Here is a 72089-nt window from a genome sequence, read left to right as displayed (position 1 = left end):
GTATTAGCGGCTGGCTACAGCAACACAACCAGGAGGACTTTGAGTTGGATAGCAGACGCGCTACCGTGAGTACAGCTTTGGCTTCCAAACATTTGATCGCTTGCCCGTACGTGCGTGGCGCTATGTGCATGTCACGTACGTAACTTTGGGGAAATATATGTTTCTTGCCGACTCTGATGGCGGCCGGGGTGTCGTCGAAAGTTACAACGCCCGCCGCCGCACCGCTGTCCTCACCTTGACTTCCTCCGTCTCCGCGCCGCCGACCGCATCGATGATCGGGTGAAGCCGTCGATCGCTGGAACGCAGGTGAGCACGGGTCGTGATGAGCAGATGAGAGCTGGCGTAGGTGGAGAGCTAATGTTCTTAGCATAGCTCTGTCGAGGTCCCGTAACTAAGTTAGCTTCAATGGCGTCGTTAGCAACAGCATTGCTAGGCTTCGCCAGGCGGTACAGCATTAACCGTGTGGTTACAGGTCCAGGGTTTAATAGTAATAGTAGTATTGTTGATCTTCTGTCTATCCTTCCAGTCAGGGGCTTATTTCGTCTGTTTTTATATGCAGTTAAGCACGATGCTATCACGTTATCTCCGTAGCTAAAGTGTATTGTCGTGGAGATAAAAGTCACTGTGAATGTCCATTTCGCGTTCTCGACTCTCATTTTCAAGAGGATATAGTATCCGAGGTGGTTTAAAATACAAATCCGGGATCCACAATAGAAAAAGGAGAAAGTGTGGAATCCAATGAGCCCTTGTACCTAAGTTACGGTCAGAGGGAAAAAAGATACGTCCTGCACTGCACTCTAGTCCTTCACTCTCATGATCCTCATCCACAAAATCTTTAGCGCCTTGCATGGCAGTGTGTGAATGTGTGTGTGAATGGATGAATGTGGAAATACTTTCAAAGCACTTTGAGTACCTTGAAGGTAGAAAAGCGCTATACAAGTATAACCCATTTATCATTATATTATCTTTCATCCTCGCTCAAATTAATGGGGTAATCGTCGCTTTCTCGGTCCGAATCACTCTCGCTGCTGGTGTAAACAATGGGGAAATGTGAGGAGCCCTTCAACCTGCGACGTCGCGCTACTTCCGGTACAGGCAAGGCTTTTTTTATCAGCGACCAAAAGTTGCCAACTTTACCGTCGATGTTCTCTACTAAATCCTTTCAGCAAAAATATGGCAATATCGCGAAATGATCAAGTATGACAAATAGAATGGATCTGCTATCCCCGTTTAAATAAGAAAATTTCATTTCAGTAGGCCTTTAAGTCTTTGTTACTTAGAATATGTTCCCCTAGTGTCCAAAAAACTCTAAATTAAGTCTTTGTTACTTAGAATATGTTCCCCATACTAAAGTGTTACCGTTCTTTTTTAATCCATAGTCACGTTTAAAGCAGCTAGCATTTTCCTATGGAGTGTGTCTTCTCGTGAACTCCTTGCTTTTATCTTACGTTGGGTTTTTTTTGTTTGTTTTTTTATTTATTCGCACAATATAAACAGTACAAGAGGTAACATTGTAAAAAAAAGAAAAAACATGGAGAAAAGAAATTAGTAATGAGAAATACGTAATAAGAAATAAGTGCAGGTGAGAAAAGAAACCCAAAAAGGCTTATGCAAAGTTGTCACCTAAAGCAGTAAATGAACAAACACAATTAAACATAGTATATAGAGAAAATAAGATAACAAGTAGTCTACCTCGTGTGGATTGAGTCTAGGTGAGTGTGAGGGTGTGTGTACGTGTGCTACTTTATAATGTAGGAACAAATAGAGAATGTTGATTCATCAGGCTGGCCCTTAATCTATGTTTAAAGTTAGTGAGTGAAGATGAGGAGTTTGCAATACATAGGTGACTATACCAGAGTTAAGGGCCTCTGTGTTTGATGGAAAACTGGCTAAAAGTGATACGGCCAAAGATAGAACGGAGATTATCAGTTTGTCTAGAATTATGATAATGAACTTGCGAATTGGTCTTAAAATCATCTTCGAAAGGTGTAGGAAGTGTATTAGGTCGATAAAAGAAGAGGACTGAACTGTGTTGATATCATAAATAGATAGTACATTTAGTTTCCTAAAAAGGGGAGCAGATGGAGCCAAATAGTTAGAGGAAGTAGCTATTCTTACAAATTGTTCTTGCATAATGAATAATTTGTGTCGATTTGATGGATATGTACTACCCCAGACAATATTGCATTAGATAAGATATGGATAAATTAAACTGTAATAAAGAGATGATGAACCAAACCCCTGATTCTTCTGATGATACCAAGAGATCTTGACACTTTGTTCGTTCCCTATGTGTTCTGTCCATGACAATTTTTCATCCACTAGGATACCTAGAAATTTGGTAGATGAACCTTGACCAATTTCCTCCAATAGAAGTCTTAGCACTCTGTTTACAGTATGTTTTGTTTTCGCTTGCAAACACAATAAAGTTCAATCAATCAATCAATCAAAGTTTACTTATATAGCCCTAAATCGCGAGTGTCTCAAAGGGCTGCGCAAGCCACAACGGCATCCTCGGCTCAGATCCCACACCAGGGCAAGGAAAAACTCAACCCAATGGGATGACAATGAGAAACCTTGGAGGGGACCGCAGATGTGGGGACCCCCAGCCCCTGGGCGACCGGTGCAATGAACGTCGAGTGGATCTAGCATAATATAGTAGTAAATATTATGCCTTTATATTATAGTAATAATATAAAGTTGGATTTTTTTTTTTTACATTTAGTGATAGCCTACTAACAAAACCATTCAAATAGCATTGCTATACCAGAATTAGCTTCCCTAATGAAGTTTTCAAATTTCTTGTGAGTTAGGATCAAATTTGTATCATCAGCAAACAGAATCGGTGTAAAGGATGAACATACATCAGCTACGTCATTGATGTAAATGAGAAATAGTAGGGGTCCAAGTATAGACCCCTGAGGAACTCCACATGGCATCATAAGTTTGGATGAAAAACAACCATTGACATACACAAATTGCTCACAGTTAGAAACATAACTAGACAGCCATTTAAAAGCAATATGAATGAAAACCATAGATATGTAATTTATCAAGTAAAATGGTATAATCAACAGTATAAAAAGCTTTAGAAAGATCAATCAGAATCAGAATCAGAATAGTTTTTATTGCCATTGTTTGAGAACGGGTTCACGAACTAGGAATTTTTCTTGGTGCAATCGTGCAACATAAAACACATATAACACAGAATAGGTAACAAAAAGAGCTGTAACTGAGCTATCAGATCTTGTTATTGTTCATGTGCCTGATGGCCGAGGGGAAAAAACTGTTCAGGTGGCGGGAGGTGTGGGTCTGGATGGACCATAGTCTCCTGCCTGTGAGGAGAGGGGAGAATAGTTTGTGTCCAGGGTGAGAAGAGTCAGATGTGATCTGACCCACACGCCTCCTGGTCCTGGAAGAGAACAGGTCCTGGAGAATGGGAGATTGAAGCCAGTCACCTTCTCAGCAGCACGTACGATGCGCTGCAGTCTATTCTTATCCTGGACTGTGGCGCCGGGGAACCACACGGTGATGGAGGAGGTGAGGATGGACTCGATGATGGCTGAGTAAAACTGCACCAGCATCTCGGTCGGCACCTTAAAGGCCTACTGAAATGAAATTTTCTTATTTAAACGGGGATAGCAGGTCCATTCTATGTGTCATACTTGATCATTTCGTGATATTGCCATATTTTTGCTGACAGGATTTAGTAGAGAACATCGACGATAAAGTTCGCAACTTTTGGTCGCTGATAAAAAAGCCTTGCCTGTACCGGAAGTAGCGTGACGTCACAGGTTGTGAAGCTCCTCACATCTGCACATTGTTTACAATCATGGCCACCAGCAGCGAGAGCGATTCGGACCGAGAAAGCGACGATTACCCCATTAAGATTTGTGGATGAGGAAAGTGAGAGTGAAGGATTAGAGGGCAGTGGAAGCGATTCAGATAGGGAAGATGCTGTGAGAGGCGGGTGGGACCTGATATTCAGCTGGGAATGACTAAAACAATAAATAAACTATATATACTCTATTAGCCACAACACAACCAGGCTTATATTTAATATGCCACAAATTAATCCGCATAACAAACACCTCCCCCCTCCCCCCTCCCGTCCATGTAACCCGCCAATACAAATCAAACACCCGCACAACACACTCAATCCCACAGCCCAAAGTACCGTTCACTTCCGTAAAGTTCATACAGCACATATATTTCCCCAAAGTTACGTACGTGACATGCACATAGCGGCACGCACGTACGGGCAAGCGATCAAATGGTTGGAAGCCAAAGCTGCGTACTCACGATAGCGCGTCTGCTATCCAACTCAAAGTCCTCCTGGTTGTGTTGCTGCAGCCAGCCGCTAATACACCGATCCCACCTACAGCTTTCTTCTTTGCAGTCTCCATTGTTCATTGAACAAATTGCAAAAGATTCTCCAACACAGATGTCCAGAATACTGTGGAATTTTGCGATGAAAACAGACGACTTAATAGCTGGCCACAATGGTGTCCCAATATGTCCGCACAATCCGTGACGTCACGCGCAAACGTCATCATACCGAGACGTTTTCAGCAGAATATTTCGCGGGAAATTTAAAATTGCACTTTACTAATCTAACCCGGCCGTATTGGCATGTGTTGCAATGTTAAGATTTCATCATTGATATATAAACTATCAGACTGCGTGGTCGGTAGTAGTGGGTTTCAGTAGGCCTTTAAGTTTCCTCCACCTTGCACCACCAGTAGCAGCAGCAGCAGCCAACACCACCACCAGGCCCAGGATACCAGCAGCTTCGAGGCCCCCAGCAGCACCAGCTTGTTCGACCAGGTCAGTGTCGGTGAAATGGCCAAGATAAGAAGTGATGATGCAATTATCAATCAATCAATCAATGTTTATTTATACAGCCCTAAATCACGAGTGTCTCAAAGGGCTGCACAAGCCACAACGACATCCTCGGTTCAGATCCCACATCAGGGCAAGGAAAAACTCAACCCAATCGGACAATGAGAAACCTTGGAGAGGGCGACCAGTGCAATGGACGTTGAGTGGATCTAGCATAATATTGTGAGAGTCCAGTCCATAGTGGATCTAACATAATAGTAAGAGTCCAGTCCATAGTGGGGCCAGCAGGAGACCATCCCGAGCGGAGACAGGTCAGCAGCGCAGAGATGTCCCCAACTGATGCACAGGCGAGCGGTCCACCCCGGGTCCCAACTTTGGACAGCCAGCACTTCATCCGTGGCCACGAAATTCAATTACCAAATCAATGGAGCAGGAATTACTTGATCTACAGAAGAACTATTTTAAAGATCTACTCGAGCAGCAAGAAAAGAGCTTCAAAGCATGTCTACAAGTGTCTATCGTGTTGATAACCTGGCGACGGATGTGGCCAACATGTCTAGGAATATTGAGGAATTAAAAAACAGCCGACAGTTTTGGTGGTTTGAAAAACAGTAATGCCAAATGTATGGAGGTTGGTAAACTATTGGCTGACAAGCAGGCAGCCACCCTAACTTCCACAAAGGAATTATTTTCAAAGCTAGACTACCTGGCAAACCAATGGAGGAGAAGCAATATAATCATTGATGGCATTCCTGATTCCTTGATACACTGGTCGAGAGTTGGTGGGCGGCCGAGGGTGGAGTCGAATTGCAAGGTTGCTTTGTTGGGTCTGCTCCTGTCTCTGGCCATGCTCCCCCCACCCCAGCAGACGATGGTGTGTTTTTTTTGTTTTTATAGTTATTCATTTATTTTTTTGTAGCTGTATGTAGAAATGGCTGGTTGCATCAGCTATGCTCTTCTAATGTCTTTAATGTCCTTTGTGTTCTTTTATGTTTGATGTTTCCCTCTTACACACATGTTTATGTGTGCGATGGCTATGAGGGTTTTTTCCTTGGCCTCAGTCTGGACCCCCTCTCCAGGGGCCCACGCTTAGACTGAATTATTTGTTTTCTTCCCCCCCAGCGTTTACCTCTTTCTCACCTTTTTTGTAAGGGGCACCGGAAGTTGGCAGACCCGTCAGTGATCCTGTTCTGTCTCTGTAATATTTGTCTGCTTTTGAATGGGGTTGTGCTGAAAATCTTAATTTCCCCTCTGGAATTATTAAAGTACTTCTGATTCTGATTCTGATTCTGAAGTAGTATTTAATAACTTCCAATAATTAAGTAGTAGTCTTTAATAACTTCCAAAGATGAAGTAGTATTTAATAACTTCCAATAATGAAGTAGTAGTATTTAATAACTTCCAAAGATGAAGTAGTATTTAATAACTTCCAAAGATGAAGTATTAGTATTCAACAACTTCAAAGGATGAACTTCCAAAGATGAAGTAGTAATATTTAATAACTTCCAAAGAGGAAGTAATAGTATTTAATAACTTTCAAAGATGTAGTATTTAATAACTTCCAAAGATTAAGTAATAATATTTAATAATTTCCAAGGAGGAAGTAGTAGTATTTAATAACTTCCAAAGATGAAGTAGTTATATTTAATAACTTCCAAAGATGAAGTAGTAGTATTTAAAAGGTAAAGTTAATGTTGTATTTCCATCAACGTACCGTGGTATTTTAGGGTGTTGTGCTGCCCCCCAGCGGCCAGTGATGGAGTTGCAGCGAGTGCATTTGTGAATGAACGATCTGTTTCATTTTCATTTCCCAAAACAAAACAAGAAATCCTACGAGCCTCGTCTTTCTGCCCTAAATCAGTGCAGTGACGCACCGTGGCCAGCAGGTGGCACACTTGTCATTCACAGGCGGGAGAAAGAAACAAGACATCCTCCATTATCGTTTCAGAGGGTGCATTTCCACAAAGTATTTCATGTTTTTGTACATATTTGATACATTTCAAGTACTTTAGCACACACTTGTTAAGCTCTTAAAACACTTCTTGTGCGCTAAAGCAGGGGTGTCCAAAGTACGGCTGGGGGGCCATTTTCAGCCCACAGGACTTTTCTAAATATACTATTAAAAAAACTTTGAAAAAACATTAAAACGTTGAATAAAAGAGCAAACAGGTGAAATGGAACAAGAACATGTTGACTCTAATAACGCAAAACTGCCATTGCTTGGAAAAAGTAATTAATCAAAATCAATGTTATGAATTATTGACATATTTAAGGCTCCAATTATTTCACTTTAAATATCCCACTTTGAAATATTTTTTGGGGGAAATATTGCATTGTGACAGACTCTCACTGTCATGCAGGTTCCATGGACCACCAAATAGGGACATTACTGCGAGCAGGTTTTGACTTTTCTTTATTCTTTCAATAAAGCTGCATCTTCTTGCTTTGGGTCGCTTTTCAGCTCCACCTCGCTCTGCTCGCTTCGCCGTCTGCTTTTCAGCACCACATCGTTGTCTCCGTCTGGTTCTCGGTCTCTTGCGCGCTGCGTCTGCTTCGGACTCTCCAACTCTCGCTTCCCCATCGTTTACTGCTGCCGCCCTTTTACACAGCGTGAGGAGATTATCTGATTGTGCCCAGGTGGGCGATCCACGCACTTGATACGCCCCGCCTCGCCGCTGGCCCGCCGGCCACGCCTCCTCACCGCCATCTTGTAGTGGGCCCCGGCGTGCCCTGCCTCGCTGTCGGTCTGCCGGCCACGCCTCCCCACATGCATATTTTGTGTTTTTCATATAATAAAAAAGGGCATAAAACAAACAAGAAAAAACTAGAAAAATATTTTAAAAATTATAATCGATAGATTGATTTACAGATTTAAGGGTTGGATTTTTTTTTTTTTAAATAATTAATGACTTACTTTTTAACACTTTTATGAGTGAGACCTTTTTGGATCCCCAATAGTTCTTTTTGGGAACTGGAACGATGCATGACGTCTTCCAGAGGGTGGGCACTCTCCCCAGGGGTGCCGCTAGGGATTTTGGGCCCCATGAAAAGAATCTTTACAGGGCCCCCTGTATTATAATTTCATCATCATTAGGGGCCTCTCTGGGCCCCTCTCCATCATGGGCCCCTAGAATCCGTCTCCTTTACCCCCCCCTTTTCGGCGCCCCTGACTCTCCCCAGCTGCAGGATGAGGTTGAAGATCCGCTGGAGTGGTTCACCCAGTTCTGCAGCACAGGTCTTCAGGAGTCGGGGGCACACCTTGTCTGGGCCTGCTGCTTTCCGAGGGTCTAGCTTCCTCAGTTGACCTCTGACCTGGTCCACAGAGGTGACTAATGTCTGCGTAGAGGTGGTGGAGCAGTAGGAGGGTGGTGCTGCCATGGCTGGGGGGGGAGAAGAAGAGTGGGTGGCTGCGATGAGGAGTGGGGGTTGGGGGGGACACGGGCTGGTTGAACCGGTTGAAGAAGTTATTCAACTCATTGGCCCTCTCTATTGTCCCCCTTACTGCTCTGGTCTTTGTCTTGTGGCCAATATTATATTAGGTAAAGAAACAATTAAATCTGTGTTTGTTAAAGTGGAAATGTTTTAGTTTTTACGTGAATGCGAGTAAAACATTCTCCTGATCCCCAAACCTTTAACCTAAAATGTTCAATGATTTTGTGATTTTGCCTTTTATTTGTTGATCATTGTTGTGATCTGAAGAAGTGTCAAAAGATGGAGCTAACTGTTTTAATGACATTCAGACTTTACTTCACTAATGCAACAACGGCGGAAATGTGTCCCCGTGAAAAACCGTTCCACCGGAACTCTCTAATAACTAAAGTTCCGTGGGTGAATTATGTAAACCCACTACACTGGTAGTTTTTAGCGGTTCCATAGCGAGATATAAGTTAGGACTTTACGCTACTTTATATTAGAAATGGCAACAGCAGAGGGTGAATGTCACATAAAAAGAAGATAGAGAAAAAGAAGAAGCTTATCAAGTACGACATTGGCACAGACTACAGTGGCGGACGAGCGCAAATTATCAGGACTTATGCAGATCCCAAATACAAATCAGCAGGTACCAGAAGGTAAGACTTTTTTTTTTTTGCATAATATTGTGAAACAAAACAACAGGGGCGGGGTCCCCACGTCTGCGGTCCCCTCCAAGGTTTCTCATTGTTATCCCATTGGGTTCAATCAATCAATCAATCAATCAATGTTTATTTATATAGCCCTAAATCACAAGTGTCTCAAAGGGCTGCACAAGCCACAACGACATCCTCGGTACAGAGCCCACATACGGGCAAGGAAAAACTCACCCCAGTGGGACGTCGATGTGAATGACTATGAGAAACCTTGGAGAGGACCGCATATGTGGGTAACCCCCCACCCCTCTAAGGGAGAACAAAATCAATGGATGCCGAGTGGGTCTGACATAATATTGTGAAAGTCCAGTCCACAGTGGATCCAATACATCAGCGAGAGTCCAGTCCATAGTGGGGCCAGCAGGAGAACCGTCCCGAGCGGAGACGGGTCAGCAGCGCAGAGATGTCCCCAACCGATGGGTTGAGTTTTTTCTTGCCCTGATGTGGGATCTGAGCCAAGGATGGCGTTGTGGCTTGTGCAGCCCTTTGAGACACTCGTGATTCAGGGCTATATAAGTAAACATTTATTGATTAATTGATTGGAAACGCCAAATAATATGTCTGCCCATGGGTGCCATTTTGCAGTCCTTATTCACACACCATAGTATTGTACTGTCTCATGTGTGACTGCCATCTACTGGTCACACTTATACCAAATACCAAATAATCGTACGAAATAAAATGGCTTCGAGGTCGGTAAGCATAACCAGAATTATAAATTTGAGCAAATGAAAGGATTTTAAGTGCGCCTTATAGGCCGAAAAATATGGTGTATAAGACAATGTAACAATAGCATCAAAATGATACAATTATTCTCTCTTATCGCATTCAATTATTTGAGCCAACAGTAAAGTCAAAATAACGAAACAAAAAAGCAAAAACTATCATTTGCTCTCATTGTAATCCTTTAGCTTATGACCCCAATCACCTTTTGTCTCATGAATTTGTAAGCAGTAACTAATATATATATATATATATATATATATATATATATATATATATATATATATATATATATATATATATATATATATATATATATATATATATATGTATGTATTAGTGTTGTCCCGATACCAATATTTTACCAACATGTATTTCAATACTTTTGGGTACTTTGATACTTTTCTAAATAAAGGGGCCCACAAAAAATTGCATTATTTGCTTTATTTGAACAAAAAATCTTACAGTACATTAAACATATGTTTCTTATTGCAAGTTTGTCCTTAAATAAAATAGTAAACATACAAGACAACTTGTCTTTTATTAGTAAGTAAACAAACAAAGGCTCCTAATTTAGTCTGCTGACATATGCAGTAACATATTGTGTCATTTTCCATTCTATTATTTTGTCAACATTGTTAAGGACAAGTGGTAGAAAATGAATTATTAATCTACTTGTTCATTTACTGTTAATATCTGGTTATTTTCTCTTTTAACACGTTCTATCTACACTTCTGTTAAAATTTAATAATCACTTATTTTTCTGTTGTTAGGATGCTTTACATTAGGTCCATTCTCCCTTTTCTGTCTACACACTGTCTCTGCTTGTAAGTACTCCGTGATTGTGCGCTGCCGAACATGCTCCTCTGCTCGTGAAACCAGCAATGACACGATGTGACGACGACGGAGGTTTGGGGGACCGGTACTTTTTAGAGGCGGTATACAGTAGTACAGAACATTATCCATTAGTATCGCGGTCATATACTAATACCGGTATACCGTACAACCTTAGTATATATATATATGTATGTATGTATAAATAAATAAAGTTACACAAATGTGTCATAACAAAGAAAAATAATCAAAGAAATTCAGTTAATCCACTTTGATTTGTTTGGATTTGATCAGATTAATATTAGTTTTATGTACATTGATGTTTTATTGAATTATAGGGCTATTGATATACCAATTTCCTCTTCCTCTCTGTTGCCTTCTCGTGTCCTTGACTTCAAGGCACTCACACACACCCAAATACAGACACATACGCACACACACTCACACACGCACACACACACACACACACGCACACACACACACACACATACAGGCACACATGGAAGTCAGAGCAACCTTCAAGTCAGCATGGTGGTGTTTGTAAAAAATGTACAATAATAATAATAATAATGTAACAACTGATAAAAACTGGTGTTATCTGATGAATACGATTTATTTTAAAGTGTGATTATAAACACCTAAAATTGTTATTCAACTTGTTTAACTAGAGTCATTGTGTGGCTTTCTAAATATTAGGAATTGAAGCTGAAGGGTGTCTTATGGTGTTTATAACGTTGTACTTAGATCGGAACACAGCTGTAAACAAAGACTGTAAATAAACTGTCACGCTGGCAAATCCTGTTAAACAAGTTCACTTTGTGCTGTACCAGGAAATAAAATATGACAGAAGCACACTGGCAACATAGAAAAAACATGAATGAAAAAAATATGTGTGGGGATGAAAAAAAAGGTGAGAATGTAAACATAGATCAGGTTTCACATTTATTTCTGTTTTTTTTTTTGTCTTTGGTAGTAACTTTTGACGTTGTTAAAGTGACAAATGCTGTGTGTTAAATAATCTTGAAGGACTCTATTGAGGCCATCTGGACTACATCATTTGCAAATGAGCCAACTTTCAAAGTGTTAGCTTCGGCAAGAAATTTAGTCTATAAAAACAATGATCTGATTCAGTGACAAAAGGCATCCTTGGCAAGGGCCAATGTTTACCATGAATTGATTAACGTGGACCCCGACTTAAACAAGTTGAAAAACTTATTCGGGTGTTACCATTTAGTGGTCAATTGTACGGAATATGTACTGTACTGTGCAATCTACTAATAAAAGTCTCAATCAATCAATCAATGCCTTTGCGTGCCGGCCCAATCACATAATACCTACGGCTTTTCAGACACACAAGTGAATGCAAGCATACTTGGTCAACAGCCATACAGGTGACACTGAGGGAGGCCGTATAAACAACTTTAACACTGTTACAAATATGTGCCACACTGTGAACCCACACCAAACAAGAATGACGACCACATTTCGGGAGAACATCCGCACCGTAACACAACATAAACACAACAGAACAAATACCCAGAACCCCTTGCAGCACTAACTCTTCCGGGACGCTACAATATACACCCCCCGCTACCCCCTACCCCCCGCCCCCCTCAACCTCCACATGCTCTCTCAGGGAGAGCATGTCCCAAATTCCAAGCTGCTGTTTTGAGGCATGTTAAAAAAAATAATGCACTTTGTGACTTCAATAATAAATATGGCAGTGCCATGTTGGCATTTTTTTCCATAACTTGAGTTGATTTATTTTTGGAAAACCTTGTTACATTGTTTAATGCATCCAGCGGGGCATCACAACAAAATTAGGCATAGTAATGTGTTAATTCCACGACTGTATATATCGGTATCAGTTGATATCGGAATCGGTAATAAAGAGTTAGACAATATCGGAATATCGGATATCGGCAAAAAAGCCATTATCGGACATCTCTAATATATACAGAAGCATTCAGATTGTGGGTGGAAAGTAAAAATTGCACACAGAGAGGTGCTAAACTAAAAATCAGTGCCTACAAACAAACAAATGAAAGATATCAATCTCTTCATGCTGGTATCTATCCGATACGAATGCCACCATCGGTGGATTGATATTTGAATCGATATTTGAATCGATTCGGCCCTGCTGGTATCCGGCAAGGACAAGTCACAGGTGGAAAAAATCCTCAGTGCCGAACTCAGTAGAATTTGCACCTGGCTCGCTGACAATAAGCTATTCATACACTTAGGTAAAACAGAATCCATCCTATTTGGGTCCCAAATGAACCTTAAGAAAGTCAGTGACTACACTATTAAAGTGGGTGACATTGTTATCACCAGGAAAGATGAGGTCACCTACCTAGGTTCCATTCTAAAGGCTAATTTTTCCTGTGATAAAATGGCAACCAAGGTAATCAAAAAGGTCAACCAACAAACAAGATTTCTCTACAGAATCTCCTCTCTGGTCAACAAAAGCACCATGAAGATTCTAGCAGGAACTCTCATTCAACCCTTTTTCGATTACGCATGCACCTCCTGGTACTCCAGCACCTCCAAAACCTTCAGATCTAGACTCCAAACATCCCAGAACAAACTAGTCAGGTTACTTCTAGACCTCCACCCCAGATCACACCTCACTCCTACCCACTTCTCCAAAGTGGGCTGGCTCAGGGTGGAGGACAGAGTAAAACAACTTGCACTGAGCCTAGTCTATAAAATCCGCTACACCTCCCTGATACCGAAGTACATGTCAAACTACTTCCAGAACGTAAATGACCGCCATAACCACAACACCAGGGGGAGCTCCACAAACCACGTTAAACCCAGATTCCGATCTAACAAAGGTCTTAACTCATTCTCCTTCTATGCCACATCAATGTGGAATGCACTCCCAACAGGTGTAAAAGAAAGTGCATCTCTACCCTCCTTCAAAACCGCACTAAAAGAACACCTCAAGTCAACTACAATCCCGAGACCGGGGGTCTGCAACCCGCGGCTCTAGAGCCGCCCTAGTGGCTCTCTGGAGCTTTTTCAAAAATGTATGAAAAATGGAAAAAGATGAGGGGAAAAAAAAATATTTTTTGTGTTAATATGGTTTCTGTAGGAGGACAAACATGACACAAACCTCCCTAATTGTTATAAATCACACTGTTTGTATTAAACATGCTTCACGGATTTGAGTATTTGGCCAGCGCCGTTTTGTCCTACTAATTTTGGCAGTCCTTGAACTCACCGTAGTTTGTTTACATGTATAACTTTCTCCGACTTTCTAAGACGTGTTTTATGCCACTTCTTTTTCTGTCTCATTTTGTCCACCAAACTTTTAACGTTGTGCATGAATGCACAAAGGTGAGTTTTGTTGATGTTATTGACTTGTGTGGAGTGCTAATCAGACATATTTGGTCACTAAATGACTGTAAGCTAATCGATGCTAACATGCTATTTAGGCTACCTATATGTACATATTGCATCATTATGCCTCATTTGTAGGTATATTTGAGCTAGATTAGTTTCCTTTAAGTCCTCTTTATTCAATGTATATCTCATGACACACTATCTATATGTAATATGGCTTTTAATTTTTTGCGGCTCCAGACAGATTTTTTTTGTATTTTTGGTCCAATATGGCTCTTTCAACATTTTGGGTTGCCGACCCCTGCCCTAGACTAACAACCTCCCCCAACCACATCCCACCTCCCCGGATTGTAAATAATCAACTGTAAATAATCAAATGTACACTACCGTTCAAAAGTTTGGGGTCACATTGAAATGTCCTTATTTTTGAAGGAAAAGCACTGTACTTTTCAATGAAGATAACTTTAAACTAGTCTTAACTTTAAAGAAATACACTCTATACATTGCTAATGTGGTAAATGACTATTCTAGCTGCAAATGTCTGGTTTTTGGTGCAATATCTACATAGGTGTATAGAGGCCCATTTCCAGCAACTATCACTCCAGTGTTCTAATGGTACAATGTGTTTGCTCATTGGCTCAGAAGGCTAATTGATGATTAGAAAACCCTTGTGCAATCATGTTCACACATCTGAAAACAGTTTAGCTCGTTACAGAAGCTACAAAACTGACCTGCCTTTGAGCAGATTGAGTTTCTGGAGCATCACATTTGTGGGGTCAATTAAACGCTCAAAATGGCCAGAAAAAGGGAACTTTCATCTGAAACTCGACAGTCTATTCTTGTTCTTAGAAATGAAGGCTATTCCACAAAATTGTTTGGGTGACCCCAAACTTTTGAACGGTAGTGTATATACTTGTTCTTATGCTTTCACTATGTTCACTGCTCGCTGTACATATCCTACCAAGTCAGACTTACACTGTTTCAATGTCCATTTCTCAGATGATATAATTGTTGATGACTGAAGTGCTGAAATCAACCAAACCTAACCCCCCAGCCCCAACCCCTTCAACATCACACCCCCCGGATTGTAAATAATGTAAATAATTCAATGTATATACTCTGAAGATTAAGTTGTGTGATGACTGTATTATGCTGATAGTATATATTTGTACCATGAATTGATTAACGTGGACCCCGACTTAAACAAGTTGAAAAATGTATTCGGGTGTTACCATTTAGTGGTCAAATTGTACGGAATATGTACTGTACTGTGCAATCTACTAATAAAAGTTTCAATCAATCAAATCTATCAATATATGAATGGATCAACTCAGTCCTACATTCCAGAGGGCTAATTTTCTTCCTACTGCTTGCATTTACATTTAGAATATGTATTTGTCAGAGTATCTTAATATGATTCTATTCGGGGGAAAACATTTTGTCCGAGAGCAAATTGAGTTAACATGTTCTTAGAGTAAAACATTTCCACCCACATTCCACAAACATGTTTGTTCGGTTCATTACAGGCCAATTGTTTGTTCTTTGCTGTGAATAAGTGTCACTGTTTGTCAGTCTGCCATTGACTCGGACTAACATGGGGTAAACTCTTAAAAGCTTTCCATCGGCCTGGAAATGGATGAAAACATTTGATTTATGGATGTTTCAGTTTTTTTCTTTCACACCTGGCGTGACCTTTGAAGTGCAATAGGTGGAGAGAGAGAGAGAGAGAGAGAGAGAGAGAGAGAGAGAGAGAGAGAGAGAGAGAGAGAGAGAGAGAGAGAGAGGAGAGAGAGAGAGAGAGAGAGAGAGAGAGAGAGAGAGAGAGAGAGAGAGAGAGAGAGAGAGAGAGAGAGAGAGAGAGAGAGAGAGAGAGAGAGAGAGAAGTGGCGAAGTCGAAGCTTGTCACCACAGTCGGCCTGACCTGTAAAAAGTAAGACAACTTCTCTTATTTTTCATCTAACCTGTTTCCACTTCTTATTCATATGTTTACAAATCAGTAAGAACTATTTTTAAAGCAACTTCTGTGAAATGTGGTGAGTTTTCCTTACACGAATGATAATCTGTCGCCGAGATGTGTGTGTGTGTGGTGTACAGAAAGGAAATAAACGTCACAACCCTTAAAGTATATGTGATGAGTTTGGATTTCTTCCGAACAAAATAACTTTTAGCAACATTTTTACTACACATTCATTGACAATATTATGATTATTATTGTCAAAGATGGTCTCATCACTCCGTTGGAAGTCATAAAAAAAAAGGGGAAACAATAACAGTATTATTGTGTCACTGCGACCACAAAGTGGAATCAACATGTTGGACCTACTGAACTAGTGTTGTCCCGATACCTGTACCAAAAATATTTTTGATAGTTTTCGGTACTTTTCTAAATAAATAAACAAAAAAATTGCATTATTGGCTTTATTTTAACAAAAAATCTCACGGTACATTAAACATATGTTTCTTATTGCAAGTGTGTCCTTAAATAAAATAGTGAACATACTAGACAACTTGTCTTTTAGTAGTAAGTAAGCAAACAAAGGCTCCTAATTTAGTCTGCTGACATATGCAGTAACATATTGTGTCATTTATCATTCTAATATTTTGTCAGAATAATTAAGGACAAGTGGTAGAAAATGAATGATTAATCTACTTGTTCATTTACTGTTAATATCTGCTTACTTTGTCTTTTAACATGTTCTATGTACACTTCTGTTAAAATGTAATAATCACTTATTCTTCTGTTGTTCGATTATTGGCTTTATTTTATTTTTTTTATCTTAGGGTACATGAAACATATGTTTAATATTGCAGTTAAGTCTTTAAATAAAATAGTGAACATACTAGACAACTTGTCTTTTAGTAGAAAGTAAACAAACAAAGGCTCCTAATTAGTCTGCTGACATATGCAGTAACATATTGTATCATTTATCATTCTAATATTTTGGCAACATTATTAAGGACAAGTGGTAGAAAATTAATTATTAATCCACTTGTTCATTTACTGTTAATATCTGCTTACTTCCTCTTTTAAATGTTTCTATCTAAACTTCTGTTAAAATGTAATAATCACTTATTCTTCTGTTTGGATGCTTTACATTAGTTTTGGATGATACCACAAATTTCCAAAGATCCTCTTCATCCACTGTCCCTTTATTTAAACTGTCCACCATGGGTGCCCGAGCTTTCAGCCGCTCTGCCCCACATCTTTGGAACTCTTTACCACCAGACTTTCGCAACTTAGATTCAATATCCCTCTTCAAATCAAGACTCAAAACACACCTATTCCTGACTGCTTATTCATTGTAATCATCTTTTCTTTTCTCTTTGTTGTTGTTGTTGTTGTTGTTTTTTTATCCAATTTGATTTTATTGTTGTGATTTTGTACGGTGTCCTTGAGTGCCCAGAAAGGCGCCTTATAAATCAAATGTATTATTATTATTATTATTATTATTATAAATTTAGGTATCGATCCGATACCAAGTAGTTACAAGATCATGCATTGGTCATATTCAATGTCCTCATGTGTCCAGGGACATATTTCCTGAGTTTATAAACATAATATACATTTTTTTTTAAAGAAACAAGATGTTGTGATGCTAAACGATATCGACTTAATCATAGTAGTATCGACTAGATACTACTATTGTACTTGGTATCAATACAGTGGATGTTCGGTGTAGATCCACCAATGGCGTTTGTTTACATTTTGACAGCGGTGAGCTACGGTGTGTAGTGAAGCATGTTTAGCTGACGTATTTTTCGGACTGTAAGTCGCTCCGGAGTATAAGTCGCACCGGCCGAAAATGCATAATAAAGAAGGAAAAAACATATATAAGTCGCACTGGAGTATAAGTCACATTTTTGGGGGAAATTTATTTGATAAAACCCAACACCAAGAATAGACATTTGAAAGGCAATTTAAAATAAATAAAGAATAGTGAACAACAGGCTGAATAAGTGTACGTTATATGACGCATAAATAACCAACTGAGAACGTGCCTGGTATGTTAACGTAACATATTATGGTAAGAGTCATTCAAATAACTATAACATATAGAACATGCTATACCTTTACCAAACAATCTGTCACTCCTAATCGCTAAATCCCATGAAATCTTATACGTCTAGTCTCTTACGTGAATGAGCTAAATAATATTATTTGATATTTTACGGTAATGTGTTAATAATTTCACACATAAAGTCGCTCCTGAGTATAAGTCGCACCCCCGGCCAAACTATGAAAAAAAACTGCGACTTATAGTCCGAAAAATACGGTATTCCTCGTCCTGCAGGAATGATACTTGTAGGAAACTTACTTTATTTGTCACCATAGAGACAAAGATTAGTGATTTAGAAGTAGCTAAAACACTGCCGACGGCGGATGGACGTTAGCCGCTGGCTAGCTAGCCATGTCTTAAAGCACCGCTTCCTGAGGGAGTTTCAGTGTTATTGCTTCACCTTTATTGTTAGTTTTTAAGCCAAAATGCGTCCATTCTCCCTTTTCTGTCTACACACATTGTCTGCTTGTAAGTACTCCGTGATTGTGCGCTGCCGAACATGCTCCTCTGCTCGTAAAACCAGCAATGACACAACGTGACAGCAATGAGGGCGCTACCAGTACTTTTCAGAGTCGGTGTAGTACCGAATATGATTCATTAGTATCGCGGTACCATACTAATACCGGTATACTGTACAACCCTATACTGAACCTATCAAAACCAAATATTATACAGCCTAAGTCAGGACTATTCAACTGGTGGCCCAAATCTGGCCGGGAATGACACCGTGGCGGCCCCTGAGTTCAGCTCCAAACTTGGGAGACAAACATTTTTGCAGCAAATTCCTAAAAACATTACAGTGCTCCTATTCGATAGGGAAACTTGGACTACTTTAAACATATTGAAATTGACACTTTAACCGTCGTAGCAAACAGAACACTAGGATCTAAACTTGTGATTTATTGTTTATTGTTTATTGAATGGATCCCCATTAGCTGACGCCAAGGCGATTGCTAGTCTTCCTGGGGTCCATATAGGAGCATACAAAATAAAAATACAAAGAATACATGCATTACCAAACATTATACAAAGGAAAAATACAACATAAGATAAAAAAGCTAGTTAAACCCAATATTAAATATTCACATCATTTGGGCAGCTGCAATAGGTGTATCTTCAAAGCTGTCTTGAATGACAATTTACTTTGTGAGAGATTAATGTGAGATGGCAACCCATTCCAGAATGACTGTATGTTTGAGGAAATTGGTCCTGGGAGCAGGAAGTGCCAAATAGCCATTGCTGGCATTCCTAGTGTCATGAATATGTGTGTTAGTTCATTTTAAAAACTGTTTGTAAAAGTAATCTGGTGATTGATCTAACATGATAGTTCTAAAGAACATAAAGAGACTACAATGCATCTTTTGTTCAACAGACAACCAGGACAGGCGTGAATACGTAAATGAAATATTAGTGCGCAAAGAACATTTAAGTACCAGTCTAGCCGCTTTGTTCTGAACAAGTTGCAGTTTGTTCAGGCCAGACTTAGTCGTAGCGGACCATATTATAGGACAGTAATGAAGATGACAGAAAACCAAGGACTGTATGACTTGACCCATTGTTGACCCATTGTTGAGGATGTCAAGAAGGTGGAGCACTTCCTGACCATGGCTAAACCTCTTCCCATTTTCATTGAAATACCATCAATATGATCGGACCATGACAGTTGACTGTCTAATAGCACACCAAGCAGTTTTGCTTTTTTAATTTGCTCAATAGGTATATTTGACATTGAAATATGAAGCTGTGGGTCATCAACAAGCATATGCCTGGATCCAAAAAGAATGCTTTTTGTTTTGTCAATATTCACAACAAGTTTACTATCATTTACCCAGCGTGACACTCTCTCCAGGTCCTGATTTAAGTTATTTTCTAGGTCATTTAAGGTAGAGGCAGTACTGTATAGAGTTGTGTCATCTGCATACATAACCATATTGGTGTTTGTTGTAAGGCTGCAGCTAACGATTATTTTTCTATCGATTAATCTATAGATTTTTTTTGATTAATCGGTTTATCTATAGATTATTTTTTTTTCGATTAATCTATAGATTATTTTTCCTTTTACCGATTATTTTTTTATTCAAAATGAAGATGAAAAAATAAATGTAGGCCAGTTTTTTCAAAAGGCATGGCTTTTATTTAAAAAAAAAAAAAAGAAGTATGGCCACTCAGTCAACATTGACAACAACATGACTAAATATTCTGTAACAATGTAAACATTTAAAACTTTTAACCTTTAACAAAATTAAAAGTAGCTTATTTGCTTTTTAATGTGCAAATATAAAAGTCAACATCCAGTGCAAATCTTAATATTCTGCAATAGTATAAGCATTTCAAAAGTAAAAGTATTGCTTATTTTGCTTTAAAATGTGCAAAAATAAAGATAAACATCCAATACAAAAAAGTGTAAAACGAAATATTCTGTAACAACAGTGTAAACATTTCAACAAAAGTGAAAGTATTGCTTATTTGCTAAAATGTGCAAAAATAAAGATAAACATCCAATACAAAAAAGTGCCAATCTAAATATTCTGGAGCACTGTAAACATTAAGTATTGCTTTTAAAATGTGCAAAATAAACATCCAGTCCAACACAGTACACAATAACCAATTCTACTCATTCCAGTGAGTGACTAACAGTTGTAATGAAGAAAGGTTAGCATGTCTACATGCAGCTGAAAATAGGCGCTCAGAAGGGGTCGATGTGGCTGGAACTGAGAGCTAATTAGCCTTCACCTCAAACCAGGACTGCGAGCGAGCTGAGCTGCAGTTTACGTTTCTAGAAGGTCAACGGGCTCATAGTGATGTTACTAGTAGTTGACTGGGAGGTGTTTATTATCATTTGGGGAGAGTCCGCTGCCTGATGCTCACCTGCTAAACACCTATCTGCTCCACGCTGAAGCGCTGACTACATGCGCTCTGAATACACACTGCTGATTGGCTGGTAACGCTCTGAATACGCACTGCTGATTGGCTGATAATGCTTCGTGTGTACCAATCAGATGGTTGTGTGGGTGGGACAATGCTGCGTGCTGAGACAGAGGCAGAAGGAGCGAAGCAGCTTGTTAAGACTTTAGCAGCTAAAGTTAGCTTTAGCTTAGAAACTCGTTCGGTACACCCCCGTACCGAACCGAAAGCCCCGTACCGAAACGGTTCAATACAAAACACGTACCGTTACACCCCTAGCAGATACAAATGACACATTCATGTTTTTGTGTAATGATGACAACGTATGCTCACGCGGACGATTGACTAGTTGATGGTTGATGGTTTTCTTTTCAAATGTTCGTTCATAGCCGTTGTGCTGCTATGATAGGCCATTTCCGCTCGACACAGTGTGCATACAACAACATTATTAGGCTGTGTATTGAAATACTTCCACACTTTTGACGACTTTTGGCGTGATTTTTCCCCCTCGCTCGCACCGCTCGCATCGTCTGCTTTGCGCTTCGCCATGGCGGTAGTGTGACGTAAATATGCGACGCGTCGACGCACAAAAACGGCGTCGACTATGTCGACGCGTCGTTTCAGCCTTAGTTTGTTGTAACACAGGGAAGATCATTAGTAAAAATAATAAAAAAGTAAAGGACCTAAGCAGCTTCCTTGAGGCACGCCGCAGTAATTGTACTTGCGTTTAGATAGGCTACCATTAAAACACACTCTCTGTGATCTTCCTGATAGATAGCTCAACATCCAAGAAAGTGACATACTATTAAAACCATATTTTCTCAGTTTGGACATCATTATGTTGTAATCTACGACATCGAATGCCGCACTAAAGTCAATCAGGACAGTACCAACCATCTTCTTGACATCCATTTGTGACAGCCAGTCATCAGTTAGCTGAGCTAGACTTTACATAACTGAGGCGGTCCTCAAGAAATCCCTTTAAAGGGGAACTGCACTTTTTTTAAATAATTTTGCCTATTATTCACAATCATTATGAAATACATGACGGATGTATGTTTTTATGCATTCTGACTATTAAATGAATGCGATCAAAAGTCTGCTCACAATGGAGTCTCTGAGAGTAGTTATATTCTGCCTATAAAGCCCTTAAAAACATCTAAACACCTCCATTAAGGTTTTACACACATGACGTAAGTATATATGTATTGTAGTAACAGGCACGTGTATAATAACATTTAATATTTGCTTATTTTGCTAATTTTTTCAACATCACTGATTACTGCTCACTGCAGACTTCATGAGAGCCAACAAACATAATAAAACATCACTTACTGTGCAAGTTCTGCTGTCATTAGGATGCCGACTGCTAGGATGTTCTTATATTCCCATTTAATTAAGAATAATTCATAATCCTCAAAATGAAACAGGTTGAGGGTCGCGGGGGACCAAGCGTCTTTTCTTGTTGATTTTTTACCATTTCCGGGTCCTAAATGACTGTCAAAGTGTACCAACTTGTCGGAAATACGTCCTGGTCCTTCTACTATCCAGGCATGATTTATGATCTAGAATAAAGTTTAACGAGAAAGGAAGCTAGGAAGCAGCTGATCAGTCGATCATGTCAACATTGGCACACAAGCTCGTTATCACAACGCCGCTATAAATAGTTGGTCTGTGTTAGCGCTTATAATAACAATATCACTAAACTTGGTTAATATTCAAGTCACGAAATGTAAATGGAGTATTTTGGGCGGTTTTTGGACGGTTATTTATTGGATTTTATGGGCGGAATAGAGGAGCTTCCATTGACTTTTATTAACGTTTATTTACAAGTTAGAATGCTTTTTTTTTTTAATCCATCCGTCGTCATGTCTTTCATTATGATTGTGAACAATAAGGCAAAATTCCAAAAAAGAGTGAGTTCTCCTTTAAGTCATCTTCTTTTTGACAGTTGCAAATGTTTTTCACGATATGATTTATCTAACTAAAAGGTGTTGCTGTAGCTCGTTTGCAGATGCAGTCAGTAGTCATTTGTTCATCTTCTTTAGTTATACTAGTGGTGGTCCTCAAAGTTTGGGCTATTCAACTGGTGGCCTACAAGTTCAGTTAAAAAAAAACTTGTAAGAGACTCACATTTTTGCTGCAGATTTGAAAAAAACGAGGAGTGCTGTCATAGAGACGTTCTTTGACTAGCTTTTTTGCAGAAAGTCCTTAAAAACAGCAGAGCGCCCCTGTAACTCTGTAAAAAAAAATAGACCGTAGAGGACGCTGGTTCTCTAGAATATATAAAATAAGTCAAGAAGAAGAACAGGTCCTTAGCTTTCTGGAAATGTGGCCCCAAAAACAATTTAGTTGAATATCCCTGGTCTAAGTGATTTAATCAATTGTAGAATTTATAGTGTATTATTATTATTATTGTACAAAATCCTGCTAAATGGTGTATTTCAATGTTTGTACACATAGGGCCTGATCTATCACCTGCTCAGTGGCCTAGTGCGGGTTTACTGATTTTTAAATGCGCCAAAAAATAGCCCTTTTTGTACACTAGTGACAAATTTAGTTGCCCAGCAGTGCGCAAGTGTGTTTCTGTATAGTATTTTACAAGCCGTGGTCATGTGGCGACATAAATTATGGTATTTTGAGAGGTATTTATTGAAGTCGGACTAAGTAGGACATCACTGAAGGCCTAGGTGGGAAACGCACGGTCCGCCACTGCGTAACAGAGTATATTTTTTGAAAATGTACACTGTTTAAATAAATATCTTCAAGTCGTCAGACACGGTCCGTTGTACCATTAGGTACACCTGCACAACCTCAGATGGATTCAAACTGCATGTCTGTGTTTTGTGCATGCTATGAGTAGATAAAAATAATACTTTCTTACCTTTTTTAGTGTTTCCTCATTGCCTGAAGCAGAGGGAGAAGAGCTCCTCCCCCAATGGCTGAGAACTTGACTTAATGTCCAAATAAGTACGTCCACCTTGCTGTGACATCACGACTTAGCCAGACTGCAATACACCGCAGACAAAAGTTATCCAAGATTAGGTGCAAGATGCAGGAACCTTATTCGCTTTAGCTTTTTTTAACACAAATATTCAACATTGCAACAACATTCATAGGTCAGAAAAGACTAAATTCATCATAGGTCCCTTTTAAATATTTATTTATCTTTCATGTGTATACACTAGTGTGCCGTGAGATACAGTCTGGTGTGCCGTGGGAGATTATCTAATTTTACCTATTTGGGGTATTTTTTGCAAACCAGTAATTACAGTCTGCATATTATGTGTTGTTGTTGAGTGTCGGTGCTGTTTAGAGCTCGGCAGAGTAACCGTGTAATACTCTTCCATATCAGTAGGTGGCAGCAGGTAGCTAATTGCTTTGTAGATGTCGAAAACAGCGGGAGGCAGTGTGCAGGTAAAAAGGTGTCTAATGCTTAAACAAAAAATAAACAAAAGGTGAGTGCCCCTAAGAAAAGGCATTGAAGTTTAGGGAAGGCTATGCAGAACGAAACTAAAACTGAACTGGCTACAAAGTAAACAAAAACAGAATGCTGGACGATAGCAAAGACTTACTGTGGAGCAAAGATGGCGTCCACAATGTACATCCGAACATGACATGACAATCAACAATGTCCCCACGAAGAAGGATAAAAACAAAGTAGATGCGGCAAATATCGCTCAAATGAAGACATGAAACTGCTACAGGAAAATACCAAAAAAAGAGAAAAAGCCACCAAAATTGGAGCGCAAGACAAGAACTAAAACACTACACACAGGAAAACAGCAAAAAACTCCAAATAAGTCAGGGCGTGATGTGACAGTACACCTACTTTGAGACAAGAGCTATATTGATGCATGCTTGGTCATATCCAACAATTGCGACAACGACTTTTTACTGTCAACTGAGTTTCGTTGTTTAATGATTTCTGCTGGTGGTGTGCGTCCGGATATTGTCAACACAAAAAATGTGCCTAGGCTCAAAAAAGGTTGAAAATCACTGCTGTAATGGATTAGTTTGATTCAACTATTTCTTACAGAAAAATTGCTTCGGTTTTCCTTAGATATGGTTTCCGTCTAAACTTTGATTCAGAAATTGTTTATTTTAAAAGGGGATGTTACATATTATTGACCATTTGACATGTAAATATGTGAGATTATAGCCAATTGCTAATTTTGAAACAGATTATTGATGAAAGCCACGACACCTGTTGTATGCTGGCAGTGTTTGCGAGTCCAAAAACGCGGAGGACAAGGCTAGAATTAAATGTCATTAACAAGACATGAACATAAACTTCAGGGAGTAGCATAAAGCCGAACAAAACAGTTGCGTGTAGAGAACAATGGACCACCCCTCAAGATTGGTTGAGAAGGGTATGAATAAGGGCACTGATTAGTGATAAGGATGGCCAACCGCTATGAGTCCCAGTAGCCCAAACAGAAGCCGGTGTAAAAATAGTGCATCTAGCAAGGGAAAGTAGGCAAAGATAATATCAGGTCACTGTATTCTCAGGGCATTTAATCCATCACAACTGGTCTGTTTAGATCGTCTTAGAAGATATTTGTGTCATGATCTGCTTTGCCGTAGTAGGACCCCAAAGCAGAGAAGAAATAATAAGAATATTAACAAAAGTGCACTCAAAAAGGAGTAAGGAAAAAATACCTAAGGATGCACAGAAGGTGTTAAAAAAAACAGAAAACACACAAAAGGTGTACGCAGGAAACAGTTAACACGACCCGGCAAATAAAACGAGAAACATGAGTGGAGCCAAAGCAGAGGAGATAAACACAATTGGAAGGGTGAACCATCAGGAATTTACTGGCGCCTAATAAATGGACTGCAGAGCTTGAAGTACCAGTAGAGTGGAAAAACAAGTTGACTTCGTACACTGCAAAAACTGAAATCTAAGTAAGATTAAATATCTCAAATAAGGGTGATATTTGCTTATTTTCTGTCTGATAAGATAATTCTTCTCACTAAGCTATGTTATGTTATGTTAGAGTGTTTTACTTGTTTTAAGGGTTTTGGTCCTAAATTATCTCAGTAAGATATTACAGCTTGTAGCTGAGATTTTATGGCCTATATTGAGTAAAACAGACACTCCGGAGTGCAAACTGTGCCAGAGGAGGGGCACCTTGGAGCACATCCTGAGCTGTTGCCCAAAGGCACTAGGGGAGGGGCGGTATCGCTGGCGCCACGACCAAGTTTTAAAAGCCCTGCCGGATTCTATCTGCGCAGCGATACAAAACAGCAAGTCCCAGGCCGCCCCGAAGCAGCCAATCACCTTCATCAGAGCAGGACAGAAGGCAATACGCCAGCCCAACTTCTCAGGAGGGCTCCTGGCCACCGCTCGTGACTGGCAGCTCCATGTTGACCTGGGAAGGCAACTCAAGTTCCCGGCCAATATCGCTACCACGTCACTCCGCCCAGACATGGTGTTAACCATACTTGCCAACCCTCCCGTTTTTAGCGGGAGAATCCCGATATTCAGCGCCTCTCCCGACAACCTCCCGGCAGAGATTTTCTCCCGACAAACTCCCGGTATTCAGCCGGGGCTGAAGGCCACGCCCCCTCCAGCTCAATGCGGACCTGAGACTGACTGGGGACAGCCTGTTCTCACGTCCGCTTTCCCACAATATAAACAGCTTGCCTGCCCAATGACGTCATAACATCTAGGGCTTTTAGAGAGTAGAGTGCACAACTGCGCACACAACAAGGAGACCACAACAATCAATCAAACGAAGCAGAAGAACGAGGAAATTACAGACATGGCGACGCCATCGACGAGCAAGATGAAGAAATATGATTGCAAGTTCCAAAACGAATGGAAACAATAATTTCAGTTCATCCAGGACAGTTTGAAGGGGAAGGTGTATGTTGCCTGTAAATTTTGTAATACAGACTTCTCCATTGAACACGGTGGCCGAAATGATATACTCATCATGAACGGAGAAGTTAAACAGGACAATGCTGCCATCTAATGGACAGCCACCGGAACACTGAAATTCAAGTATTTTTTATTTTTTTCTATGTAAATTAAATATATATATATATATATATATATATATATATATATATATATATATATATATATATATATATATATATATATATATATATATAGCTAGAATTCACTGAAAGTCAAGTATTTCATACATATATATATATATATATATATATATATATATATATATATATATATATATATATATATATATATATATGTATATATACATATATATATATATATATATATATATATATATATATATATATATATATATATATATATATATATATATATATATATATATATATGAAATATATATGAAATACTCGAGTTGGTGAATTCTAGCTGTAAATAACCACGCCCCCAACCACGCCCCGCTTTTATGTTTAAAAGCTCATATCAGCATTCTTCCCTGCTTGGCACTCAGCATCAAGGGTTGGAATTGGGGGTTAAATCACCAAAAATTATTCCCGGGCGCGGCACCGCTGCAGCCCACTGCTCCCCTCACCTCCCAGGGGGTGAACAAGGGGATGGGTCAAATGTAGAGGACAAATTTCACCACACCTAGTGTGTGTGTGACAATCATTGGTACTTTAACTTAACTTTAACTTTACATTTACAAACTGTAGCACACAAAAAAGCACATTTAATAAAAAAACCGTTATTATGGTCTTACCTTTACTTATAAGTGCGGTAACAGTGGTGTTCGTGTTGGAAGAGTTGTGAATGAATGAAATATGAAATCCGTGCTGCAGTCTGCAGGTGTACCTAATGTTGTGTCCGTGCGGTCGTTTGCGGCTTCGCCAGCGCGAGCATTGTTGTTTTTGCACTTTTTGGCTTCTTGTTAAGTGACTTTTTTTGGGTGGATTCGGTCTTGCACGTGGAGGGTTTGGGTGTGGGCTTTGGTTGGTGTGGCCGCGGCGCTCCCGTCGGGCGGTGCATTCTGCGGCGGCGGTGCTTGGCACCAGGAGGCGGGGTTATGAGACGAGCCTCTCACAGTGCGTCTTCGCAGCAGATTTATGATCGCTCAGCACAAGAAATACATTACACACATACAGTTGTTGACAAAATACACTGGACATTATATACTTCAGCTAACTAAACTATGGAAATGTATAATATAATTCATATAGCAATACGGTCTCACTGCACAGCAGGCCAGCAGTTAGCCGAGTCATTGTGCACAATCCATGTTGAGGCACAACGCAGTGACGTGCCTCAACTGGCTGCTGATCACCGCACCGTCTCTTCTCAGTATTTGAACGGCAAATGTGAAAATAAAAATAAAAATAATCTAAAACTGGTGAAGTTAAATGGAAAATAACTTCAGTATAATCACTGAATACATATAACAATTTAATTTTTTTTTTTTTCTTTTTACTTTTTTTTTTCTTTCCAGGATGGCCGTGCCTCCCCTGCCTCTAGTGACTGCACGCCACTCGTTGGCACAGTACAGTAAACTGACAGTTAATATTTAAACATTTAACATGTGACATTTCAAACCATTTTGAACAGAAATAGTTCATGCACATTCAGATAAATTCTTCAAACTTACAATAAAAAAAAATGTGTATATATGCGCACTAATTGACTGAAAGAGCACGCACTTGGCGCGATGATGTCATGTTATCGATGGAAAAATGCATCTTTAGACAATATGATTTGCCTGAGCGGCTAGGAGACCCCGAGAGTAACAAGCGGTTGCCTTGTTGCCTTTCCATTAAGAACAATAAATTAGTTTTAGTATAAGTTTGCTGGTTTCAAGAAATGTAATGCCGAGCGCATATCATTATGTCAAGATAATGGCACTAGCATTTACTTAATTTAAGAATATTTTTCAACATATTGAGCAAAAAGGTCTCTTTTTTTCTACCAAGAAAAGTGTACTTGTTATTAGTGAGAATATTCTTATTTTAAGGTATTTTTGGGTTCATTGAGGTTAGCTAATTTTACTTGTTTTGGAAAGTCTTGACAAGCTGAATTTTCTTGTTCTATTGGCAGATAATTTTGCTTGGTTCAAATAAAATACCCCTAATTTTTGTATATATTTTTTTCTTGTTTTTGAACACTGACTTTTTGCAGTGTATATGCTTAATGCTTCATCGTATCCATTAAACCATATCCAATTGTATTTACAATCTGTAAAGTATGTGAAAATACCGTCTAAACATCACAAAATGCCATTTTGAATATTCTGCTCTGAACGTCTTCGGTAATTTCCATAGGTTGACGTCACTGGAATAACACTTCTGCACTCTGACCATATAGTATCAGAACAGTCATACTGGAAATATGCGAAAATTAGAGAGAGAGGTGCAGTCTATAATTTACATTCCTTATATAAGGCATGAACACTTTTTTTTGTGTGCATTCTAAGTCGTAAACAAATACTGTACATGAATAGTCTGTCAATGGGGGCTCTCTATTTTACCCACAAAACCCTCTAAATAACCATCTAAAACCCACCAACAATACTTAACCAAATATTAGCCATGTTGTTATTATAATTGCTAACGCAGACCAACTATTTTTTAGTGGCGGATTGATAACACCCAGCTAAGTACCCCTCTGTTGCTTTACTGTGAGCCGGCCGCGATGTCTTGCTGCTCCCGCATCATCGCGACTCGGCTTGTCAAAATTATTCTAGATTATAAATCATGCCTCACATCTGGATATTAGGAGGATTTAGCTATAAATCTAGAAGTTGTTCATCTGTGACATTCAATTTTTAACCGGAGATGGAGACAAACACACACAACCTAAGAGTTAATTAATTAATTCAATTAATTAATTCTTCATATAAACGGGAAGATATGGACATCCTATTAGTCGTCATCAAAGTAATAGCAGACATTGTACAGTAAGCTAACGATTTATTATGTTTGTAGTTGGTATTTCTTGTTTAGCACTTAGCAATACTGCTACATGATGCTTAGTGTTTCACTAAAGCTGGATCTGTTTAGCAGAGCATCCAAAACTTGTAGCTTGTCCTCCTTATATTCAGGTTTAACAATATAAGTTTCATGATCATCATTTTTACCAAAGTAATCGTTGCAGGCTCTCACAAAGTCTGCTTGATTAGCATTGTTGTTGATGGGGAAGGGAGCTGTCGTTCCTACCTCTACGTCACGCAATCGTGTCGCCGTGAAATTGATACTATTTTGATCATACTCAAGTCTTTAGGTGTCATAAATCAGATATATATGATAATAGCTTTAAAAGAGAGGCAACTTGTTTTTCCAATCCTACTGGTACTTTAATTAGGAGGAAATGGGAATCAGGTGGCTCCACCCCGTGACCCAGAAACCAGGCACTGCAACAAAAAGCAAACAGGCGGCAGGAGAGGTGACCGTTCATGACAGTTTGGTTCACTTCATGCTCACAGACTTTGATAAGAAAGATCAAGTCTGATAGGATGGATCATGGTCCAAAGTATGTATCCTCAAAATGAGGGGACATGTCCAGACAAAGATGTATTTGCTGTATTGTGGTACTGTCAGGTTCAAACACTGATGACATCTATTAAACAGACAAGAAGCAAGGAATCATGCAGAGACAGAGTTAAATTTGGCTCAATGAGGAGAGACGTTATTGGGCTGTACTCTAGTTACAGATCCAAACTACGATCTAAAATCCTGCCCATGTGCTTCCTCTATTTATTTGGGAGGTCCCTGGTTACATCACTGAGGCTGTCGCTGAGGGAAGGGGATAATCTCAAGTTAGACGCAATATATGACTATTAATGAAATGCAAATATGCTGACACTCGTGATATCGCCCTGTCTCTGCTCTGTCTGCGTCACAGTACTCGATGTTCGACCTTGGCAGTCAGCAGGCCGAATCTGGACACAACACTGATACGAGACGACTGGCAATCTTTTGGATTGCCAGCTGTCCCTTTGCACAGATAGAAAAGTACAACTTCAGCACAATTGATAATAACTATAGCAACGGCCCTTAAGCATAAGAGTTGTGTAATAATATGTACATAATTATTCTAACAGGTACAAAACGACAGTTGTTGAGATAACAATGAAGTGAGACCTGTGCCAGCACAACAACAGTTGTTAAGATGGAATCACCTTCATGAGCATTCCATTCGGTTTATCAGTGGTCAAAGGTGCACCTGAAACCATAAACCTTAACAGCGGTAATTTTTTTGAACCGCAATAGAGTGAAACCATCCTTATCCCCTCTTGAAGAGGACAAATACTTTAGATCCTGCACCATCCTCTCAGATTCCAGCTCTTAAGTATGTACGCATGAACTGCTGAAACCTTCTTGGATGAGAGGACAAACATCTTGTAAATCAGGGGTGTCAAACTCATTTTAGCTCAGGGACCGCATGGAGGAAAATCTGTGCACACGCGGGCCGGACTATTAAAATGATGGCATTAAAACTAAAAAATAAAGACAACTTCAGATTGTTTTCTTTGTCTTACTTTGGCCAAAAATACAACAAACACATTCCGAAAATATTACAATAAATATATAGAAAAAAATACCGGTGGTAAAGAAAGAAAAAATTGAATGAATTTTTATAACGGAATAAATCTACATATGCATAAAATATTATTTGTTTTAATGAATTAAGTAACGTTTGACAACATTTTTCCAAAACACAATATAAAAATGTGAGATATAACAGGATAATACATGCATTTATCATTTGTTTTCAAAACAGTTACAAAAAAGTGGGACCCCAAAAAGTTACTGTGGGACCCCATTTTTATGACTTGATGGGGTCCCTGGGACCCCATTTCGAAAGTTCTTTGCGCCAACACTGATGGAGTATTGGTGCGTGCAAAACAGCAGCAGGCGGCTGTGGCCTGCGGGCCGGTTCTAATACTAATCAAATATCATCCCGGGGGCCGTAGATAATTCATTCGTGGGCCGGATCTGACCCACGGGCCTTGACTTTGACACTCGTGTTCTAAGACAACCGGAACAGTCCAGTTGTGATGAATTCATATACAAATATCTCACTACAATATGAACAAACAAACAAACAATATATATATATATATGAAAACACAAGAGACAATCCAAATAAAAAATATGCATACATGGAGGAAAAGTTTAAAAAAAATCCTTAATTCATATATCTCTGGAGAAATTCACAAATGAATCAAAGGCTAGTTTTGATTCTGATTACAGCTGGGTTGACAACCACTTATGTCAACAACCACGTATGTCGACAACCACTTATGTCGACAACCACTTATGTCGACGTCAGGAAGCCAGTCCAAGGGGTGTCGAGATGAGTGTGTTCCAGTGAACATTATTTATTTTGTGTGTATATGTATTTAATTTTCATCGGTTAGGTCAGGGGTCGGCAACCCAAAACGTTGAAAGAGCCATATTGGACCAAAAATACAAAAAAACAAATCTGTCTGGAGCCGCAAAAAATTAAAAGCCGTTTATATGTGTTATAATGAAGGCAACACATGACATAAGTGTCTATAGTAGCTATAATAGCCTACTATCAAAATGACTAAGTGTCGCAGGCTGACGCAAATCTTCGTTGACAGAAATGTTGATATTTAATATTTATTCTACACATTTTTACAACATTAGAAACCATTAGTAAATCAAGAGGCTACTCAGAAGGTGAGATAACTCCTGGAAATTACTGGCTTTTAATGGCCAAAAGGTATACCTGTAGATGTGTGTGTCCAAGTTAAAAGGAAACGGCAGGCTGTCTTCTTTTAATAGATTTATTACAATCTTTGGCAAGTTAGGTAACGTTAGCTATGGTCTGGAACAACATGGCACACAAACAACTATCTGAAATGCGGCCAATATTACATACAGATAATGTGTCATGAGACATGCAAATATAAATTATATACCAAGAGGATTAAAGTAAAGGATATTAAATGAGCTCAAATATACCTACAAAATTAAGATTAAAGATTAAAGTACCAATGATTGTCACACACACACTAGATGTGGTGAAATGTGTCCTCTGCATTTGTCCCATCCCCTTGGGGAGCAGTGGGCAGCAGCGGCGCCGCGCCCGGGAATCATTTTGGTGATTTAACCCCCAACTCCAACCCTTTGTTGCTGAGTGCCAAGCAGGGAGGTTATGGGTCCCATTTTTATAGTCTTTGGTATGTGCATAATGATGCAATATGTACATACAGCTAGCCTAAATAGCATGTTAGCATTGATTATCTTACAGTCATGCACTGACCAAATATGCCTGATTAGCACTCCACACACGTCAATAACATCAACAAAGTGCACCTTTGTGCATTCACACACAGCATAAAACATTTGGTGGACAAAATGAGACAAAGGAGTGGAAGATTTTACATGTAAACAAACTGTTGCGTTTGTTTGTATTTTTCTATTTTCAATCATTTTTTAAAAATGCTCCAGGGAGCCACTAGGGCGACACTAAAGAGCCGCATGGGGCTCAAGAGCCGCAGGTTGGTGACCCCTGGTTAGGTCTTTGTAAACAGAAAATCATGAATTTAATAATTTGGTGTAAAACCATGGTTGATTAATAAGATTTAAACTAACACGTCTTTTTCACTAGAATTTGGTAACAATAAATAATTATCACATATCCGTTTTGAACTTGGTGTTTGATGAATTTTGGGTTTGTTTGCATTCATCTTCCTCCTGTGTTCATGCACATCCTGTCCTGTTCATGCACTAGCCAGTCACATATTAGCGAAACAGTAGTTTGTTCTCCTCCAGAAGACATTTGGAGAACAGTGACCAAGATGCAGAGAACAGCAGTTGGAATGCAAGTAAAAGATCTAATAAGAAATAGCAAATGCATAAGACACAAAACCATATGCACTGTCTGGGTAGAGCAGCACCAACCAGCAACACCCAACAGGAGACAATGATCCAGCCTTGAATAAAGGGCAGGGCTGTCATGCTTTGTAGGAGCCTGATTGGCAACCAGGAACAGGTGTGTCCCAGTTGCCAATGAGGAACAGGTGTGGGAGTAAGCGCTCAGGAACAGACGTGGGTGAAGAAACACACAAGTCCACAACCTGTCACAGAGGTCATCACAATTTGTGTAGTTTGCTGACTGAGGACCTGATATTGATTTTAATTTTTCAGACACAGACCACAAAAACACCATCCACAATTCTAAAAATAACATAATTACCTCCGCCACTGGGGTTTGTTAGTTAGTATTGTAACCCTAATATTTTGTTTCTTACCAGTATCTGAGGCTGAGGGGTTAAAAGCGGTTCACAGTTTAGTTTTTTTGGATGATACTAGTTTTGTTGTCTTCCTTGCTAAAATCACTATAACGGCAGGACAAGCACCACTCCACTTTATTCAAGCTCCACAACACAGCAACACATCCAAACACATTTCGTTTGCCTCGCGCTCTCTTTTTCTTTCTCAAACTCTCATCCATCCCCTATTCAGGGATACGGAAACAACAGGTAGAGTAGTAACTAAGGTTGTAAGGTATACCGGTATTAGTATAGTATATATAGTATATATAGTATATATATATATATATATATATATATATATATATATATATATATATATATAGTATATAGTATACTAATTAATCATATTCGGTACTGTACCGCCTCTAAAATGTACCGGTCTGCCATTGGTAGATTTACACCTAAAATCCACTGTAATGATACCAAGTACAGGAGCGTATCTAGTGGATACTACAATGATAACATCGATATTTTTTGGCATCACAACATTGTCTTTCATTTTTTTCTTTTTTTTTGTGTTATGTTTAGAAACTCAGGAAATATGTCCCTGGACACATGAGGACTTTGAATATGACCAATGTATGATCCTGTAACGACTTGGTATCGGATTTATACCCAAATTTGTGGTATCATCCAAAACTAATGTAAAGCATCCAAACAGAAGAAGAATAAGTGATTATTACATTTGAACAGAAGTGTAGACAAAACATGTTAAAAGAGAAAGTAAGCAGATATTAACAATAAATGAACAAGTAGATTAATAATCCATTTTCTACCACTTGTCCTTAATAATGTTGACAAAATAATAGAATGGAAAATGACACAATATGTTACTGCAGGCCTGGGCAATTATTTTACTCGGGGGGCCAGATTTAGATAAAAAAGTGTGTCTGGGGGCCAGTATATCTATTTTTAGGAACACTAATACAAAACCTCACAATAATGATTGAAAGCTAAAAACATTGTGACAGATCGCCTTAAAAAACGGAATGGAATTAGAAATGTTTTTACTGAATGAGACACCCAGAATGTACATGAAAATTAAAGAATGTGGGATATACAATATTAACTATGAGATAAAACACTGAATATTGACAACATATTTTACAATCAACCAAAACACAACCAAAATGCAACAAACATAGTGAAAAAAAACCCACCTACAATCTGAGATACCTCATAGTGACCATAGTAAGTAATTACATTACCATAGTAACTAATTAGATGACCATAGTAACTAGTATATGATGCAGATTCCAAGCATTGAAAGACTTAGTATAGTTGAAGACTTACGGTCATTAGAAAACATGACTGCACATCGTAATGGCAGTTACACTTTCCATCTTAACATCTAAAACAATTATTTGGGAATGTCCGGCGGGCCAGATTGAAAAGCTCAACGGGCCGCATGTGGCCCCCGGGCCTTAATTTGCCCAGGTTTGTGTTACTGCATACGTCAGCAGACTAAATTAGAAACTAAAAGACAAGTTGTTTTCTATGTTCACTATTTTATTTAAGGACTTTACAGCAATAATAAACATATGTTTAATGTACCCTGAGATTTTTTGTTAAAATAAATCCAATAATGCAATTTTTTTGTGGTCCCCTTTATATAGAAAAGTACCGAAAAGTATCGAAATAATTTTAGTACCGGTACCGGTACCAAAATATTGGTATCGTTACAACACTAACCTGGACACATGAGGACTTTGAATATGACCAATGTATGATCCTGTTACTACTTGGTATCGGATTGATACCTAAATGTGTGGTATCATCCAAAACCCTAACCCAAAAAGTGATTATTGCATTTGAACAGAAGTGTAGATAGAACATGTTAAAAGAGAAAGTAAGCAGATATTAACAGTAAATGAACAAGTTGATTAATAATTCATTTTCTACTACTTGTCCTTAATGATGCTGACAAAATAATAGACTGGAAAATGACACAATATGTTACTGCATACTGCATATGTCAGCAGACTAAATTAGTAGCCTTTGTTTGCTTACTTACTAATAAAAGACACGTCTTGTATGTTCATTATTTTATTTAAGGACAAACTTGCAATAAGAAACATATGTTTAATGTACCCTAAGATTATGTTGTTGTTAAAATATTGATGTTAAAATAAAGCCAATAATGCTATTTTTTGTGGTCCATTTATTTAGAAAAGTATCGAAAAGTATATAAAAGTATCGAAATACATCTTGGTATCGGGACAATACTAGTAGTAACTAAAGTGTAGGATAAATAAAATAAATTACTAAATTAAACGCATGCGTTACTTCAAAATAATAATAATGTGGTCCAATAATATTTAAATAATAATTACTGTATAACGACAAAATGACTGTACTTTCCATACTTAAAAAGGAATAGTAGACCCAATTAAAGGCTAAAGTTGGTTAGTTAGTTAGATCGTTAGCAACATGTGTCAAAAGGTTATCGTCAGGTTTTGTTGAAACTTTCAGAAAATCCCAGAAATTGGATAAGGAACAAGTGATTACATTAGAGGGCTCATCCCGATCATTTTTTGGATTCATGATTTGTTGAAAGGATTATTTACTATTTAGAGATCGGACCTGGCAGAGTTCTGAGCTCTACCGTAGTGCTTCTCAAGTTCTACTTGCAAATGATAATGTTTTAAGAAGGTGTTACTGACAGTAAATACATGACATGTAAATACTGTGAGTGAGATTTTTTTTGAGCCTAGAGTACATTCTTTGAACAAAATTAGCTGACACAAATGAGGCTTCTTGTTGCTTATTAATAAACAGGTGGTAATTTGAATATTTCATGTAAAATGTACACACTGGCATAAAAGGGGCTTCTTGCAACATATACGCGAATGCCAAGAGGGCTCTATCTTGCCAATATCTAAATGCTAACAAGGGGAAATTCCACTTTAATGACTGTCGTTGGCATTGACAAAAGGGTTGCTGTTTTGCATCTCAACAGTTTTTTCCCGACAATAGGGCAGAACCATCCTTGCCAAGGCGCACCCTCCTTGTGTTGAAGTATAAATAGTTGGGGTTTTGGCACCAGCTACCAGACTAAATCTGACCAGTCTATGAGCATGAGCTGATGAAGTCAACTTGGATAAAAGGCGAAAAGGACAAACTTGCTTTTATTGAAAATTTTAATTAAAAAAAAACACCTGCAGTGTGTTTGTTGTCTAGCCAGATTGTGTATTTGGTTGGAAAACATAATTTGTATTCCTGCTTTAGGAGCACTTGCATTCAGATGAGGAACTGCACCATGTTTAGATACCAGTTTCACACATGAATAAAACAAAATGTGGATTGTTACGATCACGCTTGGATTGTCAAAGATGTTTGATAATTTAATGTGTGATATTTCTACCTGAATAAATGCTTCTGATATTCCGTACATTACATGTTGTACAAGGTAATGGTCTTCATATTGCTGCATGGCAATGTTTTAACCTTCTTTATTTACAAAACCCAAAACCAGTGCAGTTGGCACATTGTGTAAATTGTAAAAATAAAAACAGAATACATTGATTTGCAAATCCTTTTCAACCTATATTCAATTGAATAGACTGCAGAGACAAGATACTCAACGTTCAAACTATAAAATGTTGTTATTTTTTTGCAAATATTAGCTCATTTGGAATTTGATGCCTGTAACATGTTTCAAAAAAGCTGGCACAAGTGGCAAAAGTTGAGGAATGCTCATCAAACACTTATTTGGAACATCCCACAGGTGACCAGGCTAATTGGGAACAGGTGGATGCCATGATTGGGTATAAAAGCAGCTTCCATGAAATGTTCAGTCATTAACAAACAAGGATGGGGGCGAGGGTCACCACTTTGTAAACACATGCGTGAGCAAATTGTCCAAAAGTTTAAGAACAACATTTCTCAACCAGCTATTGCAAGAAATTTAGGGATTTCACCATCTAAGTTCAATAATATCATCAAAAGGTTCAGAGAATCTGGACAAATCACTGCGCGTAAGCGATGATATTACAGACCTTCGATCCCTCAGCCAGTACAGTATCAAAAAGCGACATCAGTGTGTAAAGGATATCACCACATGGGCTCAGGAACACTTCAAAAAACCACTGTCAGTAACTACAGTTGGTCGCTACATCTGTAAGTGCAAGTTAAAACTCTACTAAGCAAAGCCAAAGCCATTTATCAACAACACCCATTTATGAAATGTAATATTCATCCTGCTAATCATTCTGTAATTGAGGACTACTGTATATATATATATATATATATATATATATATATATATATATATATATATATATATATATATATATATATATATATATATATATATATATATATATATATATATATATGTGTGTGTGTGTGATTTTAAAATTACATTCATTATAAGTAAGTCTGACAGAAATAGCGATACTGATCATTTTGTCTTTTGGGGGTGGCACAGCATAGCACGTAGAAGAGATTACTAATATCAATCTGATACTGAGACTGCGCTTGGTATCAATACTGTGCTGGCTCTGTCCACCCCCTAATTAAGTGTTGTTTTTCCTCTGTATTTTGTTATAAAACAGCAGGATTTGTTCAGCACATTTTTTTGCAATCCTTCTCAACAGGGATCAGGATGGATTTGTGAGCTTAAGACTCACTGAAATGCTGAAGAACTCTCAGAACACGGAAAACTTTGCCAAGGACTGAGGCTCTGCAGAATTTGTAAGAACTTTTTTATAAGTACTTACAGTGTGGACTTGTTATTGGATCATAAAGGAAACATCACTTTTGTGTAAATATTAACATGCTGTGTTCTTTCCTCTACAGAGATGGTGGACAAGGACAATGCAGTAATGTCTGTTCTTGCTAAATAATAGCATCATTAGGCAAACAGGAAGCTCATCCAGGAACAACATTCACACTTCCTTCTTGTAAAATATCGATCTGTGCAAACGATGTCAGCCTCCAACACAACCAAAGTAAAAAGGGCAAGTCCAGGCTTCAAGCTGTCAAAGAATATTAAAAAGGTAAGAGAACTAATATCCAACTAAACATGACCCAAGAATTAAGCAACAATTCCCTGAATTCTACTACCAGGATAAAATATTTCAAATAATAATAATTTGAAGACGATATGCAATTTTTCTGACTGTTTTTAATTGTATTTTAAAAGTGTATTGTATACAGGTAAGGTCTCTGTACAGCACTTTGGTGCTTTGTGTTTGTTTTGAGGTGATTTTTAAATAAAGTTGGATTGAAAATTGCAGAACTTTGTTAAAATATACAAATATAATAATCCTCACTTTTAATTTCCACGGCTTTACACGTGAAAGACATATTTAATACTAGATGAGGCAATTCCTGAAGGAATTGTGTGTGAATGCTCCATTGCTGAAGTTGAACTGACATCCTGGAATTCTTTTAGAATTGTTGAAGTAGAGCACAGAATTCCTGAACAGGCTGAACATTTTTAAGTTGGAACAGTTTGAATTAGATGAAAAATGTGGGAGTTGTGGAACTTTGAAGAATGTCCCATTGATTTTAATGGGAATTTCCCAAAAAGTTGGGAATTTTGGGAAAAGTGGGAAATTTAGGGAAAATAGTAAAAAAAAACTTGAATGGTCTGAATGAGTTGAAATGATTAGTGTTGGAATCTTTCCAAATTGGTCGAGAAATGTTGAAGTAGTAACATGTTGAATTGAGAAATGGTATTTAGGAATTTCGGGAAAACCGGGAATTTTCTTCAAAAAACAACTTCGGTTTTTGTCCTGATTAAGAGGAATGTTTTGACAGTGAAACGGTTGAAATGCGTTGAAAAATGTGTGAAGGAGTAGTCGCCAGAAAAAAGGATGGAAATAGGGCTTTGGAAAACCAAGAATTCTGGAAAATCCTGGAATTCTTTGGAACTTGGAAAAAGGGTAGTTTGAATTTCCAGAATGGTGGAGTGTGTTGAAAGTGGAATGGTTGGAATTTTTTAATTTGGTCAAAAAATCTTGAAGTAGTAACATTTTGAATTGAGAAATTGTATTGAGGAATTCCTGGAATTTCGGGAAAACCGGGAATTTTTCCAGTTCAAAAAACAACTTTGTTTTTTGTCCGGATTAACAGGAATGTTTTGACGGTGGAACGGTTCATAATGCATTGAAAACTGAGGAAGGAGTAGTCGCCAGAAAAAAAGGTGGAAATAGGGCTTTGGAAAACCAGGAATTCTATAAAATCCTGGAATGTTTTTTGAACTTGGAAAAAGGGTTGTTTGAATTTCCAGAATGGTGGAATGTGTTGAAGGTGGAATGGTTTGAATTGGTCGAAAAATGTGGAAATGGTGGAAGTTTGAAAAATGGCCAATTAATTTTGAATGGGAAAAATGTCCCGGAAAACCTGGAATTCTGAGAAATCTGAGAACTTTTGGAATTTGTCAAGGGAAAGCCTGCGATTCCCGAATAGGCTGAACAGCTTGAAGTTGGAACCGTTTGAATCAGATGAAAAATGTGGAAGGTACAGCACGCCAAAATCTGGAGAAGAAGAAGAAGAAGAAGAAAAAAACATATGTGTGAATGCTCTGGAGCATTCATACAATAAATACATTTATTTTGGTGTAGAAAACCATATGTGTGAATGCTCCAAAGCATTCACACAATTACAGTATATGTTGCTTAATGCTGACAACAATAAACATGTTGAACTGTCAAGACTGCAATAATACACATCTTTAACTAGACACTGGCAATCAAGGCTGAGTACAGCAGTGTTTTTCAACCTTTTTTGAGCCAAGGCACATTTTCTGCGTTGAAAAAATCCGGAGGCACACCACCAGCAGAAATCATTAAAAAACGAAACTCAGTTGACAGTAAAAAGTCGTTGTCGCAATTGTTGGCTATGACTTTAAACCATAACCAACCATGCATCAATGTAGCTCTTGTCTCAAAGTAGGTGTACTGTCACAACCTGTCACATTACGCCGTGACTTATTTTGAGTTGTTTTCCTGTGTGTAGTGTTTTAGTTCTTGTCTTGCGCTCCTATTTTGGTGGCTTTTTCTCTTTTTTTTGGTATTTTCCCATAGCAGTTTCATGTCTTCCTTTGAGCGATATTTCCCGCATCTACTTTGTTTTACCAATCAAGAATATATCAGTTGTTTTTATCCTTCTTTGTTGTACTTTGTGGACGCCGTCTTTGCCAGTAAGTCTTTGCTGTCCTCCAGCATTCTGTTTTTGTTTACTTTGTAGCCAGTTCAGTTTTAATTTTTTTCTGCATCGCCTTCCCTAAGCTTCAATGCCTTTTTTTAGCGGCACTCACCTTTTTTTTTTGGTTTAAGCATTAGACATCTTTTTACCTGTACAGTGCCTCCCGCTGTTTCCGACATCTACAAAGCAATTACCTTGCGGCTGCCACCTACTGATATGAAAGAGTATTGCACGGTTATTCTGCCGAGCTCTAGACAGCACCGACAGTCAACAACAACACATAATTTGCAGACTATAATTACTGGTTTGCAAAAAATATCTTCAACCCAAATAGGTGAAACTGGATAATCTCCCACGGCACACCAGACTGTATCTCACGCCACACTAGTGGTTGAAAAACACTAGAGTACAGTATGATCATATTGTGCTAAATTGTGCATAATAACTTCCTGCTTAAATGCAGATTAAAATGATTTTCACATGTTTCTATTGTTGTGCTTCTTTCAGCCCACAGCTGCTACTCTGAAAGGTGCCATCCAGCTGGCCATTAGCTATGCTGTGGGAAACCTCAGCTCCAAACCTGACAGAGATGTTCTCATGCAAGACTTTTCTCTGGTGGAGAGTGTCTTCTTGCCAAGGTCCCATTTCAAGTACCTTCACTTTAGTGGGTAGACAACAACAAAAATATATTTTTTTCTTGTCTACAGCGAAGGCAGCAGTTTGACTCCAGCACATCACTACTCAGACTTCCACCTGAAAACATACGCACCACTGGCATTCCGCTACTTCAGAGAGCTTTTCGGAATCAAAGCAGACGACTACTTGGTGCGTTGTGTGTGTTACTGCGATCATGACATTATCACACATGAGGTTTTTTGTGATTTTCAGTACTCCATGTGTAAGGAGCCTCTAATCGAGCTGACCAACCCTGGTGCCAGCAGCTCCTGGTTCTACCTTACCAGTGATGATGAGTTCATCATCAAGACTGTGCAGCCTAAAGAAGCAGAGTTCCTACAGAAGCTTCTTGCTGGATACTACATGGTGACAATTATTTACCTGCTTTATGTATTCCCTTGCATCGTGAAACACACAAAAACGTTAATTTGTACGCAATATGAACATAAGTACAGTAGTGCCTCAACTTACCGGCACATTTCGTTCCACGACTGAGCTCGTAACATTAATCCCAAATCAACGTTACCCTTTGAAATGAATTGAAATCAATTCAATTCAAAACATCGGGATTAGTAATAAGATGTAAAAAAACATCGGGATTATTAATACGATGTAAAATATGGTTGTATGTAAAGTATGTTTGCTTAGGTCCCTTTTTCCAGGAACACTACTACAAAAACTCAAACAATAACGTCCGATAGAATTCTAAAAACGAGAGACCACCTCAAAAAATGGAATGGAATTTTACAGTTGATTTTTTACTGAAATAGACATTTACATGAAAATAAAGAATGTGTGATATGCAATATTAGCTATAAATGATAAAACATTGAATATTAAGAGCTTATGAACTTCGCTCCCTTTTACTTCCTGGAGCATTTTCTTTATAGTTAAGTCAAACTTAATCACGATTAATCGCAGATAGATTTAAATTTTCATCATTAATAAGTGTATACCCAAGACCGATCATTTTTAAGTTTTAACACCATGACTGGACAATTAACTTGCTTTAATGAAATGTGTTTTTAAACATTATGCTTTTTTTAAACAGCTCAAACGAAAAGGACAAACACGCCTTTAATGAAAATTTTAAAAAAAAACATACATCTGCAGTGCGTTTGTTGTCTTGCCAGATTTTGTATTTTGTTGGAAAACAGAATTTGTATTCCTGCTTTAGGAGCACTTGCATTCAGATGGGGAACTACACCATGTTTAGATATTAGTTTCACACATTAATAAAACAAAATGTGGATTGTTACGATCAAGCTTGGATTGTCAAAGATGTTTGGTAATGTAATGTGGGATATTTCTACCTGAATAAATGCTTTTGATATTCTGTACATTACATGTTGTACAAGGTAATGGTCTTCATATTGCTGCATGGCAATGTTTTAACCTTCGGTATTTATTAATGAAGTGTAATATTCAGCCTGCTAATCATTCTGTAATTGAGGACTACTGTATATATATATATATATATATATATATATATATATATATATATATATATACCGTTCAAAAGTTTGGGGTCACCCAAACAATTTTGTGGAATAGCCTTCATTTCTAAGAACAAGAATAGACTGTCGAGTTTCAGATGAAAGTTCTCTTTTTCTGGCCATTTTGAGCGTTTAATTGACCCCACAAATGTGATGCTCCAGAAACTCAATCTGCTCAAAGGAAGGTCAGTTTTGTAGCTTCTGTAACGAGCTAAACTGTTTTCAGATGTGTGAACATGATTGCACAAGGGTTTTCTAATCATCAATTAGCCTTCTGAGCCAATGAGCAAACACATTGTACCATTAGAACACTGGAGTGATAGTTGCTGGAAATGGGCCTCTATACACCTATGTAGATATTGCACCAAAAACCAGACATTTGCAGCTAGAATAGTCATTTACCACATTAGCAATGTATGGAGTGTATTTCTTTAAAGTTAAGACTAGTTTAAAGTTATCTTCATTGAAAAGTACAGTGCTTTTCCTTCAAAAATAAGGACATTTCAATGTGACCCCAAACTTTTTAACGGTAGTATATATATATATATATATATATATATATATATATATATTATTTAAATAATACATTAATATTAATTGTTAGAGATAAAACATTTTAATAATTGCATTGTCGGACAGAAATAGTGATACTGATCATTTTGACTTTTGGGAATGGCACAGCATAGCACATAGAAGAGATTACTAGTATCAATCTGATACTGATACTCCTCCGCTTGGTATCAATACTGTGGTGGCTCTGTCCACCCCCTAATTAAGTGTTGTTTTTAAAATGTAAAATATGCTGTACAGTATGTTTGCTTAGGTCCCCTTTGCCAGGAACACTACTATAAATACTCAAACAATAACGTCTGATAGAATGCAAAAACGAGAGACCACCTAAAAAATTGAATGGAATTTTACAGGTTTTTTTTTTACTGAAATAGACATTTACATGAAAATAAAGAATGTGTGATATACAATATTAGCTATAAATGATAAAACATTGAATATTAAGAACATATGAACTTCGCTCCCTTTTACTTCCTGGACCATCTCCTCGATCGACATCTTTTACAATCAAGCAAAGCGCAACAATAATGCAAAAAAAGACGGCTTTGTTGTATAAATCTGCGCTGGTTGCTCAGCAAACCAACTCTGTTCATTCTTGACCTTGTGGTGTTTATTACTTTCATGTCACAGAGCTGTTATTTAAAAAAAGCTAATAATTTTTGGATTGTGCAAGATTTTTTTTCTTCCAAACTGAATTCATGTCTTATGTCAAATTATGTTTGCTTTGTCAACTGTAGAACCTGAACCAGAACCCAAGAACTTTGTTGCCAAAGTTTTATGGCCTTTACTGCATCCAGTGGGCTGGTTTCACTGTCCGTGTGGTCGTGATGAATAACGTGCTGCCACGCGCCATCGAGATGCACTACAAGTACGACCTGAAGGGTTCGTCGTACAAACGCCGCGCCTCACAAAAAGAACGCATTAAGTCTTCGCCCACATTCAAAGACTTGGACTTCCAGGAGATACACGAAGGCTTGTTCTTTGATGCGGAGACCTACAACGCCCTAATGAAGACTCTGCAGAGAGATTGCAGGGTATGTTACTTTAATATTTTCATGTTTACTAAGCTTTATTCTATTTCACTGGTGTGACGTAACCGGTGCCACTTAATGGAGGATTAAGACCTGGTAGACGTAACCACCGAATGATCAGAAGCATCTGACTTGGTATTAGGTGAGAGTTCTCAAAGAAGTCTTTGTTCAGTTCTGTGATATCCCGACGTGGCCTGAAGGATTGGTGTGAGCTTGTACTTGTACTTTGGTACGTACTTAATACGCCTTCATGTGGACCTGCTCATGTCAGGCCAGAAGGTATTACAAAGTTCTGAATTACAGACTGTTGAGTTGAGTTTGAGTTTATTTCGAACATGCATGCATACAACATAAAACTATTTCCAGTTTCTCTATTCAACATATTCGAAAAGGAGTAGGAAGAAGCAGAGCGTATTTAATCTCATCCTTAAACTAACTCTTTTGTTCACTTCCTGTTCTCAATTTATACACAATATTCTCCATAAGTAATAACATTAAAAATAACTACCGGTAATTAGTGAAGTAAGTTATATTTCACAAGGTGAGATAAATAAGATTATCTAGAAAATGAATGGATGGATGAAATAAATGCAGAATGTTTATCATGGTTCTTTTTCTTTGTACTTTGTAAACACTTTAGGTTTGAAGAGTTTCTTGAAGTGGATCATATTAGTACATTGTTTGATTGCTTTGCTTAATCCATTCCATAATTTAATTCCACATACATATATACTGAAGGTCTTAAGTGTTGTACGTGCGTACAAATGTTTTCAACATTTTTCTCCCAAGATTATATTTCTCCTCTTTTGTTGAGAATAATAGTTTTACATTCTTGGGTAGTAGATTGTAGTTTTCTTTGTGCATAATTTTAGCTGTTTGCAAATTCACTATGTTGTGGAAATTTAGTATTTTTGGCTCAATGAATAAAGGGTTGGTATGTTCTCTATATCCAACATTGTGTATTATTCTAACTGATCTTTTTTGTAACACAGTTAATGAATGAAGTGTACTTTTGTAGTTATTTCTCATATTTCTGCACAATAACTCAGATATGCTAACACTAGTGAGCAGTAGAGAATATGGAGTGATTTTTGGTCTGTTTTGCTTTATTCATTATTGACGTCATTCTTTCCACTTTATGTTGTATATTGTTTATATGAGTTTTCCCGTTCATTTTATCATCAATCATTATACATATAAATTTGGTTTAATTTACTCTATTCCATCTATTTGTATTTGTGTTTGACTTTCCCTTCTACTGTTACCGAATAGCATTATTTCAGTTTTACTGAGTTTTAAGGATAGTCTGTTTTTGTCAAACCATCTTCATTTCTTCTGTTATTATTTGTATTAGCTTCTGTGTGTTCTCTCCTGAACAAAACGCTGTGGTATCGTCCGCTGTGGGGAAACAAACACAACATTCACATTAATGAATAACAAAGTCTTTGTTCTTGTAGGTTCTAGAGAGCTTCAAGATCATGGACTACAGTCTTTTGCTGGGAATCCACGTTTTGGATAAGAAAGTGTTCAGTAGGGAGAGCAGACTCGACAGTAGGAAAGGTCAAAAAGTCCTCTACTCCACCGCCCTGGAGTCCATCCAGGGGACCGTGAAAGACCCAGCAATAGTGAAAGATGACGACACGTGAGCGGTTTTTAATAAATTAATTTTCCTCTTATGGTAATATGATTTACAGGAGGAGAAAAAAAATGTAAACAGATTTTAGATTTACTTATTTCGCTTCATTCCATAAGCAAATTATGTTGAATATACTTTTCTTTTCAGATTGGGTGGAATTCCTGCCAAACATAGAGATGAAAAACTCCTCATCTTTCTGGGAATAATTGACATCCTTCAGTCCTACAGGTTGACAAGTTAAAAGTTACATACTATAGTATACATCAATACACTACTGCACTATTGTAGTGTACTTTATATCAGTACTCCAGTACATTTTTAACACTGTAGCATGCATCGGTGCCCTTGTATATTTTAATACTGTACTATATATATATATATATATATATATATATATATATATATATACTGCATATATATATAATTTTAATACTGTAGAATATATCAATATTTTATAATAACATACTTTGGCAGTATATTTTTGATTTTTGTGTGTAAATGGTGAGATAATCATATGTTTATTGTCAGGTTTATTAAGAAGGTGGAACATTCCTGGAAAGCCCTTCTACATGATGGGGTAAGAAACATTACATTTGTATTTTGTATTGTATTTTCAATGTGTTTTGTGTATTTTTTGTTTTCTGTATTTTCTGTTGTTTTGTGGAGTTTGTGTATTTTGCGTAAAATGTATATTTTGTTTGTTGTGTGTGTTTTCTGTAGTTTGTGTATTGTGTGTGTTTATTGTAACATTTTTATTGCGTGTATAAAAGTTTAAGTCCCAACGATTGTCACACACACACTAGGGGTGGTGAAATTATCCTCTGCATTTGACCCATCCCCATGTTCACCCCCTGGGAGGTGAGGGGAGCAGTGAGTAGCAGCGGTGGCCGCGCTCAGGAATCATTTGGTGATTTAACTCCCAATTCCAACGGGTCCCATTTTTATAGTCTTTGGTATGACTCGGCCGGGGTTTGAAGTCACAACCTTCAAGGCTCAGGGCGGACACTCTAACCACAAGGCCACTGAGCAGCTGTATAACATATAAAATAACATGTATTTTATGTTTTTTGTGTTATGTGTATTTTGTTTATTCTGTGTGTTTTGTTTATTTTTTATTTTGTGTTTTGTGTGTGTATATTTGACAAGTCTGTTTTGATTTTCAGGACACGGTTTCGGTTCACAGGCCCAGTTTTTATGCCGACAGGTTTCTGAAGTTCATGGGGACGGTGGTATTCAAACGCATGCAAAGTAAGTCATTTTGCTTTCTTTGAAATGACTAAAAACATTCTAACATTTACGTTGTTAATGGAGTGAGTTTTGTTTACCAGCATTGAGAGGAACGTCTTCGAGGAGGAAGAAGAATTATTTTGTTACTGCTCGCTCAGCCTCTCAGGAGTTACTCTCGCCTCACAATGTGCAACAGAAAGAAGAGAAGAAAGCTCAAAGCATGGACAACATCATTGGTAATTATTTGCATAAACTAACAATGACATTTGCTTTTATTATTCGTACGCTTATTGTAAAAATTTAAATGTAATTGTTATTTGTTATCTACAGTGGTGTCTGGACATACAAGTCTAATTGTTTTGTAACCCAAAATAGCCATATATAAAATCATTGTTTATCATTGAAATGACATCAAATCTATTAAGTCGATGCTTCAGCCCCCAAAACCTCACAACTTTAACATGTAACATGTCTTTTAAAAAGAAAAACAAACTCTTAGATAGTACATTTTGTATGAAAAACATTGCAATAGTATGTACAAACAAGTACAGTAGTTTTATAAAGTCATGTAATAATAATGTACAATATGTACACTGCCGTTCAAAAGTTTGGGGTCACCCAAACAATTTTGTGGAATAGCCTTCATTTCTAAGAACAAGAATAGACTGTCGAGTTTCAGATGAAAGTTCTCTTTTTCTGGCCATTTTGAGCGTTTAATTGACCCCACAAATGTGATGCTCCAGAAACTCAATCTACTCAAAGGAAGGTCAGTTTTGTAGCTTCTGTAACGAGCTAAACTGTTTTCAGATGTGTGAACATGATTGCACAAGGGTTTTCTAATCATCAATTAGCCTTCTGAGCCAATGAGCAAACACATTGTACCATTAGAACACTGGAGTGATAGTTGCTGGAAATGGGCCTCTATACACCTATGTAGATATTGCACCAAAAACCAGACATTTGCAGCTAGAATAGTCATTTACCACATTAGCAATGTATGGAGTGTATTTCTTTAAAGTTAAGACTACCGTATTTCCTTGAATAGCCGCAGGGGCGCTAATTAATTTAAAACCTCTTCTCACTCCTGCGGTTACCAAAACCATGCGGAATGAGCAAGCATGCTCTAATTATTTTAAAACCTCTTCTCACTCCGGCGCATACCTTATCATGAAAAGCACATTTAATAAAAAAAAACGTTATTATGATCTTACCTTTACTTGTAAATGGGTCCATGTGCAGCTGCTTCTGATCAAAGGCAGTCTTTCTCATCTTTCTTCAATTTTAAAAGTCTCTGGAGATATTCCTTTAATTATTACCTCCTGCTTCGATTGAAAGTCCAGTTTAGAAAACGGTTTTATTTTAGATATGTAATCCTCCATGGTAAAAGTGCAAGCAAACAATTGCTGCATGCTTGCTGCTTGTTGTCTTCTTCTGCAGTACCTGTCTCCTGCAGTACTGGTAGTCGCAAGAAGGATCACTAGCGCCCTCTACCACCAGGAGGCGGGAGTCATTTAATGACTCATATTTGACCCGGCGGAAGTGCCAAGCATGCGCTAATTATTTTGCGAAACGAATTTGACCCGGCTGTAATTCTAGGCAGGCGAATACTATATTCCCGGCGCCAATTCAAGGAAATACGGTAGTTTAAAGTTATCTTCATTGAAAAGTACAGTGCTTTTCCTTCAAAAATAAGGACATTTCAATGTGACCCCAAACTTTCGAACGGTAGTGTATCTTGGAGAGTGAACTTCAGCGGTATTTCCTTCGTACATCAGCGGCTTCTCCATATTTTCATGGGTAAATGTCTGCTGTTAAGATATTATTTTAACGTCCTTGGCTGCCGTTATCGACTCATTCCGGTTCAGTATGGTGCAGACTAGCAACGCTATGCTCAAACTGCTTCACCAAGTTAGCTAGCTACACACTCTATCATGTTTTTTGGAAAAAACAAGTGGCTCTGTCTGGCTATTCATTCACAAGCAAAGCTAGTGCTAGGAATCTGTAACATTTGCTATGCCAACTAATGGGGAAGATATATCTGAAGCGAGCTCAAAACTCAATTTGTTGCTCACAACTTAAAACAAAACAAAAAACATAATAAACACAATAAAACATACTCGCTCAGTTAATCTAGCACTCTCGTAAGGTAGGGTTGTACGGTATACCGGTATTAGTATAGTACCGCGATACTAATGAATCATATTCGGTACTATACCGCCTCTAAAAAGTTCCGGTCCCCCAACCCCTCTTGCCCCCGTCGTCGTCACATCTTGTCATCGCTGGTTTTACAAGCAGACGAGCATGTTCGGCAGCGCACAATCACAGAGTACTTACAAGCAGACACAGTGTGTAGACAGAAAAGGGAGAACGGACGCATTTTGGCTTAAAAACTAATAATAAAGGTGAAGCTATAACACTGAAACGCCCTCAGGAAGCGGTGCTTTAAGACATGGCTAGCTAGCTAGCGGCTAAAGTCCAGCTGCAGTCAGCAGTGTTTTAGCTACTTTTAAATCACTAATTGTCAGGTTCAAACACTGATGACATCTATTAAACAAGACGAGAAGCAAGGAATTAAACAGAGACAGAATTCAATTTAGCTCAATTGAGGGGCAACATTGTCGTCCCACGCTTTGATGAAAAATTGTACGCCTCCTCTTTTATTTGGACTTTCCTGATTACATGGCAACAGCTGTTTCTAAGGGAGGGGGGTCGTAAACAGCCACTGCCTTTGGTTACAAAACAGTTCAAAGAAAAGGTCGTAAAACAGTTCAAAGAAAAGGTGGGAAGGAGGTGGGAAGGAGGGAAGTCAGGCCTAGATCTCGGGTAAAGACAAAATCTTCCTGTGGATTACAATACATCAAATAAACCGACACCCTCATGTTGTTCCCCATCCTACACAGTGGAGTTTTACAAGCCTTTTGCTTGGTAGAATAAAAGACAGCTTTTGTCCTCTCGCAGGGCGAGCTGAACTCAATGTAACACAAAGTTTTGTGATAACTTAGATACAATTATTCTGACACTAATCCTCGCCTACATGGCGACAAATAAAGTACGTTTCTTACAAGTATCATCCCTGCAGGACGAGGAATAGCTAAACATGCTTCACTACACACCGTAGCTCACCGGCGTCACAATGTAAAGAAACGCCATTGGTGGATCTACACCTGCGTCCACTGTAATGATACCAAGTACAGGAGCGTATCTAGTCAATACTACTATGATTACGTCAATATTTTTTGGCATCACAACATCTTCTTTCGTTTTTAAAAAATTCATATGATGTTTATAAACTCAGGAAATATGTCCCTGGACACATGAGGACTTTGAACATGACCAATGTATGACCCTGTAACGACTTGGTATCGGATATTGTAGCGTCCCGGAAGAGTTAGTGCTGCAAGGGGTTCTGTGTACTTGTTCTGTTGTGTTTATGTTGTGTTACGGTACGGATGTTCTCCCGAAATGTGTTTGTCATTCTTGTTTGGTATGGGTTTACAGTGTGGCACATAGTTGTAACAGTGTTAAAGTTGTTTATACGGACACCCTCAGTGTGACCTGTATGGCTGTTGACCAAGTATGCATGGCATTCACTTGTGTGTGTGAAAAGCCGTAGATATTATGTGAACGGGCCGGCACGCAAAGGCAGTGCCTTTAAGGTTTATTGGCACTCTTTACTTCTCCCTACGTCCGTGTTTTAAAAGGTCATAAATTTTACTTTTTGAAACCGATTCCGATAATTTAAAAACCGATACCGATAATTTCCGATATTACATTTTAAAGCATTTATCGGCCAATAATATCGGCAGTCCGATATTATCAGACATTTCTATCCTGGGCTGGTGTGGTTACACGTGGTCTGACACGAGGCCGGTTGGACGTGCTGCCAAATTCTCTGACACGCCTTTGGAGATTAATTATGTTAGACAAATCAACATTCAAGTCACAGGGAAACAGCTCTGGGGGTACATTCCTTTTCAGGCAGCATGCCAACTGCACGCTCCCGCAAAACTTTCATTGTGGCACACCTGTGCAGAGGTGGGTAGTAACACGCTACATTTTCTCCATTACATCTACTTGAGTAACTTTTGGGATACATTGTACTTCTAAGAGTAGTTTTAAAGGCCTACTGAAAGCCACTACTACCGACCACGCAGTCTGATAGTTTATATATCAATGATGAAATCTTAACATTATAACACATGCCAATACGGCCGGGTTAACTTATAAAGTGACATTTTAAATTTGCCGCTAAACTTCCGGTTCGAAACGCCTCTGAGGATGACGTATGCGTGTGACGTAACCCGGCGAACACGGGTATGCCTTCCACATTGAAGTCGATACGAAAACGCTCTGTTTTCATTTCATAATTCCACAGTATTCTGGACATCTGTGTTCGTGAATCTGTTTCAATCATGTTCATTGCATTATGGAGAAGGAAGCTAAGCAAGCAAAGAAGAAAGTTGTCGGTGCGAAATGGACGTATTTTTCGAACGTAGTCAGCCACAACAGTACACAGCCGGCGCTTCTTTGTTTACATTCCCGAAAGATGCAGTCAAGATGGAAGAACTCGGATAACAGAGACTCTAACCAGGAGGACTTTTGATTTGGATACACAGACGCCTGTAGAGAACTGGGACAACACAGACTCTTACCAGGATTACTTTGATTTGGATGACAAAGACGCAGACGTGCTACTGTGAGTATGCAGCTTTGGCTTTTTTTTGCGTATGTACGTAACTTTTTTAAAATATATAAGCTTTATGAACCTTGGGTTAGGTGAACGGTCTTTTGGGCTGAGTGATTGTGTGTGTTGATCATGTGTTTGAATTGTATTGGCGTGTTCTATGGAGCTAGGAGCTAGCACAGGAGCTAGGAGCTAGCATAACACGTACCGTACCGTACGTGCGCGTCACGTACGTAACTGTTTAAAAATATATAAGCTTTATGAACCTTGGGTTAGGTGAACGGTCTTTTGGGCTGAGTGATTGTGTGTGTTGATCAGGTGTTTGAATTGTATTGGCGTGTTCTATGGAGCTAGGAGCTAGCAGAGGAGCTAGGAGCTAGCATAACAAACACGCAGGTGTTATTATGCAGGATTAATTTGTGGCATATTAAATATAAGCCTGGTTGTGTTGTGGCTAATAGAGTATATATATGTCTTGTGTTTATTTACTGTTGTAGTCATTCCCAGCTGAATATCAGGTACCGTGAGTATGCAGCCTTGGCTGCTAAACATTCAATAACTTGACCGTATGTGCGCGTCACGTACGTAACTTTTTAAAAATATATAAGCTTTATGAACCTTGGGTTAGGTAAACGGTCTTTTGGGCTGAGTGATTGTGTGTGTTGATCAGGTGTTTGAATTGTATTGGCGTGTTCTATGGAGCTAGGAGCTAGCAGAGGAGCTAGCATAACAAACACGCAGGTGTTTTTATGCAGGATTAATTTGTGGCATATTAAATATAAGCCTGGTTGTGTTGTGGCTAATAGAGTATATATATGTCTTGTGTTTATTTACTGTTGTAGTCATTCCCAGCTGAATATCAGGTCACCCCCGGCTCTCACAGCATCTTCCCTATCTGAATAGCTTCAACTCCCCACTAGACCTTCACTTGCACTTTACTCATCCACAAATCTTTCATCCTCGCTCAAATTAATGGGGAAATTGTCGCTTTCTCGGTCCGAATCTCTCTCACTTCATGCGGCCATCATTGTAAACAACAGGGAACTTTGCGTATATGTTCAACTGACTACGTCACGCTACTTCCGGTAGGTGCAAGCCTTTTTTTTTATCAGATACCAAAAGTTGCAATCTTTATCGTCGTTGTTCTATACTAAATCCTTTCAGCAAAAATATGGCAATATCGCGAAATGATCAAGTATGACACATAGAATAGATCTGCTATCCCCGTTTAAATAAAAAAAAATCATTTCAGTAGGCCTTTAATGCAACATACTTTTACTTTTACTTGAGTATATTTATAGAGAAGAAACGCAACTTTTACTCCGCTCCATTTATCTACGTTCAGCTCGCTACTCGCTACTGATTTTTATCGATCTGTTAATGCACGCTTTGTTTGTTTTGGTTTGTCAGACAGACCTTCAAAGTAGGATCTATCGCATGCCTGCGTTTCACCAATCAAATACAGTCACTGGTGACGTTTGACTCCGTTTCACCAATCAAACAGAGCCAGGCGGTCACATGATTAACAAGCTTTTAAGCTTACATGAACTCAACGTCAAATTTGAGGAAGCACATGTTATATCTACTAAGTAACGTTAGTAGATATTTTGGCTGTCACCGTAGGCTGATGTTAGCTTCCCTGCTATGAATCACTGTCAAATGTACATCGTGTGGGGACATTTATTAACGCACTGCAGCCTCATAGACACACTCACACACACACACACGCACAGTCGCACACACACACACGCATGCATAGAAACACCAGTCAGAAGTGCACAGTGTGTTCCCAGGTGCAGTCCACACCTATCAGAGTTTATGGTTTGCGTAAAGGCTAACTTGTTATTTTCCTTTGTAATCTCTGCCTACTGAGCCTATGGTGCTGTTAAGTTATTGTGGCTCTATTTGCCTTAATTTTTTAATGTTCATGTATTATTATCTAATATATATTATTGTTTTAGTTGCTTAAAGGCCTACTGAAACCCACTACTACCGACCACGCAGTCTGATAGTTTATATATCAATGATGAAATCTTAACATTGCAACACATGCCAATACGGCCGGGTTAACTTATAAAGTGCAATTTTAAATTTCCCGCTAAACTTCCGGTTGAAAACGCCTTTGGATGATGACGTATGCGCGTGACGTAGCCAGGGAAACAGAAGTATCGGTACCCCATTGAAAACAATACAAAATAGCTCTGTTTTCATCTCATAATTCCACAGTATTCTGGACATCTGTGTTGGTGAATCTTTTGCAATTTGTTTAATGAACAATGGAGACTGCAAAGAAGAAAGTTGTAGGTGGGATCAGTGTATTAGCGGCTGGCTGTAGCAACACAACAAGGAGGACTTACTTGGATAGCAGACGCGCTAGCCGACGCTAGCCGCCAACCGCATCTTGCACTGAGCCTAGTCTATAAAATCCGCTACACCTCCCTGATACCAAAGTACATGTCAAACTACTTCCTTAACGTAAATGACCGCCATAACCACAACACCAGGGGGTGCTCCACTAACCACGTTAAACCCAGATTCCGAACTAACAAAGGTCTTAACTCATTCTCTTTCTATGCCACATCAATGTGGAATGCGCTCCCAACAGGTATAAAAGAAAGGGCATCTCTATCCTCCTTCAAAACCGCAATAAAAGTTCACCTCCAGGCAGCTACAACCCTAAACTAACACCCTCCCCGGATTGCTAATAATCAAATGTAAACAATCAAATGCAGATACTTTTTCTTTTTCTTATGCCTTCTGATCTCTCTCTCTCTCTCTCTCTCTCTCTCTCTATGTCCACTACTTGATGTCCATACCCCCCCCCCCCCTTCCACACTCCTGATTGTAAATAATGTAAATAATTCAATGTGATTATCTTGTGTGATGACTGTATTATGATGATAGTATATATGATAGTATATATCTGTATCATGAATCAATTTAAGTGGACCCCGACTTAAACAAGTTCAAAAACTTATTCGGGTGTTACCCTTTAGTGGTCAATTGTACGGAATATGTACTTCACTGTGCAACCTACTAATAAAAGTCTCAATCAATCAATCAATCTGTGATCGGGTGAAGTCTTTCGTCGCGCCGTCGATCGCTGGAACGCAGGTGAGCACGGGTGTTGATGAGCAGATGAGGGCTGGCTGGCGTAGGTGGAGCGCTAATGTTTTTATCATAGCTCTGTGAGGTCCGGTTGCTAAGTTGCTATGTTAGCTTCAGCGTCGTTAGCAACAGCATTGTTAAGCTTTGCCAGCCTGAGAATTATTAACCGTGTAGTTACATGTACATGGTTTAATAGTATTGTTGATCTTCTGTCTATCCTTCCAGTCAGGGATTTATTTATTTTGTTTCTATCTGCATTTGAGCCAGATGCTATCACTTTAGCTCAGTAGCTAAAAAGCTTCGCCAATGTATTGTCGTGGAGATAAAAGTCACTGTGAATGTCCATTTCGCGTTCTCGACTCTCATTTTCAAGAGGATATAGTATTTGAGGTGTTTTAAAATACAAATCCGTGATCCACAATAGAAAAAGGAGAGAGTGTAGAATCCAATGAGCCCTTGTACCTAAGTTACGGTCAGACCGAAAAAAGATATGTCTTGCACTGCATTCTAGTCCGTCACTCTAACGTTCCTCATCCACGAATCTTTCATCCTCGCTCAAATTAATGGGGTAATCGTCGCTTTCTCGGTCCGAATCGCTCTAGCTGCGTTGAAAACAATAGGAAAATATGAGGAGGCGAACAACTGACTACGTCACGCTACTTCCGGTAGGGGCAAGGCTTTTTTTTATCAGAGACCAAAAGTTGCGAACTTTATCGTCGTTGTTCTATACTAAATCCTTTCAGCAAAAATATGGCAATATCGCAAAATGATCAAGTATGACACATAGAATGGATCTGCTGTCCCCGTTTAGATAAAAAAAATCATTTCAGTAGGCCTTTAAGAGATATTCCTGGCTCTGAATTTGCTCATTGCTATTTTTATGTTTTTGTGGATTATTTGTTGCCGTCATTAAACGAGCAGGTTACTCTTCAGTTACCCAGTACTTGAGTATTTTTTTCACAACATACTTTTTACTTTTACTCAAGTAAATATTTGGGTGACTACTCCTTGCTTTTACTTGAGTAATACATCTCTAAAGTAACAGTACTCTTACTTGAGTACAATTTCTGGCTACTCTACCCACCTCTGCACCTGTGCAATAATCATGCTGTTTAATCAGCATCTTGATATGCCACACCTTTGAAGTGAGATGGATTATCTGGGCAAAGAAGAAATGCTCACAAACACAAATTTAGACAGATTTGTGAACAATATTCGAGAGGAATAGGTCTTTTGTGTATATCGCAAAAGTTTTAGATCTTTGAGTTCAACTCGTGAAAAATGGGAGCAAAAACCAAAGTGTTGCGTTTATATTTTTGTTCGGTGTAGCATCAGACTAACTGACCACGTGACCTCAATCATTTCTTACTTATTTGACTTCATTCACAGCTTTGATTTACTTTCAGGTTCCGTTTCCTGCGAACAAGCTCCCTCCTCCATGTCTACTGAAGAAGAACACCTTGAAAACAGGTGTTTGTTATAGGATATGCTCATCTTTTCCAGCATAAGGACTTGATTAAATTACATTAAAACATTTATTTTTATTGCTGCAGTGAAGAAAGACGAGCTTCTTGTTCAACGATCGCACTTGATGATGCTTTGTCAGCTGTCGCCAGAAGCCTGTCAGACACAGATATTGATGTCCATTTGGTATGAAAATCAACAATATACACGTCTTTATTACACACATGAACTAAAAGACACCTGTTTATTACACACAGGAACTATAAGACATGTCTTTATTACACACGAGGGCCAAAAGGGGGGTTTAACTCTCTCTCTCTCTCTATATATATATATATATATATATATATATATATATATATATATATATATAGTACAAGCCAAAAGTTTGGACACACCTTCTCATTCAATGTGTTTTTTCTTATTTTCATGACTATTTACATTGCAGATAGTCACTGAAGGCATCAAAACTAGGAATGAACACATGTGGAGTTATGTACTTAACAAAAAAAAGGTGAAATAACTGAAAACATGTTTTATATTGTAGTTTCTTCAAAACAGCCACCCTTTGCTCTGATTACTTTTTCGCACACTTTTGGCATTCTCTCGATGAGCTTCAAGAGGTAGTCACCTGAAAATGGTTTTCACTTCACATGTGTCATAGTTTTGATGCCTTCAGTGACAATCTACAAGGTAAATAGTCTTGAAAATTAAGAATACGCATTGAAATGTGAAGGTGTGTCCAAACCTTTGGCCTGTACTGTATAATATATATATATATATATATATATATTAGGGCTGGGAATCTTTGGGTGTCCCACGATTCGATTCAAAATCGATTCTAGGGGTCACGATTCGATTCAAAATCGATTTTTTTTTTTTTCAATTCAAAACGATTCTCGATTCAAAAACGTTTTTGTTTTTTTGGGGGGTTTTTTTTGTTTTTTTGAAAACAATACACAACAATACCATAATAATGCAATACAATTTAATTTTGAAATTCTGAACTTGTAATTTCTTGCAGTGTTTATTAAGTGGTAATATGTCACATTTGTCCCAATTAACTTTGTACCCTGATAAACAGCCATATTCAGTGATGACATTATTGATATAAAGAAGACAGGAGTTAACATGTGACAGGTAAAAAAATTATGTCGTCACAATACATCGATAGCTTATTATACTGAGAGCCAATATTTATACCATGAATATTATTTTCACTTCTTATTTTTGCAGCTAAGGGTTCAATAACCAAATTAAATAATAATCCAGATGCAGGACATCCCTGTTTTACTCCTCTTTTTAACAAAAAAGGTTCTGAAATATGATTATTGGTTTTGACTGATGCCATGGGCCTTGTATAAAGCATCTTAATCCATTGTATAAAATTATCTCCAAATCCAAATTTACGTAATGTGCAAAACATAAATGACCAGTTTATGCGGTGGAATGCCTTCTCCGCATCAACAGTACATACTGCTGTGGGATAAGGGAGACTTCTAGCATAGTAAATAACATTAAACAATTTCCTTGTATTGTCTGACGATTGTCGACCTTCCATGAAGCCAGTTTGGTCAGTATGAATTAATTTTCCTATTACATTTGATAATCGTGTGGGTAAGATTTTTGCCAAGATTCAAAAGGATTCTCTATTCATTCAATACATAGATTTCAGCAGGATCTACCCCAGTCTGCTGACATGCAAGCAGAGTAGTAGATTTTTGTAAAAAGCTTTTATAATTGTAAAGGACAATGTTTTATCAACTGTTTGCAATGATGTACATTTGTTTTAACTATTAAATGAACCAACAATATGACTTATTTTATCTTTGTGAAAATATTGGACACAGTGTGTTGTCAAGCTTATGAGATGCGATGCAAGTGTAAGCCACTGTGACACTATTGTTCTTTTTTATTTTAATGTCTAATGATAATGTCAATGAGGGATTGCATTGTTATGGTACTGCTGTGTATTGTTTTGTTGGATTGATTAATAAAAATAAATAAATAAATAAATAAAAAAATTAATTAAAAAAAAAAATCGATTTTTTAAAAATGAGAATCGATTCTGAATCTCACAATGTCAGAATCGCGATTCGAATTCGAATCGATTTTTTCCCCCACCCCTAATATATATACAGATACATTTATACATATATACACACATATACATATGCATACATATATACACGTATATACATATACAAACATACATACATATATATACACATATAAATATACACACACACACATATATATATATATATATATATATATATATATATATATATATATATATATATATATATATATATATATATATATATATATATTTAAAATTCAAATCACAATCAAATCAAGGATGCATTGTGGTAAAAACTTTTTTAAATATATTTTGCTTCCTTTATTGACATTTGGTGGGGTTTTGTAGTGAGCTGACGGAAGATGCCGGACGTGTTCCTGGAAGACATTCCTTTCAAAGACCTGTGACCTCCCACTCTTGCACACATTAACACACGATACTGTGTGACAAAACGGAGTAGAGAAAATACTCGAGATGCTGACTCTACTTGAAATCATTAGAGACTTGCAGTGTCTTGTACTACACTAAACTCAAATGCACATACACGTTGGGTGTAACACAACACATTACAACACAACACATTACAAAACAGGGCGGCACAGCACAGGAGTTAGTGCATGTGCTTCACAATACAAAGGTCCTGGGTTCAATCCCCAGGCTCGGGATCTTTCTGTGGGGTGTTTGCATGTTCTCCGCCGTGACTGTGTGGGTTCCCTCCGGGTACTTCTTCCCACCTCCAAAGACATGCACCTGGGGATAGGTTGATTGGCAACACTAAATTGACCCTAGTGTGTGAATGTGAGTCTATCTGTGTTGCCCTGCGATGAGGTGGCAACTTGTCCAGGGTGTACCCCGCCTTCTGCCCGAATGCAGCTGAGATAGGCTCCAGCACCCCCTGTGACGCCGAAAGTGGTAAAAAATGGATGGATGGGCATTACAAAACAATAACAACATGTTACATTACAATACAATACAATACAATAACAAAGCTTTTCAGTTTCCTGCACACGTTGATAATAGTTTAAGAAAACCTATATTTTCTGATCAATATTCTGTCAGTGGCTGGATCACTGTGCATATGTTTTGTCAGTATTTAATTTATTTTCTTGCCTTGGAGTTGTTGCTAAATCAAAGATTTAGATATATATATATCCTGCATCATTTCTGAAATAAATCAATCTGTATGTTAATGTGTTAGAAATGGCTTTAAAAGTGAGGTTTTTCTTCTTTAGTTAAAGGCCTACTGAAATGATTTTTTTTTATTTAAACGGGGATAGCAGATCCATTCTATATGTCATACTTGATCATTTCGCGATATTGCCATATTTTTGCTGAAATGATTTAGTATAGAACAACAACGATAAAGTTCGCAACTTTTGGTCTCTGATAAAAAAAAAAGCTTTGCCCCTACCGGAAGTAGCGTGACGACACCGGAGGAATGACTGCTCATATTTTCCTATTGTAGAGATTCGGACCGAGAAAGCGACGATTACCCCATTAATTTGAGCTAGGATGAAAGATTCGTGGATGAGGAACGTGAAAGTGAAGGACTAGCGTGCAGTGCAGAACGTATATTTTTTCGCTCTGACCGTAACTTCGGTACAAGGGTTCATTGGATTCCACACTCTCTACTTTTTCTATTGTGGATCACGGATTTGTATTTTAAACCACCTCGGATACTATATCCTCTTGAAAATGAGAGTCGAGAACGCGAAATGGACATTCACAGTGACTTTTATCTCCACGACAATACATCGATGAAGCTCTTTAGCTACTGAGCTAACGTGATAGCATCGGGCTTTACTGCATATAGAAACAAAACAAATAAGTCCCCGACTGGAAGGATAGACAGAAGATCAACAATACTACCAAACTCTGGACATGTAAATAAACGGTTAATGCTTTCCAGCTTGGCTAAGCTTAATAATGATGTTGCTAACGACGCCATTGAAGCTAACTTAGCTACGGAACCTCGACAGAGCTATGCTAAAAACATTAGCTCTGCACCTATGCCAGCTCTCATCTGCTCATCACGACCCGTGCTCACCTGCGTTCCAGCGATCGACGGTACGACGAAGGACTTCACCCGATCACAGATGCGGTTGGCGGCCCGGAGACGGAGGAAGTCAAGGTGAGGTCGTTCGGCTAGCGCGTCTGCTATCCTCAAAGTGCTCCTGGTTGTGTTGCTGTAGTCCGCCGCTAATAGACCGATCGCACCTACAGCTTTCTTTTTTGCAGTCTCCATTGTTCATTAAACAAATTGCAAAAGATTCACCAACACAGATGTCCAGAATACTGTGGAATTTTGAAATGAAAACAGAGCTTTTTGTATTGGATTCAATGGGCTCCGAATACTTCAGCTTCCACTGTTGACGTCACGCGCAAACGTCATCATATCGAAACGTTTTCAGCCGGAAGTTTGCCGGGAAATTAAAATTGCACTTTATAAGTTAACGCGGCCGTATTGGCATGTGTTGCAATGTTAAGATTTCATCATTGATGTATAAACTATCAGACTGTGTGGTCGGTAGTAGTGGGTTTCAGTAGGCCTTTAAAGTCTCTGTTTCACAATCAAATGTTCTGCTTTCGTTTAGAGGTCTGTGTAATTTTCATATAATAATGTTTTATGTCTAATAAAAGATTATTGATATATTGTCTTTGATTTTTGTTGTCCTGCCCTCTGCTGTTTCCTGTTATTGTCAAACTCTTCTTACCTGAATCCTTTGCGGCGCCAAAAGACACACATGAGGCATATTTCTTTCTTTTGTTCTTTTTGTTCCACCTGCCACACCTTGCCAACACGTGTCTGCAAAAGCTACTCAGCAGATTCTGAAACATCGATACCAGAGCTTTATGCTCCAATATCGATTCTCCAATCAAAATATATATGCTTTTGATCCTTTTGTTATTAGAGACAATGTATAACATTAACAGGAACACCAGGTAAAGTAACGTAAGTCATTGAGATCCACACTGCTGTGCTCAGTCATTCAGTCTTGTTTAAAAGAAAAAATGACTGGTATTTAGAATGAGTCACTCAGCATTATAAAACAGCAAGTGTTTGTATCCCTTTATTGAAGACTATTTGGAGACACTATATACAGAGTTGAATATAAAAAAAACAACACATTCAGTGCAAAATAACACCACATGGGGCGGCATAGCTCGGTTGGTAGAGTGACCGTGCCAGAAACTTGAGGGTTCTAGGTTCGATTCCCGCTTCCGCCATCCTAGTCACTGCCGTTGTGTCCTTGGGCCAGACACTTTACCCACCTGCTCCCAGTGCCACCCACACTGGTTTAAATGTAACTTAGATATTGGGTTTCACTATGTAAAGTGCTTTGAGTCACTAGAGAAAAGCACTATATAAATATAATTCACTTCACATTTTGTTTCGCCCTGTGATTCTATATTGTTTGACAATGATTCCCCAAGAGCAGCAACATTTGAAATACACTATTTTTTACATTTTGCCAGACACATTATGAATATTTGTATCAGCATCAGATGGGTGTCGCCGGTAACCACCTGAATTTTACTCCACATAGTTGCTTTTTCGACTGTCTACGAAGCATAGCTCCAATACAACCACTTCAAAAGTGATTCGGTGTTACTCGTTGAGTCAGCTGGGTGTCAACCTGCATGGAAGGACAATAACCATCAACTTCTTTATTGAAGTCAGAGAACAAATTTACATAAAACATCACTTCCTGTTCAGCTCACATACATGGGGAAGCCGCAAACCTTCAAATTAAAATACACCATAACTGTTCACTTAGAGGGGAACTGCGCTTTTTATTTTGAATTTTGCCTATTGTTCACAATCATTATAAAAGACATGACGACGGATGTATTTTATTAATGCATTCTAAATAATGTCATAGCTCAAAAGAGAGTGTCCACTGCCCTTCAGCACATAAAAGGTTGTTTGCATGTTTCTGCCCTTTACTTTCACACAACACTCAAAAACACCAATAATAGGCAAAGCATGTTTGGACCCATATAAAAAAATCTTGATTTTGGCAGCACTCATTTCTGGCTGTGGCTTGAGCATATTGTATATGTTTTCACTAATAATGTTAACTGCTGCTCCAGAGTCAATCAACACTTCAACTTGCACATCATTGAGCAGTATGTGTGTTCTGGGGTGTTTGGGGCAGGCTTCACCTTTTACTGAAAATACATACTGATCATCACTGCTTGATGAATCCCTGCATGTACCACAGTCTGATGCAGTCACTCGATTTACAAGTCTTGTGTTTTCCTGTTGTCCAAATGTGGTGTATCTATTGTGATCATGACGTATATTTCTGTCTTGAGCTGATATTCTCTTGAATTGAGCGGCATGCCTTTGCAAAATGGTTTGGTTTTCCACAGGGCCGGCCCGTGGCATAGGCCGTATAGGCAAATGCTAAGGGCGCCGTCCATCAAGGGGCACCACGTCAGTGCCATAAATGTTGGAGAAAAAAGAAAAAAAAACAAGTTGGTACTATTATTTCTAAATACAAAAAATAATCCCACGTTAATTAAAATGCAAATGGTAAGTGTATCTTTTGTCTTTTTTTATGTTGTTTAAAATAAAAATAAAAAAATTAAAATTAAAAAATTAAAATGCAAATTAAGCCTATTTAATAGAAATATTATTTGTTACAACATTATACCCCCCCCCCCCCCCGTCCCCCCATTCCCCCGCACGGTGCGCCCCCTCCCTTCCCGTATCATGACTCTTACCACATCAAAAAATCAACACAAGATGTCAAAACGGCCAAAACTGTCAGGTGCCCAGGAAAGAAAAAATAGAAAAGAAGAGGAGAAACGAGAAAAAGACAGAGGTAGCAGGTAGGTAACGTTAGCCTACATTAAATTATTTGTCTGTTACAGAATGTGATAGTAACCTGGCTTTTTAGCATTAAGCTAATGTTACATGATTCGGCAATTGCTAATCAATAAATAGCTAGTTCTATTTTAACGTCGGGTTAATATTGTGGAGGGGGCTAAATTGTTATGGAAAATCATAATGTAACGTTAGGTAATTACAGTACTCCCACCTTACATTCCTCAGGGACATTTGTATTAGATCTTTTAAGCAGGTGTTTGTTGTTTACATTGTTATTGCCTTCTGGTTAGCTAATGTTTGCCCTGCAGGTAATGGTCACTTTTCCACCCCTTTATATATTAGGTATAGTTGTAAGCCTAGTTGTTAAAGTGCACATCATTAATGTTAATTAAGCAATATCACATGAGAGGGAATGCTGTTTTTTAATTTGAGCACTGCTGTGATTCGGTTAAAGATAATCATAACATAACATTCTCATATAATATGTTAATTTGCTTTCTTTAAGTAAAAAAATAGGTCAAAGACAAAGCTATTCGGTTTCTTGTGAGTATATACACTTCACTGCCGATGTGGGGGGAGGCGCCACCTAAAATCTTGCCTAGGGCGCCAGATTGGTTAGGGCCAGGCCTGGTTTTCCACATGCATTGCAGTCCTTGCCTTTTGCTGGACAGTCTCCTCTGTGAGGATATCTCCACCCACAGTTTCTGCATTCAGTGTCTTTGTTATAATTTTTATTTCCCCTCTGATCACTCACTTGTGGTTTATACTTGTGTTCAAGTGCGTTAACAGCAGTGGATGCACCTTGTTCTATGCTCTCTGCTTGCTGTTCTGATATTTCTAACGTTCTCCCAAAATTCAGCAGCACTTCCAGCGTCATTTCACGGTCTCTGAGCGCCCTCCTGCGGATTCTCGAAGAAGTGCAGCTCTGAATGAGCTGTGCTTTTATTTCACTGTCCATATCGATAAATTCACAGTCTTTGGATAGCATGCGTAACCTCGTGTGATATGTGTCCAGTTGTGTGGCTTTCCTAAACTTGTACACAAGATATTGAGTGTTTTTCTTAGAGGTGAAGTATCCATCAAGTTTCGTTTTTGTTGTTTCAAAATCATCATCTTCGCCCGCAAGCGTGTCATATATGTCATGCACACGTTCCCCAGCTAAGTGCAGAAGCAAAGCCCTTTTTCTTCCATCATTCACAATGTTCATTGCAACTAGAAAGTTGTCAAATCGTTGGATCCACTTACTCCACCTTGTCCCGACTGAAGTTGGATCTATCTCCGTGTCAAACGGCAGAATAGCGGCATGGCTTGCTATGGCAGAGTTCAGCATTTTTGTTTTTACGTTGCTAGTTTCTCAGCATCCACTGTATGCTGCTAACTGGTTAGCTTTTAGCTTAATTAACTCACGTTGCGAGTTGTGAATGTTCGGGATCGGAACTTCCTCCTTTCCTTTTGAACAGTCTTCACGCGAATATCCATTTGAGTCCTCGTCGCCACTGTAATGTTGGTAGGTGTACTTTGTTGCTGGTTCAATATTGAGACGGTTAGATGGATTTCAGTGGTGTGCGGTGAGGTTAATGTCTGGTGAGGCACTGCATCGTCACAGTCAGATTTACAAACATATGAACCCTAAATAGTATCTTATTCACCATGTGATTGGCAGCAGTTAACGGGTTATGTTTAAAAGCTCATACCAGCATTCTTTACACAACTGTAGCACACAAAAAAGCATATTTTATAAAAAAAAAAACATTATTATGGTCTTACCTTTCTTGCTGGACATCCACACAGCCAGCCTTTGCGTGTTTGAAAAGACTAGGTCTTCTGTCCCGAAGTCAAAAGCTAACATTTTAGCTCCAGCGTTGGTCTACCTTAAATTATTACCTCCTGCTTCGATTGAAAGTCCGGTTTAGAAAACTGTTTTATTTTACATATGTAATCCTCCATGTTTTTAATAAAAGTCCAGGCGAGAGGAAATAAACAATTGCTGCACTAATTGACTTGCAAACTTTTTTTTTTTTTTTTTTCTTCTTCGGCAAGGAATGATCTCTGGGATCACTACCGCCCTCTACCACCAGGAGGCCGGATTACTGCGAGCCTCAGACAGTACGTTTTTTGCAGCAGTTTTATGAATGCTCAGCACAAGAAATACGTTACACACATACAGTTGTTGACAAAATACACTGTACATTATATACCTCAGCTAACTAAACTATGCCATAGTATAGCTGATATAATTCATATAGCAATACAGTCTCACTGCACAGCAGCTCAGCAGTTAGCCGAGTCATTGTGCACAATCCATGTTGAGGCACAAATCAGTGACGTGCCTCAACTGGCTGCTGATCGTCTCTTCTCAGTATTTGAACGGCAAATGTGAAAATAAAAATAAAAATAATCTAAAACTGGTGAAGTTAAATGGAAAATAACTTTAGTATAATCACTGGATACATATAACAATTTAATTAATTTTTTTTTCTTTTTACATTTTTTTTCTTTCCATGATGGCAGGTGAGGCCCCGCCTCCCCTGCCTCTAGTGACTGCACGCCACTGATGGATTTTGGATGCTTTAATCATCAACATCGCTTGCATGCACCTGTCTCATGCATCAGGCGTAACTGTTTTCCTATTGTCCACTAGTGTGTGTTGACGTCACCACGCAGCCAGCGTATATTTAAATATCACACATGGCACCCATCTGTTCCCAATTAGCCTGTTCACCTGTGGGATGTTCCAAATAAGTGTTTGATGAGCATTCCTCAACATTCCCAGTCTTTTTTGCCACTTGTGCCAGCTTTTCTTAAACATGTTGCAGGCATCCAATTCCAAATAGGCTAATATTTGCAACAAATAACAAAGTTTTCCAGTTCGAACGTTAAGTATCTTGTCTCTGCAGTCTATTCAATTGAATATAAGTTGAAAATGATTTGCAAATCATTGTATTCTGTTTTTATTTACCATTTACACAACGTGCCAACTTCACTGGTTTTGGGGTTTCGCAAATAAATGCTGTGCTTTTTTTCCTCCTAAGTACAATAAATGGTTGAGTTACTATTTTTGGCCACCAGATGGTGGCAAAAAGACAGCTATCAGACTGCTTTTTATTTGTACATGAGGTTAAAAAAAAACGTGCTCCAGGCCAGGTTCCTAATTGAACTCGTCCCGTCACGCGGGCCATATTGAAGACACCAGCGGGCCGTAGTTTGGGCATCCCTGCTCTATTTGGATAAATGCAAGAATGATTAAAGCAGCGATGGACGGGACAGACTTTGAGGGCTCATAAAATCCAAACCGGAGCAGTAATTAAAACTCTTTCATCAACTTTTAATCAGAAGGGTTCAATCTCTCTCCTGTGCTAATTTGAAGCCGACACGACAAACGCGGTCAGAGGAGATAATGTTTGAAAAAAGGTGACTGTTTTTACTCAACTTTTGTTTTGAAGGGGGAATTGCAAACTTCCTGTTGATTTTTGCTGGGGGTTGTCAGTGTGTGAAATATAGGTCTAAGTGAAACCTACATAGAGGTTTTGGTTTCATGTCTCTACGACAGTCATACTGGGAGTTAGAGGCAGTTTTGTCAGTGTTTTCTTCCTAGGGGGCGCTATAGCGCAATTTTGAGTTTTGGGGTTTGGTTTTTGGATTAGATCGCAATTTTCACCAGTCATGATGTGTGTGTCCAATTTGGTGAGTTTTGAAGCATGTTAAGGGGGTCAAATTACAGCTCAAAGAGGCGGCGGTATAATAATAAAACGCTAGAAATACAATAGGGTACTCTGTCCCAAAGGGACATCGGTCCCTAAATATAGGCTCCAGCACCCCCCGCCACCCCGAGAGGGACAAGCGGTAGAAAATGGATGGATGGATGGATGGATGGATGGATGGAATATGAATACATCCTGGTAGTCATGGATCAGTGTACGAGGTTTGCACAGGTCTATGCGACAAAGAGCAAACACCTAAAACAGTGGCTGACATAATTTTTAATGACTTTGCGCAGAATTTTAAAATCCACTGATGAAAAGGTTGAACAACCTCTCTATTATTCAAGGTTCCCACACAACACCCTTTTATCCACAAGGTAACTGGAAAGTAGAGAGGTTCAATCGCACGCTCTTGTCCATGTTGCGTACCCTTGATGACAAAGAGAAAGACAAAGACTGTAAGGAGTCTCTTGCTAAAGCGGTACATGCATATAATTGTACAAGGAATTAAGAAAAGGGATAGTCTCCTTTCTTTCTTGCCTTTGGTAGAGCCCCTTGTGTCACGGCGGGGTTGCAGCTTACTGCACGGTTCGTTCACCCGGGATGCAAACGGACGACTCAGAACAGGACTTGCAGGTAGGAACATGATTTAATCTTGATAAATCATCCAATTTTCAAAACAAAGACAAGCATGCCTATCACACGCGGAAGCTACGGCAAAAACTTAGCGCAGGAAACATTGAACTATGGACATGGAACCTCACGAAACTGTGGCATGAAATAAACAAGACTTACGTAGACAAGGCATGAAGCGAACAATGACGCCAGGACGACTGACTGGCAAAGGCAAGCTTAAATAATGCCTCAGATTAAAAACAGGTGAGCGTCCCGAACACCAAAGGCAGGTGAAAACAATAAGCAGCCATGGCAACCAAACCAAACTCAGAGGTGTCACAAACAGGAACTAAAGGAGTCCAAAACTAACAGAAAATACACCACCACCGATCATGACACCTTGACCACCAATTGACCTGCTATTTGACCTCAAAGGAAAGGAGATCCATAGTACCTATGAATATTATGTGGACCAATGGAAAGGACGCATACCAAATTGCTACCAGGACGGCTGAGAAGGCAGCAACTCGTGGTAAAGAGCACTATGACAAGAAAGTCCACGGACGAGATCTGGAGCCTTGGGACAGAGTTCTCATCCGAAACCTGACTCCTGGAGGTGGTCCTGGAAAATTGTTGTCGTATTGGGAAAGACAGATATACAAAGTGAAGGAAAGAAAAGCGGACAGCCCGGTCTACCAAGTCAGTCCAGAAAATGGAAAAGGGAACAATAGCGTAGGTTACAGGAATCTTTTGCTACCCTGTGGTCATCTTCCCTTTGAGCGGCCAACGGAAGAGTACCATTCACACCCTAGAAGAAAGCAGACACACACAACGTAAAGGAAGAGTCCGGCGCAGCATCAACCTGGGTCGGGCAACGACTCTGATGATGACGGCAACACCTATCAGTGGTGGCTCAGATCTAGCATTAGGAAACCGCAGAGGCTATGTGGTCTCAATTCTCTGTCAGAGCCATTGCAGCCACACCAGAGCTCAGAATGCCAAGGGAGTCAAGAGAACCAACAGTACACAGTGGATATGACGTTCCCGCAGGACTTGAGCGCCACCTGAGCACAGATATTTTGCTACAACCACTCCAGAAACCAGAAGGTAACTGATTTATATGAGGATAGTGATTTGATAGTGGTGCAGACAGAGCAGTTGTATCAGGACGGGAGACGACCACACAGGGTGAGACAGCGGCCTATAGTATTTGTTAGGTTCAAACACTGATGATATATATTAAACAGACAAAGAAGCAAGGAATTAAACAGAGACAGAATTCAGTTTAGCTCAATTGAGGAGAAACGTCTGGGCTGTACTCTTTGCACAGTCTTCCTGATTATCAAGAGACTGTAGGGTGACCAAGACACAGGCAATCGAAACATTTTGAAGGCTTTGGTCTCTTGAAGTATATTGACTTATATTGTCAGAAATGTCAGGAGACATTTAATTTTGTAGGGGAGAATGAGGCACCTTGTAAATAGTTATCCCCAATTTATTACTTTTTTTTTTTTTACAACAATGAATGTTTACTTTACAATTGCGGTTAATACTGTCTATCCAGGGGGGTCTGCAACCTGTGACTCTAGAGCCGCATGCGGCTCTTTAGCGCCGCTCTAGTGACTACCTGGAGCTTTTTTTAAATGTATGAAAATAGAAAAAGATGGGGGAAAAATATATTTGACTTTTAATATGGTTTCTGTAGGAGGACAACATGACATAAACCTCCCTAATTGTTAGAAATCGCACTGTTTATATTAAACGTGATTCTCTGTCTGGCGAGCACCGTTTTGTTCTACTAATTTTGGCGGTCCTTGAACTCACCATAGTTTGTTTACATGTACAACTTTCTCCGATGCTGCCACAGAAAGACGTGTTTTATGCCACTCATTCTTTGTCTCATTTTGTCCACCAAACGTTTTATGCTGTGTGTGAATGCACAAAGGTGAGCTTTGTTGATATTATTGACTTATGTGGAGTGCTAAATCAGGCATATTTGGTCAGCGCATGACTGCAAGCTAATCGATGCTAACATGCTATTTAGGCTAGCTTTATGTACGTATTGCATCATTTTATTTCTTATGTCCTCTGTGCATTTAATTTATATCTGCATTTCTCATGACATATTATCTGTATGTAATATTGGCTGCTTTTTGCCATGTTGTTCCAGACCACAGCAAACGTAACCCAGTTTGCAAAGATTGTAATAAATCCATTAGAAAAAGACGCCTGCCTTTTCCTTTAACTTGAACACACACATCTATACCTTTTATTCTACGCCAGTCATTTAAGGGAGTCATCTCACCCCCTGAGAAGTTTTACTAATGTTTTCCAATGTTGTAAAAATGTGTAGAATAAATATTACCTGTCAACATTTCTGTCAACGAGGAGTTGTGTCAGCCTGTGACACATAGTCATTTTGATAGTAGGCTAATATAGCTCATATAGACACTTATATCATGTGTTGACTTCATCATATGACTTATAGAAGGCTTTTAGTTTTTTGCGGCTCCAGACATATTTTTTTTTTTGTATTTTTGGTCCAATATGGCTCTTTCATCATTTTGTGTTGCCAAACTCTCGACTCTATCCACACAATTACCTGTACCGCCAATGGCCAGCAAGTGGCGCACTTTGACTGTATTACCAAGGCTGGTTAAAGAAGAGTAGTTACAACATGCAGTGTATGAACATTGACACAATAGTCCCCCTGACCTGTTTATATTATTTTGTTGCTTATTTACTGGTAAAATGTTTCACCAAATATATGTTAACTACTGAGAATATACAGTATGTTGATAAGACAGGGGTTGGAAAATGGAAAATAATGAACTAAAACACCAAACTAAAAAAATTAACTAAAATTACCAGCTAAAATATTAAACTAAAATAACCAAATAAAATAATCAACAAAAATTACCAAATGAAATACTCAACTAAAATAACCAACTAAAATAAAAAACAACAACAAAAAAAACGAAAATATCAAACTAATATCCATCCATCCATCCATCCATTTCCTACCGCTTATTCCCTATCGTCAACTAAAATAACCAACTAAAATAACCAAATAGCTCCTGTATTTAACCCTTAGAAGAAGTTAAGAACATAAAAACAAACTTTGTTTCTTGCATTGAGTAAAGAGAGTATACCGTCTACCAAGTCAAATTCTCTGTGTTAAACATAGTTGGCCAATAAATCTAATTCTGAACACCACAGTAGTTTTTTTGTTTTCTTTTTTTTTTCTTTTTTACTACTACTAAAGAGTGACAATAATCAAAAAGAAAACAATTAAGCAAAGTGACAATGTATTATGAATGTTCAGTGGTTGTTGAAATTTAGCACGTCGACTTGTTTATAATAAAAACTGCAGATCTGGTGATATATTTATTATTTTTCAAATATATCCTCAGGATCTTTAGAACAATCAGCAAACCTTATTTACATTTTATTTGTGAAAAAATTACATGGTTTAAAAGATGAATTATGTACACACCAGCAACAGGATGTACAATTAGTCAGATTAAATTATTTTCTGATTAATCTATAGTTTAGATCTTATGTTGAATCATAAACTGATGAATAAGTGTTCATTTACCTCAATCAATGGGCATTTTTTTATTGAGAAATTAATTAAATCCATCTTACACTCACTTTTCACAAAAAAAATGTTTTAACCATCCATAAAACTCATGAATAAAAAAAAACAAGCAATTAAACAATACACGATTTAAGCTACTAGAAATGTTCT

At 38.5% G+C, this 72089-nt stretch overlaps 1 protein-coding gene across 3 annotated transcripts; it reads left to right on the top strand.

The window, feature by feature from the left end:
• The first annotated feature begins 15757 nt into the window (after positions 1–15757).
• Positions 15758–61808, top strand: LOC133638716 (phosphatidylinositol 4-phosphate 5-kinase type-1 beta-like). Of its 3 annotated transcripts, XM_062031601.1 has the most exons (15): positions 15758–15804; positions 38655–38751; positions 38857–39056; positions 41719–41849; positions 41919–42036; positions 42100–42252; positions 44690–44986; positions 46441–46625; positions 46767–46847; positions 47148–47196; positions 47783–47867; positions 47948–48082; positions 57045–57108; positions 57192–57288; positions 59534–61808. In XM_062031601.1, exons 3-15 carry the CDS (start codon positions 38985–38987, stop codon positions 59534–59536), a joined length of 1470 nt encoding a protein of 489 aa, XP_061887585.1. In that variant the 5' UTR covers positions 15758–15804; positions 38655–38751; positions 38857–38984; the 3' UTR covers positions 59537–61808. The 3 variants fall into 3 exon arrangements, with proteins under 3 accessions (XP_061887585.1, XP_061887583.1, XP_061887584.1); XM_062031599.1 differs by lacking the exon at positions 59534–61808 and having other exon boundaries at positions 57192–57294; XM_062031600.1 differs by lacking the exons at positions 15758–15804; positions 59534–61808 and adding an exon at positions 23746–23806 and having other exon boundaries at positions 57192–57294.
• The last annotated feature ends 10281 nt before the right edge of the window (positions 61809–72089 follow it).

This window comes from Entelurus aequoreus, linkage group LG21 (genome assembly GCF_033978785.1).
Source record: "Entelurus aequoreus isolate RoL-2023_Sb linkage group LG21, RoL_Eaeq_v1.1, whole genome shotgun sequence".
Classification (NCBI taxonomy): domain Eukaryota; kingdom Metazoa; phylum Chordata; class Actinopteri; order Syngnathiformes; family Syngnathidae; genus Entelurus; species Entelurus aequoreus.
Note: the sequence above shows the minus strand (reverse complement) of the source record. Positions and strands in the feature narration are given on the sequence as shown.

Excerpts from the sequence above, each read along its gene's own strand:
- LOC133638716 (XM_062031599.1), top strand. The coding sequence starts at position 38,985 with ATGTCAGCCTCCAACACAACCAAAGTAAAAAGGGCAAGTCCAGGCTTC. Across the intron at positions 42,037-42,099 it reads TCAAAGCAGACGACTACTTG|TACTCCATGTGTAAGGAGCC; the intron begins GTGCGTTGTGTG and ends TGTGATTTTCAG. Across the intron at positions 57,109-57,191 it reads GAAGAACACCTTGAAAACAG|TGAAGAAAGACGAGCTTCTT; the intron begins GTGTTTGTTATA and ends TTATTGCTGCAG.